General features: G+C 48.4%; 1 protein-coding gene and 1 long non-coding RNA gene across 2 annotated transcripts; one reads left to right on the top strand and one right to left on the bottom strand.

Moving 5' to 3' along the window:
* Positions 1-24,419: 24,419 nt before the first annotated feature.
* On the top strand, positions 24,420-40,209 carry Igsf23 (immunoglobulin superfamily member 23). The gene is made up of 5 exons (XM_042269690.2): positions 24,420-24,723; positions 31,587-31,895; positions 35,061-35,330; positions 38,814-38,983; positions 39,905-40,209. The coding sequence occupies exons 1-5, from the start codon at positions 24,660-24,662 to the stop codon at positions 39,908-39,910; spliced, it is 819 nt and encodes a 272-aa protein (XP_042125624.1). The 5' UTR covers positions 24,420-24,659; the 3' UTR covers positions 39,911-40,209.
* On the bottom strand, positions 40,209-44,117 carry LOC143273445 (uncharacterized). The gene is made up of 3 exons (XR_013051530.1): positions 42,661-44,117; positions 41,090-41,334; positions 40,209-40,961 (listed from the first exon to the last, which is right to left on the bottom strand). It is a non-coding gene; the product is annotated as an uncharacterized LOC143273445 (long non-coding RNA).
* Between the last annotated feature and the right edge of the window lie 9,618 nt (positions 44,118-53,735).

The following is a 53,735-nucleotide window of genomic DNA, read 5'->3' as shown; positions in this document are numbered from 1 at the left end:
TTTATTTGGGAGCCCCCAAAGAGCAAAGAATAAAAAAAAAAAAAAACCTCTCTCTCTCTCTCTCTCTCTCTCTCTCTCTCTCTCTCTCTCTCTCTCTCTCTCTCTCACACACACACACACACACACACACACACACACACACACACACACGCCTGTTTTTTTAAAAAAAAATGGAAAAAGGAAGATCACTGTAGAGGTAGAAGTGGACGGAGCAGGAGCAAGCGAAGAGGAATTGAGCAACAACGGTAGAGGGAGCTCTGACACAGGACATTTTGTCCCTGGACCTTTGTTGTGATGGTTAATCTCAACTGTCAACTTGTCAAAATCTAAAATCCCCCTGGAGACAGGGCATACCCTCGGGAAATTATCTCAGTCAGGCTCACGGAGGTGGCAAGGCTCATCCACTGTGAGTGGTACCATTCCTTGGTGGGATCCCAACTGAAAATGAGAACTGAGGACCAGCATTCAAGGATCTCGGCTTCCTGATTGTGGGTGTAACTTGACTAGATGCTTCAGGCTCCAGCCGCCTTGACATTTCCGCCGTGATGGACTGTGCCCTTGAACGGTGAGCCACAATCAGCCCTTTCTACCTCAAGTTGCTTTGGGGTCCTTTCATCACAGTAACTAAGACAGTAGTCCTACCCACTCACTGGCCCGGTGACATGTGCAATGAGTTTATTCTCTCTGAGCCTCAGTTTCCCCATCTGTAAGGTTGACATAGTATCTTTGCATTCTAGAGTGGTGGTAGCTGTGGTAATAAATATAGGCAAGCTGTGACTGGGTCCCAATTATTATTGGGTTCTCTTCTACCATTCTATCTCTAAGGGAGACACATGAGGCTCCTCCTTCACTTTCCAAGACCATTGAAGAGCTAGAGATGCAGCTCAGTGGTAGAGCCCCTGCCTAGAATCCCCCAGTGAGGGGCTGGGGTGTGGCTAGTGGTAGAGCCCCTGCCTAGAATCCCCCAGTGAGGGGCTGGGGGTGTGGCTCAGTGGTAGAGCCCCTGCCTAGAATCCCCCAGTGAGGGGCTGGGGTGTGACTCAGTGGTAGAGCCCCTGCCTAGAATCCCCTAGGGAGGGGCTGGGGTGTGGCTCAGTGGTAGAGCCCCTGCCTAGAATCCCCCAGTGAGGGGCTGGGGTGTGGCTCAGTGGTAGAGCCCCTGCCTAGAATCCCCCAGTGAGGGGCTGGGATCATGGCTCAGTGGTAGAGCCCCTGCCTAGAATCCCCCAGTGAGGGGCTGGGGTGTGACTCAGTGGTAGAGCCCCTGCCTAGAATCCCCCAGTGGGGGGCTGGGGTGTGGCTCAGTAGTAGAATGTTTTCTTAGCATGCACAACCCCAGAGGTTTGATTGTTATCACAAGACACAAACGCAATGCTTCCTCACTAGCACTCAGTCACAGTGATGGCTCCGGCTCTTTCCATGTCTGTACTACTCTGCTTCCGACACAGTTAGGGGTGAGGGCCACCGGCCCAGAGGGTTTCAACCCCAGCCTTGTTACCTATGTGGCCTAGTGACTCTCTCCCTCTGGGTCTCCAGTGTCCCTCTTGCCAAATGGGAGTAAAGATAGTTCCAGTGTCTCCTAAGTGAAGGAAGCCGCAGGAGAGAATGAGCCAAAAGTGGACCTCGTCACCAACCCGCCTAGATGGAGAAGAACCTCTAGGGAAAGGCACTGACGTGTCTTTCTGCTTCCTTCTTCTCTCCTGGCTTTGGTCTCCACCGGGAGACAGCACACCCTACAGTGAGACTGATACACAGCTGATAACCCAGCCTCTTGAGAAGACCCGAAGTCTGTCCAGCCATGGGTGTTCTTGCCTATGCATGCATAGGCCAAAGGTCACCACCTATCTTCCTCTGTCTCTCTCCACCTTATTTTTTTGAGGCAAGGTCTCTCCCTGAGTCTGGAGGGCATTCTTCTTCTCTTGGCAGCCAACAAGCCCCAGAGACCCTTCTGTCTTCCTCCCACATTGCTGAGGTTACAGGCTTGCCTGAGCCCATGTCTTGCTTGTTACATGGTTCTGGGATCAGAACTCTGGTCCTCAAAGTTGCACAAGTGCAAAATCAAACAAACAAACAAACCAAAAGCTGTAGACCCATCTATCCAGCCACTTTCATCTCAAATGTTCATTAAATGTGAATCTCATATCCATTCCACACTGATGTGTGGACCACTAGGGCTCGGGACAATCCTGCCTGTCCCACTCCCATTCATCTGTCTCTGCCAGGTTCTCTCTCTCTCTCTCTCTCTCTCTCTCTCTCTCTCTCTCTCTCTCTCTCCTTTTTCTCTCCCTCTCTGTCCTCATTTCCTTCATCATCATTCCCTTCCTCCTCTCTTTCCTTCCCCTTCTCTCTCCCTCCCTCCCATCCTTTCTCCTCCCTCGCTGTCTTTCCCCATCTCTCTCCCTTATCAGGAGAAAGATATTTCCCTCTGGCCTTCCAATCTTTTTCATTTTGGTCTCTTTTTGTCAACGCCTTTGGTGTCTGCTTTATTTCTGCCTTGCCTCTCTTTCTTCCTGTGTGTCTCTTACACACACACACACACACACACACACACACATACACCAATTCCAGCCACCCAACCACCCAACAAAGTCTGTCTGCAGGAAGCAGTCCCCCACCTGAGAGGAGGATTCCCGTCCACAGGCAGCCGTGGAAGACACCATGAGTCCTGGCACCTGGTGTCAGCGTGCCGGGCTGTCCCTCTCCTGGCTGGTTCACACAGCCTGTTGCACTGTGTGGATGGCGGCTGGGAAGTGAGGCCAGCCGTGCTGGGGGCAGGGAAGGAACAAACTTTGTCCTGCCTCTGTCCTCCACCCCGGGGTGTACTGTCCTTCTGTCTCTGCACAGACGGGAATCCCTGGGACCTCGAGGACCAGGGACTAAGACTGTCATGGCCCACAGCAATGCTAATAAAAACCAGTTACTATAGATGTAACCAACCGTCTTATTAAATAAGAAACACAGAAACAATGCAAAACAGAAAGCTGAGAGGTCAGAGATCAGAGCTAAAATCTCACCCTTCCTCCTCTGTGTCCCAGCTTCCCGAATGAGGGTCCTATTTCCTGTCTGTTCGTCTATTTAAAGTATTTTGTTCTGCCTTCTCATTGGTTGTAAACCCAAACACGTGACTGCCTCGTCACTGTCTGAATGTACAGCCCCCTAGGTCTTAAAGGCATATGTCTCCATTGCTGGCTGTATCCTGAACACACAGAGATCTATGGGATTAAAGGAGTGTGCCACCACCGCCACACTCTGTCTATGGCTCTAATAGCTCTGACCCCCGGGCAACTTTATTTATTAACATACAATCAAAATCACATTTCAGTACAATTAGATTACCACCACATTTCCCCTTTTCTATTTTAATAAAAAGAAAAAAAAGCAAAAGGTTATAACTAACAAAAGAAAAACTATATACAAAAGTACAATAACTATATACAATATATACAAATAATAAATACCTAAACAGGTATTGGACAAATCAGAGAAAATAATTCCATTATCTATCCTATTTTGGTAAATCCAAGATGTATCTAATGCACTTTCTATCCTAATTAATTTTTCAACTATAAGTAACTAATCTTCAACCATAACTAACTAATCTTCAACTCCCTCAGAGACCCAAGAAGGAAATAATATTAGCTAACAAAAATAAAAAACAGGAAGTGCATGCAAGCAACTTCCAAAAAATTTGTGAGTTGACAGAAACAGCCAGCTGCCTGGGCAGTCACCTGAGGTTTCTCCGCAGTGTTGGGGCATCATCTTCAGCCTATAGGCTTAGTGTATCTGACAGACTCATTTGTGAAGTAGGATGTACACAAGGTCAACAGTTCAATCTCACATTGGGTGAGAGCAGTCCATGTACCAGAAACACCTGAATTCCACTAGTGTCCTGTCATGATTCAGGATTTTAAATTCTGGAAATTGTTGACAGTTTTTAAATTCAGCTGTCCATTCTTCTTGGCTGTGTATATATGGCTTCATCTCAGCATCCCCTTCTTCTCCACATCCCTCTATTAAATGCCAGTCTACTTTCGAGAGGCATGAACTTTCAGCTGCTGTTCCATTGCACAACAGAATCCATCGGCCCTCTGCCTGTTAAGCTGCCTTCGAAGAAAAGGGCACCGTACCTTTTCTGGATGCGAAAGCCACTTCAGGGATGGGGCCATATTGTCCTGGCCTCAGAAGATGCCTTTTGATAAAGCCATAACCACACTTGTTTTGGCAAGAATCAGTATTCCATTGTTTCGTGTTCTGTCTGTCCATTTTGTCCTGTTGATTCGAGGATACTTTGTTGTCCAGTGGCTAACTTTTGCCAAAATGAAAGTTGACTTTCATTATGCAGTTTCTTCAATGCCCATATTTTCTCTGAAGTAGATTGGTACTGCCAGGAGCCGACATGTCTCAAAAAAGAAAAATTTTCTAAGTTATTAAAACATTTTAAATGCCATATTCTGTAGATCTCTGAAGGGTTTGAAGATGACCTGTCTAAAACATCTCTGCTCAATTTTTAAAACATATCTAATATGACTACAAGTTCTATTGTAATGTCTAACTACTAACTTTCATTTCTTTATATCCTAGTAGTTGGTAATAATAACATTCAAGGATCAGAAATTTATATTACATTGTTAAATGAATGGTATAAATACAATTAGAAATATACATATAGCATTTTCTAACAATATCAGTTTCAAATTTGTATACAATATAAAACAATTCAATCCAATGTAAAGTATTAGTAATTGTCTTTTTCTTTTCTTTCTTTCTTCCTTTTTTTTTTAAACAAGAACCTTAAATCTAATCTCCTTTGTTTAGCCTTTTTCTTAACCCTTGACAATAACTTGTAACCAACCCCCCTAAATACTGAAAATTATCCCAGACCCAAAACCCATTAAAAAGACCAAAAAACCACCCGCCCCATACCACCTCTTTGGGAATGTGGGCGTCGTATTCTTAAAATTGCTTTCTGCTGGGTATGGGCGAAGTTTTCTTTATCCTGAAAGAAAAATTTTAGGTTAATTGTCAAATTCTAGGAGAGGTAACTATATCCTTCATTATCCAGTCCGTGTATAATGCCAAAGTTCAGGGTTTATCTCAAGTCCTTATTCAAGTAGTCTTTGAGACTGGATCATCTCAGCTAGTCATCTCAAAATTGCTCTGAGCACCTTGTAGTTCAAAGCTGATCTGTGGATGATGTTTGTCAGCTTAATGATATTATTATTGTCCACGTGGAATTGTTGTTGTTGTGGGGCCCCATCTTCTTTCTGGAGACTTCAGTTGATGTTAGGCCTGGCCATGATTTCCTGCAGAAAACTGATAAGAGACTCGAACACAAAAACATATATATGCAGCTAGCCTTTTTTCTAGAATTAGTTAGTACTCTATATGACCATTCATATCTTAACAAAGTTTAAAATGTATATATATCTATATATCTTTATATGTTAATCTTGTAAATTTTGATATAAAATTCATACTTTAAGAAAAGTGAATAAACATTGCTTCTAGGAATGACCTGTTTACAGTCCCTTTTAAAATGTCCTTGCTTTCCACACCCAAAACATCTAACATTCCTCAAACCTTTTGAAATTACTTCTCCTACCCACGTATCATCATGCCCATCAACCTCAACATTAATTGTTTCTCTAATCCAATCTTCCATAGGTGCAGATCTTGCCCTTAATGGCCTGATTATTCTTTTGCATGCTGCATTAGCATTCTCAAAGGCCAAAGATTCAATTATTGCCTTACCAGCTTCTGAATCCGAGACCATTCTCTTTACTGCTGAAGCCAGTCTTTGTAAAAAATCTGTAAAAGACTCTTTTGGGCCTTGTCTCACCTTTGTAAATGACTCAGATTTTTTTCCTGGTTCCTCAACTCTGTCCCATGCATTCAAGGCTGCCGTTCGACATAAAATTAGGGTTTGGACATCATATAAACATTGTGTTTGTGCTGAAGCATATTGGCCTTCTCCAATAAGTTGATCCTGGCAAATTTGTATTCCTTTATCCCTCCATTGTTTTTCTATGTTTTTAGCCTCCTCCTTAAACCAAGTCAGAAATTGAAATCTCTGGCTGGGTTCCAGAACACCTTGTGCAAGGTCCCGCCAGTCCTGTGGTATTATCCTATTATATGTTGACCAAGAGTTTAACATTTGCTTTACATATGGGGAATGCATGCCATAAGATACTATTGCCTCCTTAAACCTTTTTAAATCCAACATTTCAATTGGAGCCCAATTATTTTGTGTAGCCATCATTTGATCAGGCATCTGCTGTACAGTTACAGGATAAATTAAGGGTGACTGTGTGAAAACAGGCTTTCTTTCTACAACCTTATGATCCAAACTTGAACCAACTTCACTGTTAATTGGATAAATTAAGGGTGACTGTGTGAAAACAGGCTTTCTTTCTACAACCTTATGATCCAAACTTAAACCAACTTCACTGTTAATTTCTTCTGTCTGAATTTTTACAGGTTTAACATGTTTTTCTAAAGCTGTTATCCTGGCACTTAAATCAACTATCTTTTTAAATAGTAAAATGAGAATAAGCATGGTAATAAACTGCATAATTCGATCAACATTAATCTTCTCATATAGTTGTTCCATTGTCAGACTGCCTAAAATTTCAAACAAAACCCAATTTTCTTCCAATGTACACAGGAAACCCATTTTTTTAAATGTGGAAAAAAATTGTCTTTTAAATAGTTTCCTTTATGACTTACCAAATCTGCGTAGAACAGTAGAAATCCCAGCAAATTAAATCTGTGTAGAACAGTAGAAATCCGAGGGGATTTTCAAAACAGCCACCTAGTGTCCCAGGTGTAAATCCAAAGAGAAAGAGAGAGAGAGAGAGAGAGAGAGAGAGAGAGAGAGAGAGAGAGAGAGAGAGAAACAGAGAGAAAGAGAGAACAAGAAAGCGTAGCTGGCTAAAGTTTAAATGCAGCCACGTGTTCCCTTTTGTGCCTAGTCAAGGCTTGGGTCTGGCTTCCTTAAACTCCGACCACATGCGTTGGCTTTACAGGCAGGGCCCTGTTCGGCAGGGCAGGTCTGAGTTGTTCGTAGCACCGGCTTTAAGCAAGCTGCTCACAGACCTAGGCCGGGGCTAGAAGCTGCCGCTCGGACTAGGAAGCCAGCAGCTCGGACTAGGTAACCGGCAGCTCGGACTAGGACGCCGGTTGCCCGGTCTGCCGCCCTTGCGGGACAGCGGACCTGCCGCCAAGCCAAGTGGTTTTTAATGGATTCTTGTCACGTTGGGCGCCAGATATAGATGTAACCAACCATCTTATTAAATAAGAAACACAGAAACAATGCAAAAGAGAAAGCCGAGAGGTCAGAGCTCAGAGCTAAAATCTCACCCTTCTGCCTGCGGTGTCCCAGCTTCCCGAATGAGGGTCCTATTTCCTGTCTGTTCGTCTATTTAAAGTATTTTGTTCTGCCTTCTCATTGGTTGTAGACCCAAACACGTGACTGCCTCGTCACTGTCTGAATGTACAGCCCCCTAGGTCTTAAAGGCATATGTCTCCAATGCTGGCTGTATCCCTGAACACACAGATATCTATGGGATTAAAGGCGTGTGCCACCACCGCCACACTCTTGCTATGGCTCTAATAGCTCTGACCCCCGGGCAACTTTATTTATTAACATACAATCAAAATCACATTTCAGTACAATTAGATTACCACCACAAGTTACACTGAACTTATGAAAGCTAGGCTGGTTGCCAAGCCGTCTGTGAACAGCCAAGAAATATTAATTAAATGAGTAAGCATGTGCGTGGGGGTGGATCCTGGTCATAAAAGGAGGCTGTGGGGGTCAGGAGGCTGAGAGAGTCCTGGAGGGCAAGGAGCCTTCCTGGAACAGGAAAGAGCATAAGACGTCTTTAGTGTAAAAGAAAAGGAAATACGAGTCAGCATGGTGGCACACACCTGTTATCCCAGCACTATGGAGACAGGGGTCAGGAGTTCCAGGCCAGCATGGGTTACATACTGAGGTTTTGGTGGGGTTTTTTTGTTGTTGTTGTTTTTTGTTTTTGTTTTTTTGTTTTGTTGTTGTTGTTGTTGTTGTTGTTGTTTTGTCTCAGAAATAAAAACTAGGGGGCTGAAGAGATGGCTCAGTGGTTAAGAGCACTGGCTGCTCATCCAGAGGACTCGGGTTCAATTCCCAGCAACCACATGGCAGCTCACAACTGTCTGTAACTCCAATTCCAGGGGATCTGTCTCTCTCTCCTGGCTTCTGCAGACACTGCACACATGTGGTGCCCAGACACACATGCAGACAAAACGCCCACACACGTGAAGTAAAAATTAATCTAAACATCTGGAGCTAGGGAGATGCCTCGGTTGGTAGAGGACCTGAATTCAGATGCCCGAAGCCAGTGTAAAGCCAGACACCGTAGCTCGCTTCTGCATTCCCACCGGTCCTATGGTCAGACTAGAGACTGAGATAAGAGAATCCCGGGAACTCAAGGGCCAGCTCGCCTGGTGTACACAGCAGCGAACAAGAAGAGACCTCCTTTCCAATGAGGTGGAAAGCAAGGATCGATGCCTGAGGCTGTCCCAAGAACTTCACACATACCGTGGCACCTACACTCACAGGCATCTGTACAAACACACCGTACACACTCACATAAATATGCCCACACAAAACTAAAAGAGTAATAATTATTGTTGATATTATTATTGTTGTTAATTATTATCCAGAGGTTGGGGACTTAGCTCAGTGCTGGAATTCTTGCCTGGTGTCACCATCTGTGAAATGCTCCCTACAGGCTTGCGTGTTTAAACACTTAGTTCCCCCATGATGGCATTGTTCTGGAGGTCCTGGGACCTTTTGGCCATGGGCCATAGCTAGCTGACATAGGACCATAGAGGAGAGGCTTTGGGGCTCTTTTTTTTTTTTTTTTTTTTTTCCAACACAAGGTTTTTCTGTGTAGCCCTGGCTGTCCTGGAACTCACTCTAGACCTGGTCTTGAACTCAGAGATCTGCCTCCCGAGTGCTGGGATTAAAGACCTGTGCATCACCATCACCTGGCTAGGCTTTCGGGTTCTAAGCCAGCTCTGTTCCTTGGCTCACAGAGATGCCAGTAAACAGTTCACTCCCATCATGCCCTGTACCACATCTCCCCGCCATGATGGACTGCATCTCCTGGACCATAAGCCAAAATTAACTTCTCCCCACTCAAGTTGTTTGTTTGTTTGTTTTTAAGACAGGCTCTTGTCTTCAAATTCACTGTATAGCAGAGGATGCTTAGAACTCCTTCTCTTTCTGCTTCCACCCCACAGGGGCTGGGATTACAGGCATGCACCACTGTGTCTGGTTGATGCATGCTGAAGATAGAACCCAAGGTTTTGTGCATGCAGAGCCACAAACTGAGCTGTATCCTTAGCCCAAGTTGCTTCTTGTTTGTTTGGTTTATTTTATTTATTTTTATTTTTTGTGACAGGGTGTCACTATGTAGCCCTGGCTGTCCTGGAACTCACTATATAGATCCACCTACTGATAAGTATTTTGAAAATCTTCCTGTAGTGGGTAACTCCACAGATGTAACAAGCCAAATCAAACTGAATTAAAAGTCCAAATTTAACCTGCAAAACATCCCCAGGTGATCTCAGGGGAAGAGGAGAAACTACGTGGAAGGTCGGTGGACCAGACCTTAAATACCTGTAGACGCAGTCTTGAGGAGCTCCACGGTGCTTGGTGGATTTTCTGAGGGCAGGGTTTGGAATGGGAGCAGTGGGGCTGAGTTCTCAGTCGAATATCTGGGTGGGGTTTGGAATGGGGCCCAAGCTGGAGATTCTCAACACCTACCTCTGCCTCCCAGGGGATGGGATTAAAGGCATGCGCCACCACTACCTGGCCCAAGCTGCTTCTTGTCTAAGATTTGGGCACAGTAAGGAGGAAAAGAGTTAATATACCACCCTACTTTCCTTTGTTACTGTGACAAACACGACAACGACAAAATGACCTGTGGAGAAAACGCTTTATTTCACTTACACTTCCAGGTCAAGTCTTATACACTTCCAGGTCACGGAGAGAAACCAAGGCAGGAACCATGGAGGAATGCTGTTTGCTGTCTCGCTCTCTGGCCTTTCTCACAGGGTTATGCTTAGCGAGCTTTCTTATTCAGCCCGGGCTCACCTGCCTAGGGATGTTGCTGCCCACAGTGGGCTGTGTTAGGATTCTGCTCTCTCCTCCAGCTGCATGACCTCACGTGTGCAGTTCAGTAGCTAAGCAAGGGGTCTTACGTCTTACGTCATCCCTGCGCTTCGTGATTACGTAATGTGTGCAGGTGGTCATGCGATCTGCACATGTGTGGCGTCGCTCCATAAGCCCACATGCACATGTGCAGGGAAATCCTTAAAAAGGCCAAGGACTCCTCCCCTCTCTTCTGCTCTCCCCCCGCCCCCCCCCCCCCACACAGGTCTTTCACAGGCCTGGTCACTCTCTTCTCAACTGAGAAAACGCCCCCACCAGATTGGCCTGTGGTGCGGTGCTTTTCTTGATTCATGATTGATGTAGGAGGGTCCAGCCCATTGTGGACAAAACAAGCTGAGAAACTCAGGAAGAACAAGCCGGTGCAGTAGAGAAAGCCGGCATTCCTCAGGAACTCGGGAAACCAGTTCCCACCTGCTAAAAGGAGTGACTTCCCTTCCCTCCAGCAGAAGGGATCTCTGGTGCTTATTAGCATACCAAAGCGCGCAACAAGTGCCTGGTACACATTTCAAAGCCGTCTGCCTCTTCTCACCTCCCCAGGCGGCCCTCCTTCCAGATCTCTCTTTAGAGTGGGAAGGTTTCCCCTGCACTACCACCTCCGGTCTCTCTTAGATAACCCTGGCCATGTCCACTCTGTTTCCCTTTCTCTCTACTCCGGACTCCCCCAGATGCCTCTGGACATCTTCTCTCCCTTATTTACAATAAAAACTGTAGCGGTAACGCCCGCATTACCGATACCCGTTCACCATGTCCGAGCGAAGGGCTGCGGATTAAAAAATAGAGACAAGAGACAGCGAGTCATTCGTACGATTGGATGTCAAATGCCGTTTATTGAAAGAGGGAAGAAACCTTAAATACATACAGGCTTACAGCACAAATGGAGGAACCCCCCCGGAGGGCAGAAGTTCGCTACCAATGGTCTACATTCCAGACCCAATGTTCTACATTCTTGCATCTAAGTAGTTAACGCCCAAAATGCAGGATATACAAACAAGGAACTTCCCTTAAGCATTCAGAAGGGTGGATACCGGCAGGGAATCTGAATAGGGAGGACATCTGATCAAGGTCAGCAAGCAAGGCCGCAGCCACTCCCAGTTGGGGGCCAGGGCCCATGGCGCCCACAAAAAACCTTCCCCCTAATAACCGAGAGGTCATGTCGGCAGTATCTTTACTTCGCCCCCTCATATAAATTGGTTGGTTGCATCAACACCAGTTAGCGTCGTCTGGGAAGAGGAACCTCAACTGAGAAAGTGCCTGTCTTTTTTTTTTTTTTTTTTAGGATTTCCATTGTTAATAGCTGAAAGACTTCTCCACCTGCTGCTGTGATAAATCCAATTGAGCCGAATTAAAAAGTAAAAGGCAGGTTTGTTCAGGGTCCCAGAAGTCAGAGGTCCCTGAAGTCGCCAGGCTGGCCTAGGTCGGACTTTGTAGGAGCGGTGGGACTTTGTGGGAGGCAGGGACGTGATTGGTCAGGTACTGGAGTGTTGACTAGGTTTGGGGTTCGGTAGGTGTGTCCTGAGTCCATTGGTCACTTTGGCAGGAACCTGTCGGTTCTCCAGTAGGACCAGCTTCTGGCTGGAAGGGGGGTCGAGACATTTTTGTCCTCAAATCTCCAGCTTAACAAAAGCTAATTGGAGAGGAAAGGGTTTATTTCAGTTCACAAGTAACAATATCAAGTCTCTCATGAAGAGAAGTCAGGGCAGGAACTTGGGAGGCGGGAACTAATGCAGAGGCGGTGGAGGGGTGCTGCTGGTCAGAAATCCCTCTACAATCCATCTTGAGCTCATTTCTGGGTAGCTGGCCTGTCCGACAGACAGGCCCCCAGGCCAATCTGACCTAGGCAGTTCCTCAGTTGAGGCTTTCCCGTCAGGCGGCTGCAAGCTGTGTCCAGCTCGCCTGGATACACGTGGCATTTGTGAGGCACTGGGTTCCAGCTAGAGTGACAGGGAGGATGGAAGTGTGAGTGGGAGGGGGGCGGGAGGGAAGGAGAGAGAGGGAGGGAGGGAAAGAGGGAGGGGGAGGGAGGGAAAGAGGGAGGGGGAGGGATGGAAAGAGGGAGGGGGAGGGAGGGAGGGGGAGGGAGGGAGACTGATTACTGGGGCACCGAGTTGAGTCCCTGCGGTGCCATGTCCTGTCTCTGAACTTAGAATGTCTCCACCAGCATGGCCTCTTCTCCCATCTGGACTGCCCCAACCGCTGCCTCACCCCCTGCTCCTGGTGTGTCCTTAACACCTCGCGAGCTGTTTATGTCCCTCCTCTGCTCAGAAGTTTCCCAGGGCTCCTGACTCACCAGAAAAAGCCAGAGTTCCTACAGTGGCCCCAGGACTCCACCCTCACCTCCCTCTCTTGCAAGCCCTCCACTCCAGCCACACCGGCCTCCCCCATGGTTTGCTTTGTAAACACTCAGCTCCTTCTTGCCACAGGGCCTTTGCACTTGTTTTGGTGGTGGTGGTGGTGGTTTTTTGGTTTGGTTTGGTTTGGTTTTTTGAGATAGAGTTTCTCTGTGTAAATATCCCAGAACTCACCCTGTAGACCAGGCTGGCTTCGAACTCACAGAGATCCACCTGCCTCTGCCTCCTGAGTACTGGGGTTAAAGGCATGCACCACCACCGCCCCGATGCACTTGTTTTTATCTCTGCCCCAAATCTTCTTCTTAATGTCTGATAGTTAATATTGACTGTCAGTTTGTCAGGGTCTAGAATCGCCTAGAAGACTGTGAGAGCCAAAGTTACGATTTAATTTTTTTTTTAAGAATTATTTATTTATTATCTATACAGAAAAGGGTGCCAGATCTCATTACAGATGGTTGTGAGCCACCATGTGGGTGCTGGGAATTGAACTCAGGACCTCTGGAAGAGCAGTCAGTGCTCTTAACCTCTGAGCCATCTCTCCAGACCCCACGATTTAATTTTTAATTATTATGATCCGCAAGCCCCTTGCCCAAGGACAGAGAGTTCCTGAAATGTGGGGGCTATTGTTTATGGGAGATAACAAGCCCCATGTCTTCACTCTCCTAAACAAGTTTGTTTGACGCATCTGCACCGATGTGCTTGATCACATGTGGGTGGGAGGTTCACAGGCAGGAAATAAATCAGGATTTATGCTTGCCTCTGATTGGACATGATGGGTAATTCTTTAAGTCCCTGCAAACCGTGACTTGGGGCCATATCCAGGAAGCCAAGTATGGGCCTGGCCAGAGTCCGTCCATCTGGCCAGTATTTAATTAAAGTTTGCTTCAAATTTGGCTTTAAACTATGCTAGTGGTCTTATCTCAACCAGTGGAATTATGGGATTAACAAGACCAGGCTTGGGACAGGTGTGTAAGGGTGTTTCCAGGTTGGGTTGATCTAAGTGGGAAGGTCCACCCTGAATGTGGGCAGCTGCATTCATGGGCTGCTGCGTGTCCAGAATGAATAAAAAGAAATAACTCAGCTAAGCTCCGGCCTTCATCTCTCTCTGCTTCCTGACTGTGGTGGCAATGTGGCCGGCCACCTATCCCTCCGGCCACCACACCTTACAGCCACTATGAACTGCACGGATGTCCTTGGCCTGGATTTGTGAAGGGATTTTTAAGACCCCCATACTGAGAGGTCAATTGAACTCAAAGTCAAAATGAGGATTTTTGTCATTTGGGCATGGGAGGAACAGGGAGGTTATACACAGTGAGTGCACTTCCCAACTGTTAGAAATCACCTGCCTTTGTTATGCCCAGATCACAGAGATCACCACAGAGACCAAATCCTGTAACTAAAAGCAAAGAGCCTTTATTGTCAAACTTGGAGCTTGGACTCTGTCCAATACAGTGGTGAGAGCAGAGAACCCCGAGCCCAGGCAGGGTAGGGTTTTATCATAGCAGAGGTTGGGGTGAGGGGATTTCCAGGGCTCAGGCCCTGATTGGCTGACATTTGTCTAGGGTGTGGTTGATATATTGTGCACTCCAATAAACTTATCTGGGGGTCAGAGAACAGAACAGCCACTGTATTAAATATAGGTTTAGGCAGTGGTAACACACGCCTTTAATCCTAGCATTCAGGAGGCAGAGATCTGTCTGGATCTCTGTGAGTTCAAAGCCACACTGGAAACAGCCAGGCATGGTGACACACACCTTTAATCCCAGAGAGTGATGGCAAGAAGCAGAAAGGTAGATAAGACGTGAGGACCAGGAACTAGAGCCTGGTTAAGCTTTTGGCTTTTAGCAGCAGTTCGGCTGAGATGCATTTGGATGAGGACACAGGGCCTTCCAGTTTGAGGAAACAGGATTGGCTGAGAAGTTGGCGAGGTGTGACTTATTCTGTCTCTCTGCTCTTTCAGCATTCACCCCAATACCTGACTCCTGAGTGTTTTTATTAATAAGACCCTTTAAGATTCTTGTTACATTAGGGGTAGAGGGAATGTTTGGAATGTCAGTCATTTTCCCTTAGATGCAGGCCCCACTGGGTGGGGGCAGCTCATGGCTTTTCCTGGATTCAAGTGTTACCTGCCAGAAGCTGTGTCTGGGCCCCTAAGTCTGTCATGGCAGCTTTGTGATCAAGCTATTTTGGGCCCCCACGCTCACCTTCAGCAACTCAACACCAACAGCTACATGATCACTCACTATGTCATTACCAGCTGCCAAATGCACCATGTGACCCAGTGATTACAGACTTGCTCTCTCAATCTGTCTCTCTCTCTGTCTCTCTCTTGTCCATGCTCTAGACTGCCTTTCACCCCCCCACACACACAACCCATAAATCTCTAATGTGAGACCTGCTGGTGGTGTGATCTCTGTGGCATTCCTTGGCTCAGATCTGCTGAGGTACTTCTATCACATAAACCCTAACACCAATCCCTCACTTTCTCAGGAGAAGGAGATGGAATTCATACCCACAAGTGATGTCTGGAAATCTAGCTAAACGAATCTGTGCCCAGAGGCACCTCTGAATTATGGCTAACCAACAGCAAAGGGGGTGTTGTGGAATATTATTTTAAAATGTGTTACATTTGTTTATGCTGTGGAACATTTGTTTAATGATGCAAAGATGTAGTGCATTCCTTTATGTTGCATTTGTTTAACTCTGTGAAGCTGTGTTACTTTTGAAAGGATGGTAAATAGTGCTGGTGTCGGCGCTGGTTACCGAGTGGAAAGGTCACGGCCACAACAAAACCCAGTGTTAGTTTTTAGAGCTTTATTAGGAGGGAAACTGTGAGAGGGGAAAGAGGAGGTCAGAGCAGAGAGAGGTGAGAGAGTGTGGGGTCTGCATCGGCTTTTAAGGCACAGATTGTGTGCCCCACGAATGTAGACGCCAATGCCCCCTGATGACGTAAGATGCAAGACCCCAGCTGCGCATGTCCAGGAGTGAGGGCAGAATCCTAACAACTTTGCCTGTCTAAAACACCTGATTGGTCTAATAAAGAGCTGACAGCCAATAGTGAGGCAGGAGAAAGGATGGGTGGAGCTGGCAGGCAGAGAGAATAAACAGGAGAAGAAAAAGAGAGAAGGAGGAGGACTCAAGGGGCCAACCACCCTGCTACACAGCCAGCCACGGATAAGTAGAGAAAAGTATACAGAAACAGGAAAAGGTAAAAGCCCAGAGGTATAAGGTAGACCGGATAATTTAAGTTAAGACGAGCTGACTAGAACTAAGCCAAGCTAAGGCCGGGCATTCATAAGAATAAGACTCCTGGGGTTAGGGATTAACTCCTAGGGTTGGTAGAGCACTTGCCTAGCAAGCACAAGGCCCTGGGTTCGATCCTCAGCTCAAAAAAAAAAAAAAAGAATAAGACTCCTCGTGATTTATTTGGGAGTTGGGAGGCAGGTCCCCCAAAAGAGCAAAGACCCAAAAAGAGTAAAGAGTTAAAAAAAACAACTACATTTTGCCATTCCAACATGGGCTGGAATTTCCACCTAGGGCTGGAGAAAGCTGAGAAAAACACACAAACCCAGACACAGCTCCGTTAAGAGTTTCTGCCGTAAGGCAAGCCCTTGAGCAGCCGGTATGTTAAGTAGGAACAAAAAAACTAAGTACAAACGCCTGCCCAGCGCAAGCTACGGCATTCCAGAGGTCTGGGGGAGTTGAATGAAATTCCTGGCAGACCAGGCCGAGAGCTTTAGGCTTGGCTCTCATGAACCAAGATTGGTCCAGCTGTAGCTCAGCAGTTTAAAGTTTGCCCACATGGTCAAAAAAGGTTAAAAAAACAACATGCAGTAAAAGAGATCCAGACGGAAAAACCTCTAAACAGGTTCCAGTGTGTTTTACAATGTGAGTAGACTTAAGAAAGAAAGAAAAAGGGTATGGACAGTCACAGAAAGAAATTGTTTAAAATAATAAAGTAAATTCTTTAAAGAGAGTAGAAGTTAAAAGAAGAAGAAGAAGAAGAAGAAGAAGAAGAAGAAGAAGAAGAAGAAGAAGAAGAAGAAGAAGAAGAAGAAGAAGCCACATAGAGATGGGAAATATACAGAGTCTGGATCCTGTACAGTATTATATTAATTTTGAATTTTGAATGTTGATAAGCAAACAGCTAAGAGACATGGGATTAAAGATGGACTGCTGAAATAAAGCAGCCTAGATATTTTAGGAATGCCTTAACTTTAAAATGGAAGTAAAAAAACTATATTTGGGTTTTTTTGTTTGTTTTTTGTTTTGTTTTTTTGTTTTTTCGAGACAGGGTTTCTCTGTGTAGCTTTGCACCTTTCCTGGATCTCGCTCTGTAGACCAGGCTGGCCTCGAACTCACAGAGATCTGCCTGGCTCTGCCTCCAGAGTGCTGAGATTAAAGGCATGTGCTACCACTGCCCAGCTAAAAAAACAAAAACAAAAAACTATATTTGTAAAATGAAACTTAAGAGATGTGTTGCTGCTGGGCTGTGGTGGCACACGCCTTTAATCCCAGCACTTGGGAGGCAGAGCCAGGCGGATCTCTGTGAGTTCGAGGCCAGCCTGGTCTACAGAGCGAGATCCAGGGGACAGGCACCAAAACTACACAGAGAAACCCGGTATCGAAAAACAAAACAAAAAAACCAACCAAACAAACAAACAAAAGATGCATTACTTTGGAGAAGCGGTTCTGCTTTTGTTTCCACAGAAACAACAGTCTGTGGATTCATTCTAGGTTAATATGGGTCAGGTTTGATCAAGGGAGACCTCCTGAAACTTAACAGGTGATATCTATCAACAAAGGTTACAGCTGGTCTTCCCAGGAGTTGGCCAGTATCTCAGTTTTCTCAAGAACCCCTAAAGATGCTTCGTCCATAGACAACAGGAAGCAGTCTAGAGAAAAAAACAGCCACATTCCCAATAAATGGTGTGGGTGGAGGTTGCTTATTTGGTGGGTTATGCATGTTTGTTATCACTTAGGGGAATATTTATATTTATACAAATTTAAAGTTATTTTTTTACACTGTATATATTTTTCTACTCTCATTTAAGGTATTGTTCCTATGCAATTCATTTGAAAATATAAGGTAAAGTTCTAGTTTTTGAAAGCTATTATAAATTATTTAGGATAATCAAGAAACATAGGTTAGTAGTTAGTCATCTATAACAATCAAACTTGTAAATATGTTAGGCATGTTTTCAAGATCATACAGAGATATATATTTAGACAGATAAATGATCTTCAAATACTTCTAAAGACATTTAAAATGTTTTATTTATTAACTTAGGGATTTTCATGACAATGAGACACATCTGCTCCTGGCACCACCAATTTACTTCATAAAAGGATGATGGGCATCAAAAAACTCCATAGGAGTTGTCTTTCATTGTGGTAAGGCTAGCCATCTGGGCAAGAAACTGCTTTTGCCTGGACTGTTGACAGTATGCTGTACAAACTGGACATGCAGGACCCACAGGAAAGTGACCACTGCTGAACTTTGCCAAAACAAGGTGGGATGGTCCTTCAGGGTTCCTGCTTCACAGAAGAGTCTGCCAGACATTCTTCAGGACACAGAGGAAAGTGACTGATGAACTTTGCCAATACAAGGCAGGAGAGCCCTTCAAATTTCCTTCTTCACTGAAAAGTCTGCCAGATATTCTGGGCCTGTAGGCTGAAGATGGATGCCCCAACATTGCAGAGGAACTTTGGGTGACTGTCCAGGCAGCAAGATGTCCCTGGCATTAGGTAATACTATATCCTTCTGGGGGTCTTTGATGGAGTTAAAGACTAAATAATTAGAGTTATAGTTTTCCTTAGTTATGATAGAGAGTAAATTAGATATAAAACTTTAGATTCATTAAGATAGGACAGATAATGGAGTTTTCTCTTATTTGCTAAATACAAATGGGCTGTAAATGTAATTCTTACTTGATAACTGTTTTTGTTGCATATACTCTTACTATGTTAAAGTTAAAACTTTTCATTTTTATTTAGACCACAGAGAGGAAATGTTGTGGAATATGTTGCATTTGTTTATACTGTAGAACATTTATTTAACGATGCAAAGATGTGTTGCAATCTTTTATGTTGCATTTGTTTAACTCTGTGAAGCTGTGTTACTGTGCCTGTCTAAAACACTTGAATGGTCTAATAAAGAGCTGAACAGCCAATAGTGAGGCAGGAGAAAGGATAGGTGGGGCTGGCAGGCAGAGAGAATAAATAGAAGGAGAAAAAGAGAGAAAGGAGCAAGAGAAGGAGGAGGACTCACGGGGCCAGCCATCCTGCTACACAGTCAGCCACAGAGTAAGGAGTAAAGAAAAGGTATACAGAATAGAGAAAGATAAAAGCCCAGAGGTAAAAGGATGATTTAAGTTAAGAAAATCTGGCTAGAAATAAGCCAAGCTAAGGCCAGGCATGTGTAAGAAAGAATAAGACTCTGTGATTTATTTGGGAGCTGGGTGGCAGGCCCCCAAAGATCAAAGAACCAAAAGGAGTAAAGAGTAAAACAAGCAACTACAGGGGGTGTTGTGGAAGGCACCCCAAGGCACCCCTAGAGGTACAACAATTCAAATGAAAGCTGATTTCCCAGCAGCAGCAGCAGCAGCAGCAGCAGCAGCAGCAGCAGCAGGATTTTCAAATTGCAGAAGGAAGAGAATAATCTGTCAAGAATTCTAGATCTAGTGCTGGAGAGATGGCTCAGAGGTTAAGAGCACTGGCTCCTCTTCCAGAGGTCTGGAGTTCAATTCCCAGCAACCACATGGTGGCTCACAACCATCTATAATGAGATCTGGTGCCGTCTTCTGGCCTGCAGGCAGAACTTTGTATACATAATAAATCTTTTAAAAAAAAAAAAAACCGAATTCTAAATCCAGAGTTGGGGAAGATGGTCCGATGTTTTCATTTGCCAAACAAGGGTAAGGAACTCATACCGAATCCCTAGGACCCACGTAAAGCCAGGGGGCGCATGGTGGCCTGCCTGTAAACCCAGATCTCAGAAGGCAGAGTCAGGATCCCTGGAACAAGCTGGCTAGCTACTAGCTGATTGGCAGGCTCTGGCTTCAATGGCGATCCTTAATGAATTAGGTGAAGAGCCATGAAGAATGTCTCATGATATCAGCCTCAGGCTTACACACACACACACATACACCTGCAATCCCCTCATGGGCCCCACACTCATGTGAACCATTATGCACGCACACATGCACCATGCATACACGCATTCACATGAATTCTGAGATCTGGACGAAATTATCCCCCAGACATAAAGACAAAATAAGATGGAAATTAGGGGTAGTTCCAATTACCCTTGACTCTCCCTTCAGTCCCCTGTGCATGAAGAAATGCCCATGCTTTTTTTCTGTGTGGCACTGCAGAGTGGAAGTGTGCATACACACCAGTGTAGAAAACGATCAATAGGGGCTGGAGGGTTGGCTCAGTGGTTAGGACCTGACTCTTCTTCCAGATGACTTGAGTGCAATTCCCAGCACTCACACGGTGGCTCGGAACTGTCAGTAACTCCAGTTCCAGGGGAGCTGATGTCCTTGTCTGCCCTCCCTGAGCACTGCAAGCACATAGTGCACAGGTATAAATACAGAAAAAACACCTATACAAATAAAATAAATGTATAAAAACTTTTAAAGTATGTTTTTAATTTGAAGTAGGTAGATCCACTATTTTTTCTTTTTTCTTTTGATTTTTCGAAACAAGGTTTCTTTGTGTAACCTTGGTTTTCCTGGAACTCACTCTGTAGACCAGGTTGGCCTCCAAATCATAAGAGATCTGCCTACCTCTGTATCCCAATAGTTTTAAGCCGGGGGGTGGGGGGTGGGTGGCGCACACCTTTAATCCCAGCACTCGGGAGGCAGAGCCAAGCGGATCTCTGTGAGTTCGATGACAGCCTGATCTACACAGAGAGTTCCAGGCCAGCCGAGACGAGGGAGAGAGAGAGAGAGAGAGAGAGAGAGAGAGAGAGAGAGAGAGAGAGAGAGAGAGAGAGAGAGAACTGTCTAGAAAAGACAAAAAAAGAAATAGAAAAAGAGAGAGAGGGGAGGGGAAGGAGAGAGAGAATAGACAAGACAAGAAAAAAAGAAAATGCCACTGATAAACTGTGGTTCCCAGCACAAGATCAAGCCAATCAAATTCTAGCTTGCATGGGCGGGGCTTGTGAGGCTCCACCCCTTGCTGTGTTGCTACTGGCAACTGATGGCTGGGGAGGTTGGGTGAGCAGTGTGGCTCCTGGTAGGTTGCCCATATGCATCCGGAAGCACTAATTAGACTCAATGGGTTATTAAAAAACAAAAACAATGAAAGACTGGGGCGGGGAACAGAGGTGGGGGGGTGGCCATGATGATGGCAGCAGGTAACGGTGCCCTCCACCAGCCTCGGATCACCATGTGTGCATGACATGTGGGCATGAGTGTGCATATACACTCAAGTGAAATCTAATTTTTTATTTTGTCTTGTTTTTGAGACAGGGTCTTACTATGTAGGTTTGGCTGGCCTGGATCTCGCTCTGTAGACCAGGCTGGCCTGGAACTCACAGAGATCTGCCTGCTTCTGCCTCCCGAGTGCTAGGTTTAAAGGTGTGCACCACCATGCCCAACTCTTTTTTTTTTTTTTTTTTAAAGGTTGATTACAGGCCTCATTCCAGGACTCAGGAGGCAGAGGCCTCTCTATGAGTTCAAGACCATCCTGGTCTACATAGTGAGTTCAAAGACAGCCAGAGCAACACAGTGTGATTCTGTCTCAAAAACAAAACCAAAAAACCCAGGACCACCTGCCCAGAGGTCGCAGCGCCCACAGTGGACTGGGCCCTCCCCCATCAATCATTAATCAAGAAAATGCCCCAGAGGCCAATCTGATGGGGGCATTTTTTTCTCAACTGAGGATCTATTACCCAGATGATCCCAGCTTGCGTCAAATTGACAAAATAAAACAAAACAAACAAACAAACCAGCACCCATGACTACAGCGAAATCACTGAAACTGCCAGTTAGTAACTGACAAAAAAAATAACTGAGTCATCTGATAATAGGTATTGATAATAGCTATTATTAGAGTCATGGGTGACCTTTGACCCTGGGTGGACCAGGACCTGTGTCTGGGAGAGAAAGCATGAGTATGTGAGTCACTGGGATTCAAGTTCAAATTCCAACGCTCCTCTCTGACTCAATCACTTTTTCATTCATTTATTCACTAACAAACAGCACAGGCCTGAGTGTTGATTAAAACGGCGCGCTGCTCGTGGCAGAGGAGATTGCTGGTCGGAAGAAACACAGGCCATAGTTACCTTTTTAGAGCTTTATTGGGAGAGAGGGGAGAGAGAGAGAGAGAGAGAGAGAGAGAGAGAGAGAGAGAGAGAGAGAGAGAGAAAGAGAGAGAGAGAGAGAGAGGACAGAAGGAAGGAGCAGAAAGGGAACAGAGGGATGCACAGAGGGCCCACCCGCTTTTTAGGCTGGGACGCCGTCACAGGCTCATGACATAATTAAGGACTGAATCCTTACACTGCAAGCCCATCATTCCAGAGGTGGACACAAGAAGGCCAGGAGTTAGGGCCAGCCTTGGCTACCTAAATGAAGTTGAAGCCAGCCTGGGCTACCTGAGTGCCTGTTCAAAAATAACAATAACATGGGACAGTTTTGGTGGCAAAGGCCTTTAATCCCAGCATTCAGGAAGCAGAGGCAGGTGGATCTCTGTCAATTTTAAGCCAGCCTGGTTACTTAAGAGAATCCTAGACCAGCCAGGGCTACAAAGTGAGGCCCTATTAAAAAAAAAAAAAAAAAAAAAAAAGTAACAAAAACTAATAGCACAATATTATCCCAGCAGTTGAAAGGCAGAGGCAGGTGGATCTTTATGAGTTTGAGGCCAGCCTGGTCTACGTAGCGAATTCCAGCCCAGCCAGGGCTACGTGGTGAGACCCTGTGTCTCAGTTAGGGTTCCCGTTGCTGTGATGAGTAGGAAATGGCTTATTTCTGTTTACAACTCTGGGGCCACACGCCATCACCGAGGGAGGGGGGGGCAGGAACTGAAGCAGGGACCATGGAGGAGCACTGCTCACTGGCTTGCTCAGCCTGCTTTCTCATATAATCCAGGACCACTGCCTGGGAACGGCACCACCCTTAGTGGGCTGGGCCCTCCCCCATCAATCAAGAGCTGCTAGGCCGGGCAGGGATGGCACAGGCCTTTAATCCCAGCATTTGGGAGGCAGAGGCAGGTGGATCTCTGTGAGTTCAAGGCAGCCTGGTCTACAGAGTGAGTTCCAGGACAGCCGGGGCTGTTACACAGAGAAACCCTTCTCCAAAAAAAAAAAATAATAAATTAAATAAATAAATAAATAAATAAATAAATAAATGTAAAAATTTTAAAAAGAAAGAAGGAAAAAAAGAAAATGCCCCACAGGCTTGCTCACAGGCCAATCTGATGGAAGCAATTCCTCAACTGAGTTTCCCTTTTCTCAGATATGTCTGGGTTTATGTCAAGTGGACAAATAAATAAATAAGGGGGCTGGAGTGATGGCTCAGAGGTTAGGAGCACCGACTGCTCTTCCAGAGGTCCTGAGTTCAATTCCCAGCACCCACATGGTGCCTCACAAACATCTGTAATGAGAGCCAGCACACTCTTCTGTATATGTAATAAATAAATAAATCTTTTTTAAAGACACATGCTCAGCTATGTTCATAGCAGCACTATTTGTAATAGCCAGAACCTGGAAACAACCTAGATGCCCATCAACGGAAGAATGGATGAAAAAAATGTGGTACATATACACAATGGAGTACTACTCAGCAGAGAAAAACAATGAAAGCATGAAATTTGCAGGCAAATGGATGGAACTAGAAAAAATCATCCTGAGTGAGGTAACCCAAACCCAGAAAGACAGTCATGGTATGGACTCACTCATAGGTGGATTCTAGATATAAAATAAAGAACAATCAGACCACAACCCATAGATCCATAGAGGCTATATATATAGCATTGAGGTCCCTAGGACGACTGTGGCTTATAATAAATTTCAATTTTACTCAATTATTGAAAAAAATAGCCAAACGAATGGAAACACATGAACTATGAACCAAAGGCTGAGGGGCCCCCATCTGGATCAGGCCCTCTGAATAGGTGAGCCAGTTGATTGGCTTGATCAGTTTGGGAGGCAACTAGGCAGTGGGACCGAGTCCTGTGCTCATTGCATGAGTTGGCTGTTTGAAACCTGGAGCTTATGCAGGGACACTTGGCTCAGTCTGGGAAGAAGGGACTAGACCTGCCTGGACTGAGTCTACCAGGTTGATCGCAGTCCTCGGGGGAGGATTTGCCCTGGAGGAGGTGGGAATGGGGGGGGGGGGGGCAGGGAGTAAGGGGAGGGTGTGGAGGGGGGAGAATAGGGGAACCCATGGCTGATATGTAGAACTGAATGGTATTGTAAAATAAAATTTTATATATATATATAATTTAAAAAATAAACACACTCTGACTTCAACCCAGACACACACACACACACACACACACACACACACACGCCACTAAAAACAAGCAAATGAAACCCAAACAAACAAAACAGCACAATTTTAAGAGCCCCAATTTAAGGACCTGACAAGTGCCTGGGATGTTCTGGCCCTGGTACCACGCCTCTGTGACTCTGGTACACTCTAACTAACAGCATCTTCCTTTTTCAGAGGAGAAGTGCCGACCTCAGAGCTGACAGACCAAGAACTGGGCAGTGAAGCAGAGAGGCGGGGCTGCCAGCTGCCACCTATTTTGCTGACCTTTGGCCGTCTGTCCCTCTGCAGGGGGTGAGGGGACAGGGCTAGATATAGGGCCACACCTTCTGCACCGTTCACTCTGCGCGGGTTGCGGAGGTGGGCGGGGCTAGAGTCCTCCATCCTGGAGACCTGGGTTAGCCTGCCCTCTTCCCACCACCACTAACAGGGTGCTGGAGGAAGAAGAGGCTGAGAAGGGACTTGAATAGGTGGTGGGGGCCAGGGGCAGAGGCCTGGCCAGTGGAATTGGGGTGTGGCTGGCGCCATATAAAAGACCCTGCGTGTCCTTAAGGTTCCACCCAGAACTCCCTGAGAGGTCCAGGGACAGAAGGCGACATGAACTGTCTTCCGAACACAGGCCGTGGCCTCGTTCCTGCCTGGAAGACACTTCTACTAACAGGTGCGTGAGAGACAGTGGCTTCCCCTCGGGCTGGGGACAAAGAAGGGACACTCTCAGAGAGCCCACATAGCCTGACACACAGACCTCCGGGTTACGAAACCGGGGACCCGCAAATTTGCCAACTATCTCTTTGCTGTGGAGAAGGGACCTTCTTAAAACAGAATCCCACTCTAGCCCCACCCGGCTGGGAACTTCCTGAGATCCCCCTGCTTCAGGCCTTCCCCTCCTCCCACCCTGGGATCCCAGGTGTGTGCCAACTACACAGCCTGCCTCCTTACCAGCCTCTCCTCAGTCACACCCTTCTGTGATACCTCAGTAAAACCCCCCACTCTATCCCCTACAGACAAAGAGAAGCTTAAACCAGGATTCCTAAGTGTAGATAAGAACTTAGACCCCTTTTCCCCAGGTGGCTGTATCTGCTACAAGGACTTTGGAAAACAGGATATTCGACCAAAAGACTAAAAAGGGAGGTGGGTTAAAATAAATTATATGGTCTGTGCCTTTAAGAACTAGCCTCACAAAGAAAAGGGAGGCTCCTTCCAACCTCCCTGCTGTGAGTGAAAGGTTTGGAAGAGCCTCCCTGGAGACTTGTAAACTTAGAAAACACCTTACTTTTGCATTCTGTACCTAAAAGTCTTCAGTGGCGGCTTTGGGGCTGTGATCTAGGCCAGGCCAGTTTCAAGTCCCCAGAAATGATGGCGCCAGCCCCAGGAACAAAAGGACAGAGTCAGGATGTCTGATGGTAACCAATTAACCACGAGATGCCCCTCTCCAGAGATAACAAGACCAGACCCCTGAGATGAGTTGTAAAACTCCTGACAGGGCAAACAGATAAGATAAAAAAAGAAGTCCAGGCCCGGGAAAAACTTGACCAATCAAGGATGGACCCGTACTAACCCCCTCCCCTCTAAGAAATTTTATGGGTTTTGCCTATAAAAACTAACTTCCCCAAGAAAGAGACACTCCTCCCTGCCTCACTGTATTGGGTGTAGGAATGAGTCCCTGTCTAGACTTGTATCTGCAGAATAAACCTTGCTGTTGCATTCTGGACATCCAAAGGTCTACGGTGGATTCTTTGGGGGGGTCATAATCTGGGCATAACACCTTCCTGCCTCAAAGGCCGGTCTAGTTCTTTTTACAAAGAAGAATTAGAAAATCGGAGAGGGGTGGTCACCTGCCGATCTCTCCGGACTGGCGAAGATCAGGACTAGAATTCAAGAGCCCAGCCCCTTTCTGGCAGAGGACCACCATGCCCAGGGATAAACACTAATTAAAATGGTCACAGTCCAGGATGGTGGTATGTGCCCACTATCTCCGAACCTGGGAGGCTGAGGCAGGAGGACTGCTGTGAATTTGAGGCCAACCTATGCTACTTGGTGAAGGCCACACTAGTCAGGGCTATGTAGCAAGACCTTGTCTCAAACTGATAACTGAGCACTCCTGTACCAGGTGCTGAGGACCGGTCCCAGTTGCTGGAATGCTCCCCCAGCTTGCATGGGGCCCCACACCAGAAAAACCAGGTATGGTGGTGCACACAGTAATCCCAGCATTAGGGAGGAGGCAAGAGGATCTGGAGTTCAAGTCATCCCTGGTTACAATGCAAGTTCAAGACCAGCCTGGGCTACATGAGAACTTGTCTCAAAAAAAAAAAAAAAAATAGGGGTGGAGGTGGGCAGTGAGGTAGCTCAATGGTTATGAAAGCCTAACCACCTGAGTCTGATCCTCAAAACCCATGTAAAGAAGGAGGAGAGGGTTGGGTGGTGGTGGCACTCGGGAGGCAGAGGCAGGTGGATCTCTATGAGTTTGAGGCCAATCTGATGTACAGAGAGAGTTCTAGGACAGCCAGGGTGGTTACCCAGAGAAACCCTGTCTTGAAAAACCAAAAAGAAAAAAAGAAAAGAAAAGATGGAGGAGAGAACTGACTCACACAAGTGTCCTCTGACACACTGTGGCATGTGCATGTACCACCCCACCCCCCACCATCATGCACACTAATAAAATAATCACAGCAACAGGTGGGTATCAGCCATCATAGTACGTGGCCACTGGGACTAAACATGTCTACCTGCCAGTCAGACCTACATTTTTTCAGACAGTGACGGTTCAGTCCTCACTTCACAGAGTTGGGGGCAGGGATGGGGGTGGAAGCCGAGACTGGACACACTGCACCCCAGAATGGTTACATGGCTCCTCCAGGTCTCACAGCTTGGAAAGGAGAAAAGGGCTTTGAAGTGTAGCGGTCTGGATGACGGAGACCATAGAGAGGGCCTCTCTAAACAAACAAACTGCTTCCTCCCCCAGGTCAGAAGTTCTGAGACAGGTGTTGTGGCCCAAACCTGTCATCCCAACCCTTGGGAGGTTGAGGCAGGAGGATCACAAGTTTGGATCCAGTATGGGCTCTGTCATGAGACCTGATCTCAAAAACGAACCACAAAAATGTCCAGTCCTGTCCATTTTAAAGCCCTGAGGTGGGCTTGGTAGCAATCCCAGCTCATGGCAGGCAAAGGCAGGGGGACCACAGAAAGCTGGAGGCCAGCCTGGTCTAGACGGCAAGTTCTGGGCCAGCCAGGGCTACTCCGTAAGACTCTGTCTCAAAAACCAGCAAAACACAAATAAGAATAAATAAATCCCTGAACTCCATCCAGGGTAAAGCTTTCCTGGTCCCCAGGCCAGGGCTTGCTCTGCTGGGGGGGGGGGGGGGACTGAAGACCCTCTAACAGCTCTCCTTTCCTCTCTGGGGGTCCCTCCTCCACTGCAGAGCTGTGGTCTGAGCCCCTCTGGGCATGAGCAGAGGGAAGGAGAGACAAAGAGTCCTGGGCAAGCCTTTGCACCTGCTGACTGAGTTACTGGGGGAGACAGTGTGTGTGCTCATGGATCTTTCTGGCTCTCTGGAGGAAGTTCAGCACCGTCTGCCACCACCCCTGAGTCTCTCTGTCTAGATCAGAAGGAGCTCTTTCCTCCACTGGGCCTAACCCAGGAAAGCCTCCGGCCCCCTCCACAACCCTCTGCTGCTCCTGTCTTTCCAAATGCTGGCAGCGTGGGTCATTTCCCAAGGCCCCTCCTACACAGGCATACCTGCTCCCCACCACTGCACTCCGGGGGACTTCACACAAGTCTAGGGCCCCTCGTCTCTCAAACTCTGAGAGATGCTTCCCAAGGTCTCCCACCAGGCCCATACCCCAGCCCCATTTCAAGACTTGACCAAAGATGCCTCAGCCCAGCCACTTCCGTCACCTCCACACAGCCACAGGCCTCTGTCTCTGAGCCCTGAGGGGCTGGAGGAATTGGGGGTGGGGGTGGGTAACTCTTTTGTGTTAGGTCTCGGTAGGGAATATGGATTCTTGACATATTAAAGGTGGTGACCCACACCTTTAATCCCAGCACTCAGGAGGCTGAGGCAAGCAGATTTCTGAGAATTGAAGTCCAGCATGGTCTATAGAGCGGGATTCTAGAGCAGCCAGAGGCTACACAGAGAAACCCCTGCTCAAAACAAACAAACAAACAAAAATCTCAAAAATGGAGTGGGGACTGAAGAGATAGCTCAGCAGTTAAGAACACTTTGCACTTGCAAAGGACCTAGGTTCAGTTCCCAACACCCCTGTGGAGGCTCACAAATGGTCCCTTGAGGGTCTGGCCTCTGAGGTAAAAACAGACATACATGCAGGCACAAACGCCTCTTAAATAATGCAAAATTAAGAGAAAAAAATTAAACTGTACTGGACGAGAGACAGAATTCCAGAGCCAAGTTATAGATTAGATTCTGGAATTCTTACCCAACACAAAAACACCTATGTTATTAGCATGCACTCGTGAGTGGTGTGCTGTAGTGTGCATACAGAGGTCACAGAACAACTGTGTGGACCCAGTTCTCTTCTTCCACCTTTTTCTGTGGGTTCCAGGGATCGAACTCAGGACATCAGGTAATCAACAGCACTGGCTGCTCTTCCAGAGGACCTGAGTTCAGTTCCCAGCACCCACACTAGGTGACCCATAATAACCTGTTGTATGTGAGGGGGGCTCAGTAAAGAAATTGACATAACTGCTCCATGACATGGTTAAGGTTTTCAATATAGACATGAAAGGCGGAGGGAGAGAGCAGAGAGCAGACAGAACAAGAAGTGGACTGAACATGACCGGGGCTAGAGAAGCAGGAGCGTGGGAGAGAACAGTGGAGATAGCAAGTTAGCAAATGGTAGAGAATAGAGCAGAGAGAGGATTAGGGGCTCAGAGAGGAAGTGAAGGGGTAAGAGAGAGAATAGAGGGAATGGAGTGTAAGTGTGGGGAGAGCAGAGAACAGCCGGCTGTGAGGTCTCTGGGGAAGGGAAGAGGCAGGAGCCTGGCCTGGGGCCTTGAACTGTGTAACAGGCACGTGGGATACTGAGGAAGCCCGGAGGCCAGTGCACTTTGACAAGCTGATAAGCGCCACAGGTAGTCAGTCATATGCTCCTTCGGCGGCGGGATGTGAGGGAAATGACTCCATCTGGCAGGTGGGAACTGGCTTCACAAGCTCCTGAGGAATGCCGGCTCTTATCTCCCATCAGAAATCCTCCTGCAATCCAGGTTGTGATCTTTTCTGGATATTTGCACTGCCCGAGGCTGTTGTGGAATAGAACTATGTGTCACACTGGTCAGCGGTGGCACAGGCCTTTAATCCCAGCCAGGCAATCTCTGTGAGTTCAAGGCCAGCCTGGTCTACAGAGTGAGATCCAGGACAGGCACCAAAGCTACACAGAGAAACCCTGTCTTGGAAAAAAAAAAAAAAAAAAAAGAACTATGTGTTTCAGAATAATTGTTTAACGATGTAAAGGTGTGTTGCATTTGTTTATGCTGCGGCTGTTTAACTATATGAAGATGAGTTGGTGTTTCACCTTGCCTGCCTAGAGGCACCTGATTGGTTTAATAAAAACCTGAATGCCAATAGCTAGGCAGGAGAGGAATAGGTGGGGCTGGTGGGCAGAGAGAATAAGTAGGAGGAGAAATCTAAGAGAGAGAGAGAGAGAGAGAGAGAGAGAGAGAGAGAGAGAGAGAGAGAGAGAAGGAGAGAGAGAGAGAGAGAGGAGAGAGAGAGAGAAGGAGAGAGAGAGAGGCAGGAGACAGACAGACACTGAGGAAGCAGGAAAGCAGGATGGACAGTAAGTAGATGAGGTAAACAAGCCTCAGGGCAGCACATAGATTAACAGGAATGGGTTATGTTAAGTTAAAGAAAAAAAAAAACCTAGCTAAAAACAAGACTAAGTCAAGGCCGAGCATTCATAATTAATAATGTCTCTGTTCTGTGATTTGAGGATTGTTTATTCTGCAGATACAAGTCTAGACAGGGGACTCATTCCTACACCCAATACAGTGAGGCAGGGAGGAGCTCCTCTTTCTTTGTGTGGCTGGCTATTTAAAGGCAAAAACCACAAGCCCTTCAGGGGGGTTAGGGGAGTTTGCATGGGTGCAACTCGGATTGGTTTATTTTTATCTCTGTTCTCTTTTAATTGGGTGAGGGTATGTAACCTTTGAATTTACTGGTTGGTGGTTACAATTATCACTTTGGGGGCAGTCCAGCACAAGTCCCAGGCTTTGTCCTTGAGCCGCCATGGGGGCTGGCTGGCCTAAGTTGGTGAGGGGCCCCAGACAGTAAACATCTGGCTGAACTTTGATCAGTCAGAGTACGTGCAGAAAGGGAGCTACTGCAAGGACTATGTCTTTTGTTCACAGCCCTCCCAGAGACTGCTTGCTCAGTCTCAGGAAACTGAAATTGAGGCCTGATCTCTGAGACAAGACTGAGCAGCCTGTTAAGGCATCTGCTTGGTCCTTTCACCTAACACCTTCAAACCCAAATCTAGGGTATCTGATACCCTCTTCTGGCCTTGATGAGCCTCCAGTATGTGGTTGGCTTTGAACTCCCAACCCTCCCATCTTTACCCACCAATGGGACTGCAAGCTTTTACCATCACTCCAGGCGTCTCTATCTCTTGTATTAACTACTTTCCTATTGCTGTTGTTAAAATTACCCTGACAAGCAGGTTATGAAAGAAAAGGGTTAATTTTGGTTTGATTGCAGAGGGATAGAATCCAGTTGGGAATCATGGCCACACCATCAGGAAGCTGGTTGGTCACATTTTCAATCAGCCACAGGAAGAGGGGAGAGAGAACAGGAAGCAGGGCTGGGTTATAAACACTCAAGGCCCGCCCACAGTGATGTACTTCCTCCAGCAAGAGTCTCTCTCCTAGACCAGTGGTTCTCAGCCTTCCTAATGCTGCAACCTTTTAATACAGTTCCTCATGTTGTGGTGACCCCCATCCATAAAATTACTTTTGTTGCTGCTTCATAATTGTGATTTTGATACTGTTATGAATCATGATATGTAAATATCTCAAATGCAGATTATCTGATATGTGACCCCTGTGAAAGGGTCAATCGACTCCCAGAGGGTTGAGACCCACGGGATTAGAACTGCTGTCCTCAGCCAGGCAGTGGTAGCACACACCTTTAATCCCAGCACTTGGGAGGTAGAGGCAGGCAGATCTCTGTGAGTTCGACGCCAGCTTGGTCTACAGAGTGAGTTTCTGGACAGCCAGAGCTGTTACACAAAGAGACCCTGTCTCGAAAAACTATATGGGTGTGTGTGTGTGTGTGTGTGTGTGTGTGTGTGTGTGTGTGTGTGTGTGTGTGTATGAACCTAGATCTGTCCTCTAGGTTCCATTACCTCTCCCAAACGACACCACCTGGTAGGGACCAGGTGTTCCAAACCTCCACCACTTTCTCCAGCATCTGCACCGTTGGTTCACTTGTGGGCAGGTGACACTTTGTTATCATGTCACCTGTGGTCTCACTTGTTCCTTGCTGTCCCCTCTGCCTCCCTGCCTCTTTCAAGGTACCCTGCTCACCTCCTGCACCTGCTCAGCAGCCTCCAAGCTGGCCCAGATGGAAGGAGCTGGCACCTACCTGCCCGTCCCCAGAACCCTTGATGGAGTTCTCAGCACTTCTTGGTCCCAAGAGCCGGAAGACCGGCCACCAGCCATGATTTCTCCCAAGGGCCTTCTGGGACTTCCTCACACTAGCCAAGACGTCGTACCGCACACAGAGGGCAGCTTGGTCATCAGGAATGTGGCAACTCAAGACACTGAGGTTCTGGACACCAGCAAGCCCCACGGGAGTTCAACAGAGCACATTCAAGTCAAGTGTGAGTGAGGCCCTCATAGAGGGACCCAGTCCTCAGAAATCAGACTCGCAACACCCCGCAGGGCCAACAGGGCATCTCTGGTACAGCCATTAGTCACCCCGTGTAAGACTGCAAGAGAAAGCCGGGCGGTGGTGGCGCACGCCTTTAATCCCAGCACTCGGGAGGCAGAGCCAGGAGGATCTCTGTGAGTTCGAGGCCAGCCTGGACTACCAAGTGAGTCCCAGGAAAGGCGCAAAGCTACACAGAGAAACCCTGTCTCGAAAAAACCAAAAAAAAAAAAAAAAAAAAAGACTGCAAGAGAAACTTGCTATCACAGACTCCCAAGACTGGATAATTTATAAAGAATGGAAGTTTAAAATCAGGTGCTGTAGATAGGGTTTCTATTGCTGTGATAAAATATGGAGAAGGTATATTTTAGGCTTCCGGGCAAAGGTCCATCACGAAGGGGAGTCGAGGCAGGAACCTGGGGGCAGGAACTGAAGCAGAGGCCATGGAGGAGAAATGCTTACTGGATTGCTCTCCATGTTCACTCTGCTTTCTTTTTTTATAATTTATTTATGTGCATTCATGTTTTGCTTGCATGTATGTCTGTGTGAGGGTGTAGGATCCTCTGTAACTGGAGTTAACAGACAGTTGTGAGCCGCCATGTGGGTGCTGGGATTTGAACCCAGGTCCTCTGGAGAAGCAGCCAGTGTTCTTCTTCGCTGAGCCGACTCGCCAGACCCTCACTCTGCTTTCTTATGTCACTCAGGACCACCCTCTCAGGAACATCACTGCTCCCAGTGAGCTGGGCAGTAGTGGCGCTCACCTTTAATCCCAGCTCTCAGGAGGCAGAGGCAGGTGGATCTCTGTGAGTTCAAGGCCAGCCTGGTCTACAGAGTGAGTTCCAGACAGCTAAGACTGTTACACAGAAAAATACTGTCTCAAAGAGCAAAAAAAAGAAAATGACCCCACCGACTTGCCGATGGACCAAGACATGTTCTCAACTGTCAATTGAGGTTCCCTCTTTCCGGATAGCTTTAGCAACTTGGGTCAAGTTGACAAAAGAAAACACTAATCAGAACGTGGGGTACCATAGCGCAAATCTCAGCACTTAGGGGGCCAAAGCAGGATGATCAGCAGTTCAGGACAACATAGCGAGTCTGAGGCCAGTCTGGGATACCTGAGATTCCGTCCCATACACACAGCCTCTACTTCAAAACATTTAGTTTGGCAAAAGGTTCTAGAGGCAGGGAGGCCCAAGGGCTAGCGCAAGGCGAGGGGCCCGTGTCTGCCACAACTGGACAGATGGTTTCACTTGGCAAATAGGACGAGTGTGTGAGCGCCAGTCTTCCTTCCTCTTCTTATAAAGCCCCTAACACAGTCAGACCTGGTGGCTTGGGCCTGTAGTCCCAGCTACAAAAGAGGCTGAGGCAGGAGGATCACCATCCTGAACAACTGACTTAGTGAGACTCTTGTCTCAAAGAACAGAAGCAACATTTAGCAGTTGAGCCCCTGCCTAGAATCCCCAGTGAGGGGCTGGGGGTGTGGCTCAGTGGTAGAGCCCCTGCCTAGAATCCCCCAGTGAGGGGCTGGGGTGTGGCTCAGTGGTAGAGCCCCTGCCTAGAATCCCCCAGTGAGGGGCTGGGGTGTGGCTCAGTGGTAGAGCCCCTGCCTAGAATCCCCCAGTGAGGGGCTGGGGTGTGGCTCAGTGGTAGAACCCCTGCCTAGAATCCCCCAGTGAGGGGCTGGGGTGTGGCTCAGTGGTGGAGCCCCTGCCTAGAATCCCCCAGTGAGGGGCTGGGGTGTGGCTCAGTGGTGGAGCCCCTGCCTAGAATCCCCCAGTGAGGGGTTGGGGTGTGGCTCAGTGGTAGAGTTCCTGCCTAGAATCCCCCAGTGAGGGGCTGGGGTGTGGCTCAGTGGTGGAGCCCCTGCCTAGAATCCCCCAGTGAGGGGCTGGGGGTGTGGCTCAGTGGTGGAGCCCCTGCCTAGAATCCCTCAGTGAGGGGCTGGGGGTGTGGCTCAGTGGTGGAGCCCCTGCCTAGAATCCCCCAGTGAGGGGCTGGGAGTGTGGCTCAGTGGTGGAGCCCCTGCCTAGAATCCCCCAGTGAGGAGCTGGGGTGTGGCTCAGTGGTAGAGCCCCTGCCTAGAATCCTCCAGTGAGGAGCTGGGGGTGTGGCTCAGTGGTGGAGCCCCTGCCCAGAGTCCCCCAGTGACGTGGCTCGCAGGGTAAAAAGCACTTGTCACCAAGCCTGATGAGCTGAAGTGAACTTCCACCAATCACATGGTGGAAAAAGAGAACCAGCTCCTGCAAACTGTCCTCTGACTCTGTATGCAGCCCCCACACCCTCACACATACCCACACATAAAATAAAAACAAGTTTTTAAGAATTTAATAAAGAAATCTTAAAAAAAAAATACTCAGTTATGCTGGTCGTGGTGGCACAGGCCTTTAATGTCAACACCTGGGAGGCAGAGGCAGGTGGACCTCTGCATTTGAAGCCAGCCTGGGCTACAGAGCAGGTTCCAGGACAGCCCGGGCTACATAGTGAGACTGGGTCTCAGGTGGATAGATAGATAGAGAGATAGAGAGATGATAGATAGATAGATAGATAGATAGATAGATAGATAGATAGATAGATAGATAGATAAAAACAAAAAATCAAATGCCTCAGTTATGAGAGAACTAGCTTAAAGCTTAAAATAATTGTGCCATAGGGCTGGAGAGGTGGTTCAGTGGTTAAGGTCACTAGCTGCCCTTCCAAAGGACCTGGGTTCAACTCCCAGCACCCACACGGCAGCTCACAACTGTCTGTAACTCCAATTCTGAGGGATCTGACACCTGCACACAGACATACATGCAGCCAAAACACTGATGCACATAAAAATAAATAAATAATTGTGCCTAACTCTGACTGCTCAGTAACCTAGTATTATTAGTAATAGTATAGCTAATTCTGTGACTACTGTCACTGTGATGCCCCACAGCAATGGGACACAGGAGCTGGTGAGCCCCAGTAGGTATGAATGTGTGAATGACTGAGAGGGTGAATGAATGCATGAGTGTGTGTGTGTGTGTGTGTGTGTGTGTGTGTGTGTGTGTGTGTGTGCATGCTACTGGGGAAGGCAGAAGAGAGATCGATGTCTCCGGAAAGTTCCTGGAAGCCTTGCTCTCTGTCCTCACAGACAACCCCAGCCTGATCCCACTGGTGACCTTCCCGGTGGCTTCGAAGGGTGTGATCTACAGTGACCTTAACTACTCTGTGATCCTGGAGTGGGCGACAAGAATGAACCCAGAGCCTGTGCTGAGCTGGACCTTGAATGGGAAGCCATGCGGAACTGGGGAGAAACTATTTATCCGGAGACTGTCCCCAGAGCAACTGGGCACGTACCTGTGCATAGCCAAGAACTCAGACAAAGAGCTGGTCTCTGAGCCCGTGACTGTCTCACTGAGTCGTAAGTGTCCCCAGATCTCTGTACCCACACGGGTGTGCGGCTGACTTCCCAGAGCCACCCTAGATCTTTCTAGCCAAACTGTCATTCCGTCTTTCCTTCCACTCAGGGGCCTGTGGCCTATTAGCTCCCCCCCCCGCCCCTCCCCCACTTCTCTCATGTAAATCTGTGTGAATGTTTGTATATGTATCCCTGTACACATGAAGGCCCGAGACTGGCTCCCCACCTTATTCACCGGGGCAGGGTTTCTCAGCTGAACCCTAGGCTCCCATACTAGCTCCCAAGCTAGCCAGCTTGCTCTAGGATGCCCCTCTCAGCAACACCCCCTACTCCCCACACGCGCCTCACCTCCCAGATGCTGGAATTAGAAGCAGACCATCTGCCTGACATTTATGTGTGAGCCCTGAGGATCCGCACACTTTATCCACTGGGCCGTCTCCCCAGCGCCACATTAGCCCGTTTTGCATATGACAGACTGTGGCTCAGAGACGAATTCTACCCCAGCTGCAACCCCTTCACCTCTCAGACACTATTCCTGCGGCGACGTGAACAAATGTCCACTCACCCCAAATAGGGAACTAACAACAGACCAAAGTAAGGATACCACAGAAGTCCAGCTGGGTGAACTGATGAGTTTTATTGAGGTGACTTACAGGTATGTGGGTCAGGAATTACTTACAGGAGCAGAATTGACTCCAAGACAGCTCATCACCAAAGCCCACCCCAGCATGATGACCGCTCACAGAGCTGGGAACCTGCAGCACATGGCACAGTCCGCAGGCGGCTTAGTAGGGGGGTGTTCTTCAAGGATCAGCTCAGGACCCCCAAGACCAAGTTCTCAGCACACGGGAGATGTATTTGCCCCACACGGAAAAAGGGCAGGGAATAAGAGACAGAGACAGGAGACAGAGGAAGAGGGAGAAGGGGAAGGGAACAGGGGAGGGAGGAGGTCTTATTTGTCCTAGAGGGATGTAGGACCGGTCGCCTCTGGATAGAGAGGAGACAGACATGACCCATAGGAGAATGGCGGTTTATAAAGGTAAAAGGGGAAATCCTCCTGTTAAGATGAGGTGTTCAAATTTTAATTGGGCATGTTAATTAGGGCAGCCAAAGGGGGCTTTTGATTGCTGGACTTCAATACTTTGACAGCTGGACCTTAGCAGTCAGCCTCAGGAGGAGGAAGTGGCTGAATAAGGGACTAGACCTTGGGGGGGGGGGGGGAGGCTAGCTTTAGGAATGTGATCTAACATTCCTAATCTAATGGAATTCAGCTACTATCACAAAAACTACTACTTGGAAAAGTCAAGGACTTCTCCAAAGGTCAAGCCATGGCTTAAGAAGTCTTGGTGATATTTTAGCATATATATATATATGTATATATATTCCTACAGTGATTTTCTCGTAATGCTATGTGCGCTTCCAAGAACTCCTAACAGTGTATTTATCTAAAATACCTATCAAGCATCCAAGGACAAACGAAACAACACCTGTCTCCTAGGTCAGGAGGATAGCTTTATTTCTTGTGCAATTTAGGGTGAGACCCTCCTTCCTTCCAGCCTTCCTAATAGACTCCTAATGTCTTACCTCACCACTTCCAGGAATGTAGGCTGAGCACACAGATCCCTTCTTGATCTACTAACTGGTCACTATCTCTCAGTTGACCTCCTCTTTAACCACTCCATTTTTGGGTTGTAAAAGAAAGCCTGACAGTCAGTGCCTGAGGAAAATTCTTACCTGCCTTTATGACCCTGTAGGAATTCAAGCCTGGTGACCTGCCTGGAGGGGGAGGATTGCTATTGCTTGGGTTTATAACTGAACACCTCAGAGAGTTGAGAGGACTTAGAGGTATTAGGAGAGGAAGAGAGGAGTGGAGAACTTGAGGACGGAGAACTGATAAGGAGGATTCTGACCAGAGAGAACATGTGCGTGAGATGGAAGATGAGGAAGAGTCAGATGGGGAAGTACTACCTGGGTAAGAACGAGATGAGAAGGACCTAGATGAGGCAGAATTAAGATGAGAGAATTAAGATAGAACTTAGAGGGAACAGTAGATAAAGGTAGAGAGAAATCAGGCAAGAAAGGAGCTGGGCACGAGAACAGAACTAAAGCTGAGTAGATAGGATGTTATCTCAGAGGAATAAAGTAGCTCAGTGTGCTTAGATTCACTTCGCGAAAATAATTCTCGCCACTTGTAGTTTCTCTCCTGAGCCTCTGGGAAGTATAATATTAAGGCTGGTCCTTTTAATATTATACAAGAGTCAGGAGGCGGGGGCGGGGGGGGGGGGGGACACGACACACACCTTTAATCCCAGCACTTGGGAGGCAGAGGCAGGCGGATCTCTGAGTTCGAGACCAGCCTGGTTTACAGAGCGAGTTCCAGGAGGACAGCCAGGGCTACACAGAGAAACCCTGTCTCAAAAAATATAAAAAGAAAAAAAGTTTATTCTTTGAGAATTTCACGCTGTGGGCAATGCATTTTGATCCTATCCACCCCGCACGCCCTCCTCCAATCCCCGACAAGTCTCCCTCTCTTCTTTATACCCCACTGCGTTCAATTAGAGCCGACATGTTCTACCATCCACTGAAACACCAGCAGCCAACCAGTATACAGCCCAAACCCAACTTTACTTTCTGGAGACAGGGTGTGTCCCTGAACTTGGGGGTTCATCGATTCAGCTAGACCAGCTGGCCAATGAGCTTCAAGGGGCCCTCCTGCCTGTCTCTACCCTCTCCCCAACCTCGGCACTGGAGTTACAGACAAGCGCTTAGCTTTTTACAGGAGTTCTGGGGATCCGAACTTGGGTCTTCATGCTTGTATGACAGTATTTACCTGGTGAGCCATCTCCCCAGGCCCCAAAGACAAAACCTCTGAAGTGTAGCTGGCACCGGTTGCCCTTCAGCCTCTACACTCACTCAGCCACGCAGGAAATCTTTACTGAGCAGCTAAGGTGTGCTCAGCCCAAGCTGGGGACACCCTGGTGACCAAAAGCACTCCAGACTGGGAGCTATGGGGGACACTACAGACCACCCCCACCCCGACCCCGGAGACCACAACAGACAGGACTGGGAAGAGGGGGGTCGGTCTTGGGAACTGCGGAGCAGGACTCAGCCTGGGAGTCAGGGAGGGCCTCCTGGAGGAGGGGCAATCGGAGCTGCTTCTAACACACATAAGGATTATGCAGGCTCTGGTAAGGAAAGGGACAGAAGAGGAGAGGTGGGGGTGGCGGAGGGAGAGGATGATGCACTTGGAAACAGGAGGCAGAGAAGGGTGTGCGGAGAACACCGTGTGCAGAGGAGCCTGGGTCATAAATTGACCCGACGACTGGACAGTGAGAGATCCGAGACCCTGGGGAGCCACAGCAGGATACCGAACAAGAGAGGAGCAGGGTCCACTGAAGCACTTCGAAGATAGAATGACAAGGAGAGGGGTGTGGAGGAGCTAGCTAGTGTGGATCCTTCAGTCTTGCCCCTCCTCTTGATTCCCAGAAGCCACCGAGGCTCCCACAGTTGCGGCTCCCACGGCTGCTTACCCCATGAAGCCTGACGACTTCCTGTCCCTGTCTGGAGGATCTGCCATAGGCCTCCTCGTCGCGGCCACCCTGGGAGGTCTAGTGCTGCTCGGAGCTGTCTGCTTCTACCTAGTGCTGGCGCTGAAGGTAGTTCTGCCCCTCCCACTGGTCCACCTGACAACATCCACTCCAGACCACGTGAGCTCGACCTGCATCCCTCTACCAGGAGAACGAACGAGCTCACTTCTATTTCCAGTTTTATAGATGAGAAACAGAGAAGTCGAGATATTAGTTCTAAGTCACACAGCCAGGGAGCTACAATTCAAATTCTAACAAAAATCCCAATGACTGGACAGCTGGGGGGTGTGGGGGTGGGGTGGGCGCGGAGGACTGATCCCAGAGTTGCCCCTCTGACTCATTAGTTCCCAAAGTGACCAGAGCGGCTCTGAGTGCCAGGCTGCTGTGGCTCACATCTCAGTTTAGGAAGCTTTGGAGAAGTGGAGTTCCCTTGGGGCTCAGGGTGCCCATCTGCTAAGTGGGAATGGTCATAGCTGCACCCAGCCCACGGAACTACAGAAGTCTGAACAGCCCTTAAGAGAGGTCCCCGGCTTTGGGAGCACCACACCCCATCCCTCTTGTGTGCTGTTAGGGATGCAGACGTGATGAGCAGGAATGAGTGCCAGCGATGGGAAGTCTGGAAGGGGCATGGGGAGTGTGGGGCAGAGGTGAGGACAACTGAACAGTCTTGGTAAAGTCACCTGCGCCAACCCAGCGGCTCTGAGTTCGATCTCAGGAGCCGCACAGTGGAAGGAGACAAAACCAGAGCACGCACGCACACACGAGCCAGAGCACGCAGGCACACAGGCACGCCACTCTCCTTTGCACGCACCTGAAAATGTAAAATAAGGGTTAGGGCTTCCGGGTGTGAATTTGGAGGAGTCACAGCAGTGATGCGCTCTCTCTCTCTTCACCCCTCCCTCTCTCCTTCTTTCCCCTCCTCTATCTCCTTCTTTCCCTCTCTCCTCCACCTCCCTCCTTCCCCTTCCCACCTCCCTTCTAATCTTACAGAAATAAGGAACATGCAGCTGACCTGGAAATCCCAGGAGAGGAATCTCAGACAGGACGACTGCCCGCACTGAGCTCCTCCAGGACCTCCTCCCTCCCACTTTGCCGCCGGCCATGTGTCCCCAAGATGTTCCTGTCCTGTCCCAGCACTCGGGAGGCCCAGGCAGGCAGATCTCTGTGAGTTCAAGGCCAACCTGGGCTACAGAGTGAGATCCAGGACAGGCACCAAAACTACACAGAGAAACCCTGTTTCGAAAAACCAAAAAAAAAGAAGAAGAAGAAGAAGGAGGAGGAGGAGGAGGAGGAAAAGAAACTCCCTGGCTTAACTGGGGGGGAAGGGTTGGGAGGGTGGATCAGGGGCGTGATAGGAGGAAGAATTTAATATAAGAAGTGAAAGAATTGGTACCCCCAGCTCAGGACCCTAAGAGCAAGTTCTCAGCACAAAGGAGATATATTTGCGCCAGAGGGACAGAGGGCAGGAAATAAGAGACAAAGACAGGAGACAGGAGCTAGAGGAAGAGGGAGAAGAGAGAAGGGACAGGGATTGGGGGAGGGACATCTGCCCCACAAGGACCAAGGAGCACCTCTGGATAGGGAGGAGACAGATGTGACCCATAGGAAAATGGCAGTTTATAAAGGTAAAAGGGAAAACCCTGTGTTAGGATAAAGTGTTTAATTTTAATCGGGCATGTTAATTAGGTCAGCCAAAGGGGGCTTTTTATTGCTGGACTTCGACACTTGACCTGAAGGAGGTCAGCCTCAGGAAGAGGAAGTGGCCAAATAAGGGAACGGATCTTGGTGGCTAGCTTTAGGAATGGGGGAGGGGCAAGGCCCGCCAGAGCCATCTTTGCCATGCCGGAGCTGGCCAGAGTCCCTTCAAGAAGCCAGGGAGCTTTCCCAGAATCCAAGGATGAGTTGGTCAGCATCTGCAGGGTAACAAATCGCCCCTGGAATTTAGCAGATTGGAACAGCAACCATTTGTCCTGATCACAATTCTGTAGCTTGTGGTTGTAGTTTGGGCTCAGCAGGTGGGCTTGTGGCAGCATCTGTGGCCTAGTGGCTGTTTGGAGGGGGTGACATCAGTGAGGACAGCTGGCACTCCTTGGTGTCATCTCTCACATTCAGAGAGGCAAACCCCAACAGGTTACAAGGCCTCTGGCGGCCCAAGCTCAGAACATAAGCACTCACCATTCAATTGGTTGGAACAAGTCACGTGACTGGCCCAGTTCAAGAAGTGGAGTTGGTGTCACTTACTCCCAGGTAGGGAAGACCTGTGACCAGTTTTACAAGTGGGACCCCAAAGCTGGGTCGCAGTGGCACTCCGCAGGCAGAGGCAGGTGGATCTCTTTGAGTTCTCAAAATTTCTGTCCCTAGGAGTTGACCAGCTCAGCCAGCTGATTGGCTTCCTTGTGACATGTGACACCTCTAGTTTCCTGCTGGGATGGACACAGGGATGCAGGATGCTGAAATCCAGGGACTGCAGAGAGTGTATTGCTTTGCCCTGTAAGCTGCTCAGAACACAAAATATTTCTTCTGCACATGCAGCTTAATTTTGCTTATTTTCCAAACAAACAAACCAAAAAACCCCAAGATTGTCCATGCACCCAGACAAGGGGGGGTCATGGCAGGCCCCCAGAAACCCATGGTGCTCTTGTGAATGGCATCAGTCATTTTGTGCGGGGCTCTTCAGGTATGGCTGATTTGGGTTTCTGAGACGTGGTCTCACTTTGTAGCCCAAGCTGGTGTCTAATTCATAACCAGTCTGCAGCATGCTGCATGGTGAGTCTCAGGCCAGCCTGGGCTACGTGAGACCCAGTCGAAGAGGAGGAGGAGGAGGGGGAAATAAATTTTAAAAATTAAGGATAAAGAAATGGCTCAGCTGTTAAGAGCACTTACTGTTCTTGAAGAGGACCAGAGTTCAGTTCCCACCACCCACATCTAGCAGCTCACAACCCCATAACTCCAGGTCCAGGGGACTCCGCTCCCTTTGCTCAGGTCTGTTGCAGGGATATTTGATCACACTGTGACACTCTGAGAGTCTTAATAAAGTTAAACTTGAATCAGGGGCCAGAGTCAGCGACTAGCTGACAGCAATTAGCCATAGAGATTTTGGAGGACCAGGAAGGAGGAGCGAGGGGCTTAGAAAGATTCACAGGCTCTCCCATCTGGGAAGCATGGCGAGAGGGTCTGCTGTTCATTCCTCCGCCGCTTTCTTGATCTATCAGGTTTTTAGTCCAATATCTGACTCTCGAGTTTTTATTGATAATAGAACAATTTAGATAAATGCATGACAGATCCGCAGACACCCACATATGTGGCATATACTCAGACACATAAGTAAAAAACTGAAAGATAAAAACAAACCTCTAATTAAGTAAATTTGAGTACACACAGAAAAACAAACAAACAAACAACTTAAACCATTCAAAAGTAACATGCAGAAAAAGGTGGATGTAGCCAGTTTCTGCCTCCTCACAGCTCAGTAAGTTCTGAGTAGCCCAGAAGAGGACAGTGACATAGAGAGTTCCAGACCACCCAGGGCTACCTAGTGAGACCCTGTCTCTAAATAAATAAAAGCAAACACAGCCGGGTAGTGGTGGTGCACACCTTTAACCCCAGAGGCAGGCAGAGCTCTGTGAGTTCCAGGACAGCCGCTACATAGAGAGACCCTGTCCCAAAAATAAATAAATTAATTAATATTTCTTTAAATCCCAACACAATCGGCACTTCCCCGGCCTGCAGTCCTCATTTGTACCCACCTCGAGACCCCTTCTTCCATATCTCTCAAAAGCGCCGTTCTTCGAGTGACAGCTCCATGATGTCCATCCTGTCCGGTTGGTTCTGAGTCCCCAGGACAGAAGTGGGGAGATCTGAAGGGGAGGCGGTCTGGAGGGAGGCCTCTTAGGACAAAGGGAAGTGAAACATAGGATGTTCTCAGGGAGATGAGACCTTCCATCCTGCGGGAACCCTGACTGAGCAAGCTAGGGAAGTGAGCAAAGGCATTGGGAACCCCCCAAAACTGGCGGTTACGTGAGGCCTCTCCTCCCTGGGAGAATATAGGCATTCAGGACCTGAGAGTCACTCTCAGACCCACTGGGCCTGGGAAGGACACTCCCCACCTTCCTGAACCACCAGCAGGCTGTGCCAGGTGCTGCAGGTTCCCAGCTCTGCGGGCTGTCACTCATGCTGGGGTGGGCTTTAGTGATGAGCTGCCTTTGAGTCATTTCTGCTGCTGTAAGTGACCCCTCACCAGGACTCCCGTAACTAACCCCAATAAAGCCCATTGGTTCACCAAGTTGGACTCCATGGCGTGGTCGTTTGAATGTACCTGACGCCCATAATCTCATAGGGAGTGGCACTATTAGGAGGTGTGGCTTTGTTGGAGGAAGTGTGTCACTGTGGGGGCGGGATTTGAGGTTTCCTACGCTCAGGATCCTGCCCAGTGTGTCAGTCGACTTCCTGTTCCCTGCAAGATGTAGCACCTCAGCACCAGCACCACCTCTGCCCACACACTGCCGTGCTCCCCAGCATGATGGTAATGGACTGAACCTCTGAAACTATAAGCAAGCCACGACAATTAAATGTTTTCTTTATAAGAGTTGCTGTGGAGCCGGGCATGGCGGCGCACTCTTTTAATCCCAGCACTTGGGAGGCAGAAGCAGGAGGATCACTGTGAGTTCGAGGCCAGCCTGGTCTACAGAGTGAGTTCCAGGAAAGGCGCAAAGCTACACAGAGAAACCCTGTCTGGGGGGAGGGGGGAGGAAGAGAGAGTTGCTGTGGTCGTGATGTCTCTTCACAGCAATAAAACCCCTAAGACAGGTGGTATCCTTACTTTTTTCTGTCATTGGTTCCCTAACGGGTGAGTAGACGTTGTTTATGTCTCCATGGGAAACACAGGTCTCACAGCAGAGGTCTGAGAGAAGATGAGAGAATGCAGGAGCTAAGTCTGCCAGGCCAGTCCTGCTGTAACTCTGGCCCACAGTCTCTCTCTTCAATCTTATTTTTCATATCTACTTTGTGCTAGGCGAGACAGATATATTTTAAAAAGTTTTGTTGTTGTTGTTGTTGTTGGTTTTGAGACAGTGTTTCTCTGTGTAGCCCTGGCTGTCCTGGAACTCACTCTGTAGACCAGGCTGGCCTCGAACTCACAGAGATCCTCCTGCCTCTGCTTACTAGGTGCTGGGATTAAAGGCGTGCTCCACCACTACCTGGCTGATTTATTTTATTTTTTTTTTTTTTTTTTTTTTTTTTTTTTTTTTTATTTATTTATTATGTACACAGAAGAGGGTGCCAGATCTCATTACAGATGGTTGTGAGCCACCATGTGGGTGCTGGGAATTGAACTCAGGAACTCTGGAAGAGCAGTCAGTGCTCTTAACCTCTGAGCCATCTCTCCAGCCCTGATTTATTTTATTTTTAATTTGTGTGTGTGTGTGTGTGTGTGTGTGTGTGTGTGTGTGTGTGTGTAGGATCCCTTGCAGCTGGAGTTACTGGCAGTTGTGAGCCATGTGATAGGGTACTGGGAACCAAACTTGAGTCCCCTCTGTAAGAGCAGCACATTCTCTCACCAGCCCCCCATCCGTCTCTCCAACCCCCAGCTACTGTTTTTAATAGACCTGTCGCAACTGCTTAAGAGTACTTAATATATTAAGTATTCTGGGAACTCATCTATGTGTCCTGGGAGTGCTGGCATCGGGAAGTGTGATATCTGCCAGTGTGAATGCCAAAAAGGAATGATTGCATTGACTACTGATGTCTGCCACTGTGACCACCAAAGGAGCCCTTGTATTGATTAATGATGTCTGCTGGAAGCTCCAGCTAGAAGGTGGGGGCTCTGTAATTCTGCCTGTGTTTCCTAATCTGCACCAGTGGCAGAGCCGGTGCCAAGCAGTAGTTGTTAGGATTCTGCGGCTCCTCCGGCTGCGGCTCCTCCGGCTGCGGTTCCTCCGGCTGCGGCTCCTCCAGCTGCGGCTCCTCCAGCTGCATGATCGCACATGTGCAGTTCAGTAGCTAAGCAAGAGGCCTTATGTCATCCTTGCACTGGTGGTCACGCAATCTGCACATGCACGGCATAGCTCTGCAAGCCCACATGCGCATGTGCAGGGGAATCCTTAAAAAGGCGGTCACAGGCTCCTCCCCTCTCCTCCTCTCCTGCCCCATGTCTTTCACAGGCCTGGTCACTCTCTTCTGCCATCCCCCCCCCCCCCCCCCCCCCCCCCCCCCCCCCGCATACTGGGTTTTCTCGTGCCTCCTGACCAGAGTAAAAGAGCCACATTTAAAACCAACATTTGGTGCCGTGCAAAGCAGACTTTCCTAGCACTCTGTGTCCAGGACCCTGTACCGAGGTTTCTTGGATCTCCAACTGTAGATGTATCCAACCGTCTTATTAAATAAGAAACACAGAACCAATGTAAAAGAGAAAGCCGAGAGGTCAGAGCTCAGAGCTAAAATCTCGCCCTTCCTCCTGCAGTGGTCTTAGCTCTCTGAAAGAGACCTACTTGCTGTGTGTATGTCTTTAAATAGTCTTTCTGTTCTGCCTTCTCATTGGTTGTAAACCCAAACACGTGACTGCCTCGTCATTGTCTGTATGTACAGCCCTCTAGGTCTTAAAGGCGTGTGTCTCCAATGCTGGCTGTATCTCTGAACACACAGAGATCTATGGGGTTAAAGGCGTGTGCCACCACCGCCACGCTCTGTCTATGGCTCTAATAGCTCTGACCCCCGGGCAACTTTATTTATTAACATACAATCAAAATCACATTTCAGTACAATTAGAATACCACCACATCCAACTGCCCGCTTTTTTCATTTGTCCAGCTGCCGGGACTGCTACGCATAACATACCAGCTGCCCAGATTGGTGAGTTTTCCCTTTCCAATCCCTCACCATTTCCCACGACTGGAGCCTGAGATATATTTCTCGAGTCAGTCCCCAGGGGGGTCCTTGGGCTGAGTATCACAACTTGTTCTCTCTTCACGAAGCATTGAATGCTGTTGGACTCCTGGGGGGGTCCTCCCATTCGTATGCTCCCAGCCCTTGCCCCTCCCTTGATGAAGGGTCAGGTAACTGGTGCTGATAATTTATGCCGGTCCACAGATTACCTACTCTCGGGGACACCGGAGATGGGAGTCTTGGATCCCGTTTGTTATTTTAATTTTTTTTTTCTCTCGGCTACAGTCATGAGGACCTAAGGTTCCTCCTCTTAGTCCCGCTCCCCCTCTGAGAAACGCCTTAAATATCCCTATTTTATGTAAATATGGCCAGGTAACGGCTGCTTGTGCAGGGGAATCCTTAAAAAGCTGGTCACAGGCTCCCCTTGCACCCCAATATTTCACGAGAATTATCTAACCTGCCAGCAAACGGGCAAATGAAAAGATTCACCTTTCCCCCCATGCTTTTACCTAAGCTCTGAACCGTCCCTTTCTGATTCTCTCTCTCCTGCCCACTTACATTCCTGAACCTGAGGAATCTCTGACTCCAAAGAACCTCCCCCGATCTGACCTCTGCTCTGTTCCCCGGTACCAGGCGGGCCTCTCCTACCCAACTCTGGCTCCCACTTTCGCTCTTACGGTCACCCATTCTCAGCTGCCCTGAGAAGCACAGACAGGTCTGGAAGCAGGCTAGGGTGAATGTAAATAAGTTTACGATCAGGACCCACACTGGGATGATAATAATCCAGATGGTTCTCTAGCCAGAGATCAGTTTACAGCCTGCCTCCTGGCAGGTCTTCCTAAAGCTGTCCTCAAACCAGTAAACTATCAAAAAAAAAAAAAAATTAATTCAAGATACAGAATAAAATCCGTCTCTTGTCTCCCAGAGCTTCCCGACATCAGAGCTACTTAAGCATCTGGAGAGAGGGCCCCCTGACCCCACAGATGGAAGTTTCAGCTGTGGCATTTAAGGTCCCATGGGAGAGATGAGAAAGCCATGAACAGAACTGCCAAATGCTGGCACACACCATCCAAGCGGCTTCCAGGTCCCTGTTTTAAATGTGTGCCAGAAAAAACCACTCAGGCTAGTGCACACCCTGCCCCTTGGGCCATCAATTGAGCCTTGTTCAAAGTGCCACCCAGAGCAATAACTGGTCAGCTGACTGCCCTTGTGCACCTTGTGGCATGGGGACATCAAACAAAGACCTCCAGCAGACCTCTGAGGCTTGGCCACGGGCTCAGAGGGAACCCAGGATGCAGCATGGAGCGATCCATTTCCTTCCTGTTAGACACCGAGCCACTTACTCAGTCCTGAGGGAGTTTTGGGGTCCCACGTCTCCTTGTTTCTCCTCCTCATGCATAGTGACACAGACAGGGCCCTGCTCTCTCTCTCAAGTCCCAGAGGACACCAGGATCCACTGCCCTGTCACCAATTCCAGGAGAATGAGGTCTCACCCCACAAGCTTTTCTCTCCCTGGTTCCCTCTTCTAATCAACTACTCAGCTAATTGTTACAGGATCACCACAGAGCTGGAGTCCAAGGACCATCAGATATACCCAGGTGGTAAGGAACAGTAACAGTCCAAAGGTATTTACACCCCCTGACCAAAAGGGTCTGGGCTCTGCAAAAACAGACTTTAATATAACAATCTATTACTGTTAAATGCTCTCAGCAATTGATCACCTGTGTCTCCTGAAGGCTAAACTAATAAAGGAAACAGGTGCCTTAAAATAATCTGTCTGATAAAGCTCAGGAAAAATTAAAAACATGTTCCAATCTCTCTCTCTCTCATTAACACTAACCAATATAAGCAGAGTACCAAACGCTACAATGGTCACCAGCCCAAGACTTTAATTTTCTCATGGCTGCTTCTTAATATGTTTAAATATTTTCTAAGCTCCAGAAACCAGCTTGAATCCATCTGGACAGGTTGGATCTGCTTCAGATAAGTGCAACCCAAACTTTCCTGGTCCCAGGACCCCCTCCTTGACCCTGGGACCCCCTCAAGGAAAAAATTAAAATAATAATAATTCTTTTTGCTAAGCTTTTCTCTGTCTCACCAACACCCTCTCAGACTCAAGCAGCCAGAGTCCCGGCCGAGAGGGATGATGGACAGGTCCAAGGCAACAGATGACAATCCACCATCCCAGGATGCCTAACTACCTCAGAACCCCCTTCCCTACCCCGCCCCCAAGAGTTAACCAACACCCACCAAGTCAGCTGGAAGCAGTTTTTCAGGAGAAACAACGCCCCTATTTCTGTTCACCTGCCTTTTTTTTTTTTATATAATAAGCAAAAAGTCTGAAATGTTAGAATTCTGCCACTCCGCCAGGCGGTGGCGGCGGCGGCGGCGGCGGCGGCGGCGGCGGCGGCGGCGGCGGTGGCACACGCCTTTAATCTCAGCACTCGGGAGGCAGAGGCAGCCGGATCTCTGTGAGTTCGAGGCCAGCCTGGTCTCCAAAGCAAGTTCCAGGAAAGGCACAAAGCTACACAGAGAAACCCTGTCTCAAAAAAAAAAAAAAAGAAGAAGAAGAAGAAGAAGAAGAAGAAGAAGAAGAAGAAGAAGAAGAAGAAGAAGAAGAAGAAGAAGAAGAATTCTGTCACTCCAGCTGTATGACCACACACGCACAGTTCAGTAGCCAAGCAAGGGGTCTTATGTCTTACATCATTTCTTGCACTGTGTGGTCACGCAATCTGCACATGCATGGCACAGCTCTGCAAGCCCATATGCGCATGTTCAAGGGAATCCTTAAAAAGCTGGTCACAGGCTCCTCCCTCTCTTTTGCTCTCTCCTCTTCCCTGTCTCTCCCCCTCTCCCTGCACATGTCTTTCACAGGCCTGGTCACCCTCTTCTGTCCTCCCCCAGCTCCATTTCCAAATTCCCACTTCACCATTCTCCGGTGAGGCTGAGATTTCAGCCTCCGCCCCCCACCTCCCCAGGCTAGAGCCGGCAGACCAGTCAGAAAAGGGCAGATCCGGCAAGCCACCTCCCTTTTTTGATACCAGTCTGGGCTTGCCCTGACATGTCCAAAGGTGCCGCGGCCAACCCAGTGTAGACTGATGTCACCGTCGCTTGCTCAGCCAATCGTGTTTGCTGGAGACGACCCAACTGTCCCGGAGTTCCTCTGGCAGTGTATAAAAGGAGCCTGCGGGCTTCTCTCAGGGTGGCTGCCACTTTGTTGTGTGGCTGGCCCCTGCATGCTGGAATTCGCTCTTGCAGATTGCATGTGTGAGCGGTGGTCTTTGTGGCGTGATCTGCTGACCCTAACATCCCCCCCCCCCCCCCAGGGAGATCAGAACTCTGTGACAAGTTCAGGGCCTGCTGGGATGGGGAGACACAGAAGGAATTCCGGCCCGATTTCACAATCTGGATTCATTCCAGCAGTGACTCACTGGGTGCCCAGGTGCCAGGATCCGTGGTCCACATCAGTTACTGAGACGGGCATGGCCCCTGCCCTCACAAGGTTTTCACACAGGACTCTCGGAGCCCAGCCCTGTCCTAGGGTGGTGGTTCTCCCAGCCCCTCCCCTACCTACACTCTACGCCTACCTTCTCACCATCCAACCTCTCTTCCTCAAGTGTCTCCCCCCCACCCCCGCCTCTCTCTCCATCATGAGAACATTTTCTTTAAATTCTAGTCTTTAAAAAATTTTTCAGCCAGGCAATGGTGGCGCACGCCTTTAATCCCAGCACCTGGGAGGCAGAGGCAGGCAGATCTCTGTGAGTTCGAGTTAGCCTGGTCTACAGAGTGAGTGCCAGGACCAGGGCTACACAGAGAAACCCTGTCTCAAAAAAACCAAACCAAAACAAAAGAAAATTAAATTTTATTTTAAATTATGTGTATGGATGTGTGTCTGCATGGGTATGTGCACTCGAGTGCCTTATCTCAGGCTGAAGTTGGGGTTACAGGGGGCTGTGAGTCACCTGACCTGGGTGCTGGGAACTGAACTCATGACCTTTGGAAGAGGGGAGTGCTGTGACATGAGTCACTGCCTCTTTTGGGGGGATGGAAAGGAGGGCTTCCTGCAGGCTAGGCAAGTGCTCTACAACAGAGCCACATCCTCAGCCTCTGCGTGGAACTATTTATAGCTCCCTTCTGCTCTGAAGGTGCCTCAGATGGAATTACAGTCCATTAAGGTAAACACAGAGTCACTCAGGTGTCCAAAGGTTTACCATAACGGAGTTTCCTGTAAATGGAGTTTCTGAAGAGATCCTGAGAACCTCACAGGTTGGGCCCCTCAACCTTTCTGCCTTTCCAGGAAGAGCTAGAACGAGGAAGCCCAGCAGCTGTTGATTCCACAGCCAGGGGTCCTGTAGGGCTTCCCAGAGGAAGAGCTGAGACCACCACAACCAATGCCTACAGAGCCAGAGCAGAAGGGGAGATTCCCAGCAGCCACAGAGGAGCACCAGCAAAAGGGGGTGGGGTGGGGTGGGGTGGGGCTGTCATCCCCTCACAGTTTGTAAGAAGGAAAGGGGACAGCCCGCAGCTGGGAGCCCCCGCCCCTCCCAGAAGTCATCAAGGGCAAAGTCCCTAGAGTTTCATTTCCCTCTTGCCTTTCAAAGGAAGGGATTATAAAGGTCGCTGGAAAGGAACGTGGATGGAGTTCCTGGGCTCTTCGGAGCTGGCCTCTTTTGGGGAGGTCGGGCAGAAGGAGCTGCTGGGTTTGAATTCTAGAACTTTTCTCCTCAGCTGCAGAAAAGAAAACAAAAGCTTTCACCCGGTTCTCCACCTACCCTCTCAAGGACGGCAGTGCCGAGGAGAGGGGCCGGGCATTGTTACAGCTGTGTCTACACTGGAGACAATGAGAGTTGGCAGCAAGAAGGTGCCTTGCATTGGCTGGATCTCGCCTGCCTTCCTTCCTGCCTTCCTTCCTTCCTTCCTTCGTTTTATTTTGTGACTGGTTCTCCTGTAGGCCAGACCAAAAATAGCCTGGAACTCCTGATTGCCCTGCCTCCACTTGCGAAGCGCTGGATTTCCTCACCAAATGCAGGAGGTGCTGGGGATGGAGCCCCGGGCTTTGGCCACACTTGGCAAGTACCCTACAATGGAGCCACCTCCCTGGCCTCCGCGGGACTCTCTGTAGAGCCTACCAGAGCTGATCCTAACCAGGAGTGTCCAGCGAGGTGAGACAGGGTGAGGGGCAGTGGGCAGGACACAGGCTTGACCCTGCCAACAACCCAGCCTGAGGAGTTCCGTCAGACTTTCACTAAAGAGGAGCCAGGTGTTGGTTTATTTTGTTTTGGGTTTTTTTTTTCCCACTTGCTTTTTGTTTTTTGAGACAGGTCTGATGTAGCCCAGGCTAGCCTTTAACTCCCTTGGTAGCCTGTGTGAACACACCCAAGTACTAAAGCTGGATTTTATTTATTTATTTATTTATTTATTTATTTATTTATTTATTTATTTATTTATTTATTTATTTATATTTTCTTTTATTTATTTTTTGAGACAGGGTTTCTCTGTGTAGCCCTGGCTGTCCTGGAACTCACTCTGTAGACCAGGTGAGTCTCGAACTCAGAGATCCACCTGCCTCTGCCTCCCAAGCGAGCGCTGGGATTAAAAAGCGTGTGCCTCCACTGCCCAGCTGATTTTTTTTTTTTTTGCATGTGTATGTGTGTGTGGTGTATGTGTGTACATGTTTGCATGTGTCTGGCATGCATGTGGAGGTTCATCGTTGACACTGAGAGTCTTCCATGCTCTCCCCCCATCTTCGTGTTTCAAGCAAGGTCTCTCACTTGAACTCTGAACTCAGCAGCCCTGCTGGACTCTGTAGCTGGCTTTCTCCAGGTTTGTTTCTCAAGCCTTCTGCGTGCTGAGATTCCAGGCCAGCTCCCTCGGGTAGGTTCTGGGCTCCAAACTCCCCGTGCCGCCATCTTGCTGGCTCTAGAAAAGATTTCTAACAGATTGAACATGGGCATTGAGAGAGCCACTTAGGGAAAAGATAGAACACACCCTGCTCACACTCTGAGCAGGCTCAAAGAAAAAAGGTTGAGGTCTCAACCGTGATTTATACAACTTCTAAAACACTTTTATTTTTATCATGTGTTTGTGCACATGCGTGCCAGTGCCTGGAGAGGCCAGAGGTGTCAGATCCTCTGGAGCTGGAGGTACAGGCAGTTGGGGGTCACCTGACATGGGTGCTGGGGGCCCAACTGGGGTCCTGTGGAAGAACAGGAGGTTGTTAACTGCTGGGCCATTGTGCCAGCCCCCAAATACATGGTGAAGGTGCTTCTGAAATTAGAGGGTTTAAAAAGGCATTTGGGTTTAGATTTTTTCAATTATAGCGTGTGTGTGTGTGTGTGTGTGTGTGTGTGTGTGTGTGTGTGTGTGTACATGTGGAGGTCAGAGGACAGTTTTTAAGGGTCATTTCTCTCCTTCCATCAGGTGGGCCTCAGGGATCAAGCTCAGACTGTCAGGCTTGGCGACAATGCCCTCACCCACTTAGTCATCTCACTGGCCTTGATTCTGGCTTTTGAGTGGAGGCCTCATGTAGGTCAGGCTGGCTTAGAACTGACTGCAGAGCACTGGCTTGCTGGGGGGTGGGGGTGAGTGAGAATGCCTCCCATAGATGGGCTCCTGCGTTTGGATGCTTGGCTCCCAGCTGATGAACTGCTTGGGAAGTGGTGTGGACCACGTGTCCACCACTGCATTTCAACATTGAGATCGCAACCCTCCACCCACCTTTTAACTTTCATTTTTAATGCTTCTCACTGCGTGTTGTGGGGAGTTCCCTTACGCCTTTTCCACTGGGAAATCGGTGCAAGCTTTGGTGGGGGATGAAAATGGACACCATGGCAGTCTCTTTAAACAAAATGATTCTTTAGAAAAAAATCCCGCCACTATGGAACTACACAGCATGATAACTCTGCCTGCTCCCCACACAGGACTCCCCATTACACCAGGAACAGAGAAATTAAAATTTTCCTAACCAGGGCTGGAGACATGGCTCAGTGGCTAAGAGCACTGACTGCTCTACCAGAGGACTCGGGTTCAATTCCCAGCACCCACACGGCAGCTCATAACTGTCTCTAACTCCAGGACCTGACATCCTCACACAGGCATACATGCAGGCAAAATACCAGTGCAAATTAAATTAAAGTAAATAAATTATTTAAAAAAAATATTTACTAACTGGGCATACCTGGTCCCAGGAATGAAAAGCACACACAATCCAGAGAAATAATGGGCCGGAGCCAGAGGCTGAGGCCCTAGAGAGCAAGAGTTCAGTTAGTAAGTGTAGAATAGAGCCCTGGATTGGTGGCTTACTGGATGAATGATAAGATCTGGTCTTTGGCCGGGCGGTGGTGGCGCATGCCTTTAATCCCAGCACTCAGGAGGCAGAGCCAGGTGGATTTTTGTGAGTTCGAGGCCAGCCTGGGCTACCAAGTGAGTTCCAGGAAAGGTGCAAAGCTACACAGAGAAACCCTGTCTCGAAAAAAACAAAAACAAAAACAAAAAAAAGATCTGGTCTGCCCCACGGCGAGCAGATTCTGTTACGAGTTAGATCCCCTCTGCCATGTACAGGAGCAAACAACTGAAGGAATCGGAATGGAAAGAGTAAGTCGGGACCTTCCCCTTGGGGAGCAAGTAAGGAGAACAGGCCCATATTATAGACTAAGGCGCAAAGGAATGCAGTTTGGAAAGCACAAAGCTGGTGCTACTCGGTACAAACCGTGCGTCACGCCCCTTGAAGGAGGAAAATGGCTCTTACGGTTTGTTTCTCAGGAGTCACATCTGACACCTCCTGAGCACAAAGGCTAAGATCGTGCGGGAGGAAGTGTAGGCGGGCACCTGACGGGGGTGACTGAACCGCAGAGGACAAGAGGCATTTAGAATCTTGCTAAACTTTGTTTTGCTTCAAGAAAACTGCTGTTAATGACATTGATGACCACTTTCACCCCAGAAT

This window comes from Peromyscus maniculatus, chromosome 1, assembly GCF_049852395.1.
Source record: "Peromyscus maniculatus bairdii isolate BWxNUB_F1_BW_parent chromosome 1, HU_Pman_BW_mat_3.1, whole genome shotgun sequence".
Taxonomy (NCBI): domain Eukaryota; kingdom Metazoa; phylum Chordata; class Mammalia; order Rodentia; family Cricetidae; genus Peromyscus; species Peromyscus maniculatus.
Note: the sequence above shows the minus strand (reverse complement) of the source record. Positions and strands in the feature narration are given on the sequence as shown.

Coding starts and splice junctions, on each gene's coding strand:
- Igsf23 (XM_042269690.2), top strand. CDS start 24,660: ATGAACTGTCTTCCGAACACAGGCCGTGGCCTCGTTCCTGCCTGGAAG. Junction 24,724..31,586: donor GAAGACACTTCTACTAACAG/GTGCGTGAGAGA, acceptor GCCTCTTTCAAG/GTACCCTGCTCACCTCCTGC. Junction 35,331..38,813: donor CGTGACTGTCTCACTGAGTC/GTAAGTGTCCCC, acceptor CTTGATTCCCAG/AAGCCACCGAGGCTCCCACA.